At 39.2% G+C, this 72,089-nt stretch overlaps 3 protein-coding genes and 1 long non-coding RNA gene across 8 annotated transcripts in view; 2 read left to right on the forward strand and 2 right to left on the reverse strand.

Annotated features, from left to right (window-relative positions):
- The window catches only part of map6a (microtubule-associated protein 6a), a gene marked incomplete at both ends in the record, with an annotated part of 46,438 nt that extends 38,118 nt beyond the window's left edge, over window positions 1-8,320 (reverse strand). The window contains one exon of one of the 2 annotated variants that reach the window (XM_079804575.1): window positions 7,398-8,077. In XM_079804575.1, the coding sequence (XP_079660701.1) occupies window positions 7,398-8,077 (680 nt within the window). Of the gene's footprint in view, window positions 1-7,397 lie in introns of both variants that reach the window. The other variant, XM_079804576.1, reaches the window with a different exon arrangement.
- Window positions 8,321-14,770: 6,450 nt separating this feature from the next.
- mogat2 (monoacylglycerol O-acyltransferase 2) lies at window positions 14,771-39,668 on the forward strand (the record flags this gene model as incomplete). 2 transcript variants are annotated; one of them, XM_079804578.1, is made up of 6 exons in its annotated part: window positions 14,771-14,864; window positions 19,110-19,288; window positions 27,213-27,417; window positions 29,915-30,089; window positions 31,836-32,035; window positions 38,125-38,748. In XM_079804578.1, the coding sequence occupies 6 exons, from the start codon at window positions 14,771-14,773 to the stop codon at window positions 38,277-38,279; spliced, it is 1,008 nt and encodes a 335-aa protein (XP_079660704.1). In that variant the 3' UTR covers window positions 38,280-38,748. The 2 variants fall into 2 exon arrangements, with proteins under 2 accessions (XP_079660704.1, XP_079660705.1); XM_079804579.1 differs by lacking the exons at window positions 14,771-14,864; window positions 19,110-19,288 and adding an exon at window positions 19,658-20,210 and having other exon boundaries at window positions 38,125-39,668.
- Window positions 35,070-35,907, reverse strand: LOC307118790. The gene is made up of 4 exons (XR_013815575.1): window positions 35,718-35,907; window positions 35,519-35,613; window positions 35,332-35,429; window positions 35,070-35,248 (listed from the first exon to the last, which is right to left on the reverse strand). It is a non-coding gene; the product is annotated as an uncharacterized lncRNA (long non-coding RNA).
- A 12,458-nt stretch (window positions 39,669-52,126) lies between the features above and the next one.
- The window catches only part of dgat2 (diacylglycerol O-acyltransferase 2), a 37,412-nt gene continuing 17,449 nt past the window's right edge, over window positions 52,127-72,089 (forward strand). For 2 of the 3 annotated variants that reach the window (XR_013815574.1, XM_079804577.1), the window contains exons 1-4: window positions 52,128-52,493; window positions 59,494-59,622; window positions 59,711-59,818; window positions 59,911-59,981. Coding sequence is in view for 1 of the 3 variants with exons in the window: in XM_079804577.1 (XP_079660703.1) it covers window positions 52,454-52,493; window positions 59,494-59,622; window positions 59,711-59,818; window positions 59,911-59,981 (348 nt within the window). In the remaining 2 variants the exon portion in view is untranslated. Of the gene's footprint in view, window positions 52,494-59,493; window positions 59,623-59,710; window positions 59,819-59,910; window positions 59,982-72,089 lie in introns of all 3 variants that reach the window. The other variant, XR_013815573.1, reaches the window with a different exon arrangement.

The raw sequence follows: 72,089 nt of genomic DNA on the forward strand, positions 1-72,089 counted from the left end.
TGCATGCCCGTGCGAGTTTGTGAGTGTGTGCTAGACTGCATGCTCGTGCGAGTGTGTGAGTGTGTGCAAGGCTGCATGCTCGTGCAACTGTGTGTGTGCGAGGCTGCATGCTCGTGCGACTGTGTGTGTGCGAGGCTGCATGCTCGTGCGACTGTGTGTGTGCGAGGCTGCATGCTCGTGCGACTGTGTGTGTGCGAGGCTGCATTCTCGTGTGAGTGTGTGCTAGGCTGCATGCTCGTGCGAGTGTGTGAGTGTGTGCGAGGCTGCATGCTCGTAAGAGTGTGTGAGTGTGTGCGAGGCTGCATGCGAGTGCGAGTGTGTGTGTGCGAGGCTGCATGCTCGTGTGAGTGTGTGCTAGGCTGCATGCTCGTGCGAGTGTGTGTGTGCGAGGCTGCATTCTCGTGTGAGTGTGTGCTAGGCTGCATGCTCGTGCGACTGTGTGTGTGCGAGGCTGCATTCTCGTGTGAGTGTGTGCTAGGCTGCATGCTCGTGCGAGTGTGTGAGTGTGTGCGAGGCTGCATGCTCGTAAGAGTGTGTGAGTGTGTGCGAGGCTGCATGCTCGTGCGAGTGTGTGAGTGTGTGCGAGGCTGCATGCTCGTGCGAGTGTGTGCGAGGCTGCATGCTCGTGTGAGTGTGTGCTAGGCTGCATGCTCGTGCGAGTGTGTGCGAGGCTGCATGCTCGTAAGAGTGTGTGAGTGTGTGCGAGGCTGCATGCTCGTGCGAGTGTGTGAGTGTGTGCGAGGCTGCATGCTCGTGCGAGTGTGTGAGTGTGTGCTAGGCTGCATGCTCGTGTGAGTGTGTGCTAGGCTGCATGCTCGTGCGAGTGTGTGAGTGTGTGCGAGGCTGCATGCTCGTGCGAGTGTGTGCGAGGCTGCATGCTCGTGCGACTGTGTGTGTGCGAGGCTGCATGCTCGTGCGAGTGTGTGAGTGTGTGCTAGGCTGCATGCTCGTGTGAGTGTGTTCTAGGCTGCATGCTCGTGCGAGTGTGTGAGTGTGTGCTAGGCTGCATGCTCGTGCGAGTGTGTGAGTGTGTGCGAGGCTGCATGCTCGTAAGAGTGTGTGAGTGTGTGCGAGGCTGCATGCTCGTGCGAGTGTGTGAGTGTGTGCGAGGCTGCATGCTCGTGCGAGTGTGTGAGTGTGTGCGAGGCTGCATGCTCGTAAGAGTGTGTGAGTGTGTGCAAGGCTGCATGCTCGTGCGAGTGTGTGAGTGTGTGCGAGGCTGCATGCTCGTAAGAGTGTGTGAGTGTGTGCGAGGCTGCATGCTCGTAAGAGTGTGTGAGTGTGTGCGAGGCTGCATGCTCGTAAGAGTGTGTGAGTGTGTGCGAGGCTGCATGCTCGTGCGAGTGTGTGAGTGTGTGCGAGGCTGCATGCTCGTGCGAGTGTGTGAGTGTGTGCTAGGCTGCATGCTCGTGTGAGTGTGTGCGAGGCTGCATGCTCGTGCGACTGTGTGTGTGCGAGGCTGCATGCTCGTGCGACTGTGTGTGTGCGAGGCTGCATGCTCGTGCGAGTGTGTGAGTGTGTGCTAGGCTGCATGCTCGTGTGAGTGTGTGCTAGGCTGCATGCTCGTGCGAGTGTGTGAGTGTGTGCGAGGCTGCATGCTCGTAAGAGTGTGTGAGTGTGTGCGAGGCTGCATGCTCGTGCGAGTGTGTGAGTGTGTGCGAGGCTGCATGCTCGTAAGAGTGTGTGAGTGTGTGCGAGGCTGCATGCTCGTGCGAGTGTGTGAGTGTGTGCGAGGCTGCATGCGTGTGCGAGTGTATGTGTGCGAGGCTGCATGCGTGTGTGTGCGAGTGTGTGTGTGTGTACAAGTGTATGTATGAGGCTGCATTTGCACGTGTGTGAGTGTGTGTGTGTGTGTGCGAGGCTGCATGCGTGTGTGTGAGGCTGCATGCGTGTGTGTGCGAGTGTATGTGTGCAAGGCTGCGTGCGTGTGTGTGCGAGGCTGCATGTGTGTGTGTGTGTGCAAGTGTATGTGTGCGAGGCTGCATGCATGTGTGTGCAAGTGTGTGTGTGTACGAGTGTATGTATGAGGCTGCATTCGCATGTGTGTGAGTGTGTGTGCGAGGTTGCATGCGTGTGTGTGCGAGTGTGTGTGTGTACAAGTATATGTATGAGGCTGCATTCGCACGTGTGTGAGTGTGTGTGTGTGTGCGAGGCTGCATGCGTGTGTTTGCTACATTCAGGAAGTGACGGCCTTAGAGCAGATCAAATAACAGCGCTCATAAATCTGACTGCTCGCATTAATGACAAAAATATAGCCATGAGCAGTAATAGAGAAGATTGAGGACGCAACACATCGTGATATCGAATCGTTGACATGATAATCGTAATCGAACTGTATCAGAAGACCAGAGACGGTTCACACCCTTAACGTTGTTTTCACAAATGTGCATTTTTGTAGTTTACACGGAGATAACTTGCACTTTAAAAAAGTTGTGTTGTGAAAACGGTGTTGTGTAAGATAAATGCCCCTTTAGTTTTAGTGATCAGAGGTATGGGGTGTCATTTTAAAGTCATCGATACGGAAAAAACATCAACCCTAAACTGATCCGCTAAATGCTTAAACTGCAAAAAGTGACTGTGCACGAATAATATATTGTACAGAGATAAATTGCAGACCAAAGCGTATTGATCTGCAGAGAGAGAGAGAGAGAGAGAGAGAGAGAGAGAGAGAGAGAGAGAGAGAGAGAGAGAGAGAGAGAGAGAGAGAGAGAGAGGCTTCGTACAGTAAGAGGATTCATATCCAGTTCCATAAATCTAAAGCAGAGTCAGGCAACAAAGCAAAACTCAGGACTAAGCACAAGATTAAGTCAAAGTAATCCTGAGCGTTTCAGTTTAAAGAATCACACTATAACAATTCATGCACTGACACACACACACACACACACACACACTGAGCGGATGACTCAGGGTTTTTTCCTGATGCACCACACGCTGCTTTTTAAAGTTCTCACCCAACAAATAACCGGCATAATATATGCAGGTCTAAAGGATAAATTCAACACCATATTACACTGTTTCCAGTCAGTCATTAAGCAAATCCAAATTAGGAACATCACAAACAATTGATCAGAACTGTTCAGAAAGCTCGATCTTGTTCACGAATGAGGGATTTGCAAGTGGGCGAGACAAATTGCCACCTGTCAATTAAACACAACGACTCAACAATCACAACGACAGACTTTTGAATGGAGATCCAGAACCATTTATTGTTCACTGTTTGCAAGAGGGAAGTGAATACCACGCAGGGCCAGGAACAGCACAGCTCTGTACAAACCTCAGCTCTGAGACAAACACAGGAGAATAAAAGCCAATGAAAAAGCACTGTTTTATACGCTAGCTGGGAAATAAAGGGGATCTGCCAAGGGTGCTCTCAAATTCTGATGATTTTAAACCACTTTCATCTAAAAAAAATCTGTAAATCCCACAGTCACTTTGCCCTAAAGCTAACCCTGAAGAAAATAAATGTATTTTCCAGAAACAGCATCTGCTCCCCTGCATGTCCTGCCATCTGTAGGTGTATCAGGACAGCAGAATACGCATAACCCACCGCTGACCTCCATCGGATGACCTTTTTCACTCCACAACACACTATTTCTATTGCTTTTGCTGAGCTAATGATATTTTATATCCCATAACCCTAAAGCTAATTGTTCCAATTGTTCTCCTCCTATTCAATCAGATTCACAGACAAGGCTTGAGCTAGTTTCAGACTAAAATGCATGTTTAACCGTCTTAAAGGCACAGTATGTAAGATTTTTTTATTCAAATATCCACTAGAACAATGTTATATATTTTGTTGACTTATGTGCCATCATCTTTATTTCTCTAGCGCTCTCCACACACAGATGCTTCAGCTTTACACTGATGACAGGACATTCATTTAGTTTTAGATGAAAAGCTAAAGCAAGTTTTTGATTGATTCATTTCTGTTGTAAAAACTGATTTCAAAATGTAAAAACGCATGTAAAAAAAAATATACTGCACAAAATGAAAACCATAATGTAAATATGATTATTATAAGTGTGAATCAAAAAATTAAAAGCACATTTAAAAAAAATTTCAAGCATGATTTCATCTCTTAATTTGTTAAGTGTGTTATAATTTAGACTTTTTAAAATCTAATTTCAGCTTTTTATCTCATAATTAGGACTTTTAATCATAATTTAGATTTTTAAATCGTAATTTTGACTTTAAATCCAAAATTTTGGATTTTTATCTCAAGTCCTAATTTCAACTGTTCATCTCACAATGACTTAGCATGTCATATTTTTGACTTTTTATCTAATAATGAGGACTTTCAAATCATATTTTCAACGTTTTATCTTATAATTATGACTTAGCATGTCATATTTTTGACTTTTTATCTAATAATGAGGACTTTAAATCATATTTTTTCAACATTTTATCTTATAATTATGACTTTATGATAATTGAAATGAGCTGATCAGTAATATAGTGGAATATTTTGTGTCCCCTATCGATTACATTTTTTAATCGCGATTAATCGCACGCATTTATCTCATCAAACACATTAATTTTGTCATCATTTGCTATATCCAGCGAAGTAAACAATCAGAAAACTGTATTTTCCATACACACCCAAGCACCCATGAAAAAAAAAAACGTTACAGAATTCCCAGCGTGTGAACAGAGCAACAACAACCAGATTGTTTTCATTTTAGACGAGTCGAGCTGCGATACCGAACAGGAGACGTCAAAACAACTCCTAAATCATTCGCTTTGACTGCATAAACCTACGATTACTAAACACAACAACACACACATGGCAAATCAAACATTGTCCTTAATCGCCTAAAGTGGGCGTTTACACTGAAGTCTCACAGCAGCCAATCACAGCCAATCACAGCAGTGGGCGTTTACACTGAAGTCTCACAGCAGCCAATCACAGCAGTGGGCGTTTACACTGAAGTCTCACAGCAGCCAATCACAGCAGTGGGCGTTTACACTGAAGTCTCACAGCAGCCAATCACAGCAGTGGGCGTTTACACTGAAGTCTCACAGCAGACACGCCCCTTCAAACAGAGCAGAGGCTAAACCCAGGGTAGCAAAAATTTCTTTATTTCTAAATTATGACAATTTTTTATGAAAAAAACTCATAACATTATAATTGCACCACAGGAAACAGCATTAAACAATGCAGTTCATAACCCCATTAAAACTTTTAGCAATTTCTACCCGATCAAATATTTTAGAGCGTGGCATATTTAGAAAATGACATTCATTTTAGAAAATGTTCATGCCTTCTTAAGATGTTATTCATTTACAGGACCATTTCAGATGGTACACTAAAAAAATGCTGGGTTAAAAATAACCCAAGTTGGGTTGAAAATGGACTAACCCAGCGATTGGGTTGTTTTAAGCAAACATTTAAACCAACCGCTGGGTTAAAACAACCCAATTGCTGGATTAAAACAACCCAATTGCTGGATTAAAACAACCCAATTGCTGGGTTAAAACAACTCAATTGCTGGGTTAAAACAACCCAATTGCTGGATTAAAACAACCCAATTGCAGGGTTAAAACAACCCAATTGCTGGGTTAAAACAACCCAATTGCAGGGTTAAAACAACCCAATTGTTGGGTTAAAACAACCCAATTGCTGGGTTAGTCCATTTTCAACCCAACTTGGGTTGTTTTAAACCCAGCATTTTTTAGAGTGTACAGATTTCTAAACATTTAGTAATCACACTTAGTTGTTATTTTAATAATTGTTTAGTCTTATTTTAAGTCATTCTAAGGGCCTCCTTGGAAGTTTGCTGAGGGCCCCTAGTAGGTCCCAGACCCCTGTACAATAATTAGACTTGCTTATATGTGATTACACACTCTAAAAAATGCTGGATTAAAAATAACCCAAGTTGGGTTGAAAATGGACTAACCCAGCGATTGGGTTGTTTTAAGCAAACATTTAAGCCAACCGCTGGGTTAAAACAACCCAATTGCTGGGTTAAAACAACCCAATTGCTGGGTTAAAACAACCCAATTGCAGGGTTAAAACAACCCAATTGCAGGGTTAAAACAACCCAATTGCTGGGTTAAAACAACCCAATTGCTGGGTTAAAACAACCCAATTGCAGGGTTAAAACAACCCAATTGCAGGGTTAAAACAACCCAATTGCTGGGTTAAAACAACCCAATTGCAGGGTTAAAACAACCCAATTGCTGGGTTAAAACAACCCAATTGCTGGGTTAAAACAACCCAATTGCTGGGTTAGTCCATTTTCAACCCAACTTGGGTTGTTTTAAACCCAGCATTTTTTAGAGTGTACAGATTTCTAAACATTTAGAAATCACACTTAAGTTGTTATTTTAATAATTGTTTAGTCTTATTTTAAGTCATTCTAAGGGCCTCCTTGGAAGTTTGCTGAGGGCCCCTAGTAGGTCCCAGACCCCTGTACAATAATTAGACTTGCTTATATGTGATTACACACTCTAAAAAATGCTGGATTAAAAATAACCCAAGTTGGGTTGAAAATGGACTAACCCAGCGATTGGGTTGTTTTAAGCAAACATTTAAGCCAACCGCTGGGTTAAAACAACCCAATTGCTGGGTTAAAACAACCCAATTGCTGGGTTAAAACAACCCAATTGCAGGGTTAAAACAACCCAATTGCAGGGTTAAAACAACCCAATTGCTGGGTTAAAACAACCCAATTGCTGGTTTAAAACAACCCAATTGCAGGGTTAAAACAACCCAATTGCAGGGTTAAAACAACCCAATTGCTGGGTTAAAACAACCCAATTGCAGGGTTAAAACAACCCAATTGCTGGGTTAAAACAACCCAATTGCTGGGTTAAAACAACCCAATTGCTGGGTTAGTCCATTTTCAACCCAACTTGGGTTGTTTTAAACCCAGCATTTTTTAGAGTGTACAGATTTCTAAACATTTAGAAATCACACTTAAGTTGTTATTTTAATAATTGTTTAGTCTTATTTTAAGTCATTCTAAGGGCCTCCTTGGAAGTTTGCTGAGGGCCCCTAGTAGGTCCCAGACCCATGTACAATAATTAGACTTGCTTATATGTGATTACACACTCTAAAAAATGCTGGATTAAAAATAACCCAAGTTGGGTTGAAAATGGACTAACCCAGCGATTGGATTGTTTTAAGCAAACATTTAACCCAACCGCTGGGTTAAAACAACCCAACTGCTGGGTTAGTCCATTTTCAACCCAACTTGGGTTATTTTTAAACCAGCATTTTTTTAGAGTGCATAGTTTTTATTAGTATATTGTATTTTTGTGCATCTGGTTTATGTGTGTAGTATGTTTAGTATTATCTCTTTTACTTTTACACTGTGTCCTTTATGTAAAGCGCTTTGAGAAGTTGCATTTAAAGGCGCTATTATTATTATTATTATTATTATACTCAGCCATACCTGTATGAGCTGCCAGATGTGACTTTGATCTGGCGGTTGAGAGCATCCACAGCTGCCCTGCCTTTCCCCTCGGGGGTGGTGGCATCGCCCATGCCCGGCCCGTCCAACTTCACCTCAGCTTTGTCCTCAGAAACCAGGGTCACTTTCTTGCCTTGCCTCTTTTTCCTTCCACTGGACAGGATCTCCTTCTCTTGCACCTTGTCAGCAATCTGACTCTTCTCCACCCCGCTGTCGATCATCTCCGTGTGGGTGTGTTTGGGTCTGTAATTGCCCGCTGCGGGTTTGGGGATCCAGGGATGATCCCCCTTCTTTGGGATAGGCCAGGGTTTGTAGTCCTTCTGATACTGGGTCTCGTTGTTAAAAGTGACCTCCGGGCGGTGATACTCGTTCTTGGGCTTGCAGCTGGCCTCCGGGCGAACTTTCCAGTGTTTAAAGTCCTGGCGCATCACAGAGCCGGAGAGCTTCTCATCATGGGCCGGTGCTTTGGTCGCCGCGTCATGGTCGTCGTGAAGAGGCTGCGTTTCTATGGCGACCTTCTGCGCGGGCTGCAGGTGGAGATGCTGCATCTCCGACACGTCCGGGTACTTGGTGAACACCAACGGCACCGCGATGTCGGCCTTGTCCAGCTGGTTCCAGAACCGAGCCATACAGCAGGCTCTGGAGATGCAGGGCCATGCCATGATGGTTTGCCAACGTCTCACCTTCTATTACGCCAATGCCTTCCTTTCCTTTCCTAGTCAGTTTGTGGAACTAAAGCCTCGCAGGAGATGCACAGAATGTTTTTTTCCTCTTAAAACGATGTGTTCAAAACGCAAATCCACTTTAAATGACGCATCGTGAGGGGTGTAATCTGTGAAATATCCTGGTTTCGCTCCGTCCTGCTCCCCTCGCGCTCGTTACAATGGGAGAATTGGAGAAGACACAGCAGCCCCTCCCGCCTCCGCTCAGCATCCATCGAGCTGAATCACCTGCCACTGTCATCATCACGCAACGTCTGCAGTGGGAGGGGCCGCGCTCTAAGCCCCGCCCACTAACGCAGAGTCCTGGAGGGATGCCCAAAGACACTTTTTACTCATTTATAATGAGCGGCAGATACAGAATTAACCTGTTTACTTTTAATCATAGGATATTAAAGCAAGATTTTTAAATGTTTTTGAAAGAAGTCTGATGTTTACGCTCAGCAAGGCTGCATTTATGTGTGCAAATGTGACCCTGGACCACAAAAGGTTTGAAATTGAGATGTATAGCATCTAAAAAGCTGAATAAATGAGCTTTCCACTGATGTATGGGTTGTTAGGATTGGACAATATTTGATAATATGGTCTTGAGAAAATCTCCTTTAAAGTTGTCCAAATAAAGTCCCTATGCATATTACTAATAATAATACATTTATGGTAGAAAATTTACAAAATATCTTCATGGAACAAGATCTTAATATCCTAATGATTTTTGGCATAAAAGAAAATTTGATAATTTTGACCCATGCGATGTATTGTTGGCACAGATATACCTGTGAGACGCAGGACTGCTGTTGAGCTCCAGGCAGTCCTTCCAGAAAAATGCGGCTTTTTTTTGTGATTGTTGCGGGCAAAAATCCTTGATTATGCGGCCCGTTTTCTTAAAAAATGCGATGAAAAATGCGGGATATTTATGCAATTTTATGCGATAAAATTGCGGGAACTTGCAAAAACTGCGGTTTGATGAGAAAGAGAAAAAAAGCACTACATCACAGAAAGTGCTGGAATATTTAAGTTCTCATCTTGTTTTATTGAAGACCTTAATAATGGCTCAAATTTACAAAACATTTAGTCAATCAAGTTCTGTAGCTTTACAAAAGGAATATGCTACAACTTCTGAAAAAATTAATAAATAACTTCCTGTTTTACAGATGTCGCTATACAAAACAGACATTTGAGTGCTTCCAATGCACAAAGTGCAATCTCTTAAAGGGTTAGTTCACCTAAAAATGAAAATTCTGTCATTAATGACTTCCCTTTATGTTGTTGGACACAAATTAAGATATTTTAGTTGAATTCCGATGGCTCAGAAAGGCCTCCATTGGCACAATGTACACTCTCAAGACCCATAAAAGGTAGCCTACTAAAGACGTCGTTACAAAGTCCATCTCACTACAGTGGTTCTACAATAACTTTATGAAGCGACGATAATAGTTATTGTGTGCAAAAAAAACTAAATAACGACTTATATAGTGATGACGATTTCAAAACACAGCATCATGATGCTATGAATCATCGAGTCGATTCATGATTCGGATCGCGTGTCAAACTGCTGAAATACGTGACTTTGGCGATCCAACCCGCTGAATCGACTCATTGATTCATAACGCTTCAAACCGCTGAATCGACTCATTGATTCATAACGCTTCAAAGCTTCATGATGCTGTGTTTTGAAATCAGTCAGCACACAGGGAAACTGCTTTGCTCTTTTGCTGTTATTTTTGTTGGCCAATGGGAGTTTGTGCTTCATCATGGTTTCACCGGTATCTATGGTTTCTCCACGGGGTTTGAAGCTTTTCGATGACGTTCGCGTCGGGTAATCACGTCACTTCAAAACGTTCCCATGGCAATAGGCGGAAATGGCGGCTCTTGTGTGAAGTAAACGAAAATTTTTCAACTTTCTGCTAATATATATGACTTTTTTTGCAACGAAAATGCGGGGATTATGAAATCATGATGGCCCCGCATATTTTGCACGCGGAAATAGGCAATTTATGCGGCGAAAATGCGGCGTATTTGAAAAAATGCGGCCCCCGCATGAATATGCGGACTTTGGCTGATTATGCGTTAAATCACGCGATCGCATAATCGCGTTTTTCTGGAGGGACTGTCCAGGGCCACAAACATACAATAAAAAAAACAGTCACATCGTAAAATAATAGTTTTCTATTTTAATCTATTCCTGTGATCAAAGCTGAATTTTCAGCATCATTACTCAGGTCATGATTCACTACCCCAGACTGTCACTCCATCAAGGACTACATTTCCCACACTCAAAAAAAAAAGAACTTTCACTGTTGTTAGTTGCACTCAAATCACCCTTGTTCACATTACTTAAAAAACTCATGTAACTAAATTTACTTAGATTTACTGAGTTGTTTCTACTAAAAATGAGTATTGTCAGCTTTACTTAATAAGTGTTTGTTCGGTCAACTTAACATCGCTGAGTGAAACGAATAAACTGGGCAGTGGATCTGTAGTTCCCAGCATGCTTTGCAAGGGACTGCATTAGGAGAGTAAATTTAGGGATTAAAGTGTTATTTTTATCTTTTTCAGTAAAGGGAAAGATGTTGTCAGTTTATGTTAGTGTTATGTGGAGTTATGTTGGACATTTAGAGGAGTTTCTGTAATTTTGAGGTTACCATTATGCAGAAGAGTGCCTATTAGTCTGTGGCCACTCATACACTCATTTATTGGGTGGACTTCCTGTTCTCAATTAAAGGGTTAGTTCACCCAAAAATGAAAATTCTGTCATTAATGACTGACCCTCATGTCGTTGGACACCCGTCAGACCTCCGTTCATCTTCGGAACAGAAATGAAGATATTTTAGTGTAAATCTGATGGCTCTGAAAGTCCTCCATTGGCTCAATGCACTTTACACTCTCAAGACCCTTAAAAGACACTAAAGACGTCGTTACAAAGTCCATCTCACTACAGTGGTTCTACAATAACTTTATGAATCGGCACCAATAGTTTTTGTGCGCAAAAAAAACCCTAATTAACGACTTATATAGTGATGACGATTTCAAAACAAGGCATCATGAAGCTTCGAAGCGTTATGAATCACTGAGTCGATTCATGATTCGGATCGCGTGTCAAACCCCCAAACTGCTGAAATTTGGCGATTCAAACTGCTGAATCAACTCACTGATTCATAACGCTTCGAAGCTTCATGATGCCGTGTTTTGAAATCGTCATCACTAAGTCGTTATTTAGGGTTTTTTTGCGCACAAAACTATTGTCGCCGATTCATAAAGTTATTGTAGAGTCACTGTAGTGAGATGGACTTTGTAACGACGTCTTTAGTGTCTTTTAAGGGTCTTGAGAGTGTAAAGTGCATTGAGCCAATGGAGGCCTTTCAGAGCCATCAGATTTACACTAAAAATATCTTCATTTGTGTTCTGAAGATGAACGGAGGTCTGACGGGTGTCGAACGACATGAGGGTCAGTCATTAATGACAGAATTTACATTTTTGGGTGAACTAACCCTTTAAGTTATTTTTGAATTTTGTTTCTAAAAAATATGCTTTTTGTTACATTTAATAATTTTCCTCTTATACTTGTAGAGTAGGTAGTTAATTTAATAAGGTAAATTAAATCAATAAATGTGTTCACCTAACATAATAAACTTTTATAAATTTAACATAACATTATTAAGTAAACTGTACATATAAATATTATGTAACAGTGACAAATCAAATGGTTTGTGTTTACATAAAGAAATTGTCAGCTTTACTTGACTTTCTTTTGTTCATATAACTAAGTTGTTATTTGTAAAACTGACTCAATATATTTGTGTGGAACCACTTGACGCAGCTTTTTTAAGTAAATTCAACAAATTATTTTTTTGAGTGCATAATCCTTTGCCTGGACTCATCAGCTCTCATTGTTGGCGAAGTCTTCTGTTATGGACTGCTCCGAGAGACAAAGGTTGCGAATCCAGACGCAGCTTTAATGAAAGGGTAATCCACAATTGTAGTCAACAGTACAGGCAAGGTCAAAACACAGGTAGACAGTCCAAACAAACAAACAAACAAACAAACAAACAAACAAACAAACAAACAAACAAACAAACAAACAGACAGACAGACAAACAACCTAACCAAGAGACATGAAACCAGGGGACACCGCTCAGAAATGCAGTGTAACACTAAACAAGACTTTGCAGTGAATGACAGGGTGAACCTGGTTTATATAGGCTGAGGTAATGAGGTAAATGAGACACAGGTGTAAACAATTGCTGCGTCCCAATTGGCATACTATTCGTACTAAATAGTATTCGAAAAAATAATTAGTATGTCCCAAATCTTAGTATGTTGAAAAAAGTATTCCAAAGATTCCCGGATGGTCCACTATTTCCGGTCATAATTCGAAGTGCGGATCGATGCGCACTCTAACGGCTGATATTACCCACAACCCATTGCGAGATGGACGAGGATTCGATTAGAACTACAGACGCGGATAAAAAGTGTTAAAAAACTACAAACATGACGGTTACGCGAGTCTGATGGTTAAGTGGAGAGGATTAGAAAAAGTGGTTTGAGTGAGCAATTATCAGTATTTAACCTGACGAAAAGATATTTATTCAATATTATCCACATTATATTTCTCCTTCAGCAGCTTTGAGAACTTTTGTAATGAAACGTTTGGCCATTAACTTTGCAAACACATGAGAGGAGTCTCTGCATTAAAGACCCACAAAAGGCAGATCAACGAGCGACTACATTTCTCTCCGATACGGTAGGAAATTAAATTGAAAGTGGAGGATTTGAACTGTGACGATGATTGACAGTTTAAACGGTGACGGGACGCACGTAACTAAGCAACAGAGTCCGTTAAAGATGACGAAGTAGTATGTCCCAAAGCTTGCATACTCTTCTGCTACACACTCAAAAGTATGTACTTTTTCTTCACAAAAAGAGTACATACTTTTAGGACGTAGTATGAGTAGGCGAATTGGGACGCAGCCAATGAGTGCTGATGAGTCCGGGCAAAGGATTGTGGGAGATGTAGTCTTTGATGAAGTGACAGTCCGGGGTGGAGTGCCCTCAGGTGGTAATCAGGGCCACTCTCACTGGAGAATCATGACAACTCCTGTCTTCAGTGTCACATGATCCTTCACACTGTAAAAAAAATAACATATAAAAGATATTGTTGGTTTAACTTAAAAAAGTAAGTTACCTGCATGGTTGCCTTAAAATGTTGAGTTCATTGAAATGTAGGGTGAATACAGGTAAAGTGGGACAGTTCAGCTTTATCATTTCTATATTTACATGTATATGCTTCCATTAATAAAAATCAACACCGAGCTCATCATAAGCAAGTATGTGATAAATAATATATAGGTTATGTGGCTATGACATCACTTCCGGGGGTGTGTGGCACAACCTTGCAGTGAATCATGACAGCATTCTGAGGTGAATAATGTTAAGGTTATAAAAAAAACTCATGGATCGTTTGTAATTGTTATATATTTTGTTATGGGATGTAATGGTGAATCAAAAAAATCTCATTTAATATTAATCATCTAGTTTTTTTAATGCGATTTTGAGACTGTTTGCCAGTTTGCCAATAGCGTATTGTTAAACTGGGACAGGGTACTACTGGCAAACTGGGACAGCCATTTAAATCATTCTAATGGAGAAAATTAGTTCCCTTTTTTATATACCCCTCTTAAATTTAGTTAGCTAGCTAGATATTTCAACAAAGACTGATTCAACTTTCATATTCTTTCACATTCAACATTTCATATTTTTTTAGGTAATGCACTGAAGAAGATTGGTTTAATAAATAGAAACTCAACTATCTAAGTTGATTTGACAAAAGATAAAAATTTGTGAGAGCAAATCATCAAAATATTTATTTTCAGTGCAGAAATCACTCTAATTGCTTACTATTTCTTATTATTATCAATGTTGAAAATGTCTGTGCCTAATATTTTTTGTGGAAATGTAAAAATTTGAATAAAATTAAAAATATTGTTGGTTTAACATAAAAAAGTAAGTTGGTTGCCTTAAAATGTTGAGTTCATTGAAATGTACATTTTTAGGTAATGCACTGAAGAAGATTGGTTTAATAAATAGAAACTAAAAGTTGATTTGACAAAAGATAAAAATTTGTGATAGCAAATTATCAAAATATTTATTTTACAGTGCAGAAATCACTCGAATTGCTTATTATTTCGTTGAAAACAGCTGTGCCTATAATATTTTTTGTGGAAATCTAAAAATTGGAAATAGAAATCTCATCTTTTCTATTATTTTAATGCATCTTTGCTTGACTCGTGCAGTATTTCAGGTACATTCCAACAAGTGAGTAAAGATAAGTATTTGAATAAAGATTATTACTTAATATAAAGTGCCATCGCGAGCTCCTTTTTGCATGCATCCATTCTTCTCAAGGCCTAATTTTGCTCGGCTCTTTGCCTCTGAGGTCAAAAGTCTCCCTGGTGTAATATCAAGGTATGCTTGTGTGATAATCCTATCGCTTGCGGTGAATGATCAGATAAGGCGGGAGATGACAGGAGGAGGCGAGCGGACCAAGACACGGTGTCAGACTTTGACCCCAGAGTGGAAGTCCTAGCGCTGTGCTGATCTCTCGGCCTCTCGCCGGCTCTTGCCGTCTCTGGTTTAGACATGAAGATTAATTTTGCTCCGGCTGATGTGCCTTTGGTCCGGAGGATCCAGACGGCTGCTGTAGTGCAGTGGGTCTTCTCTTTCCTGGCCCTCGGTGAGTGCACGTCCTTTCGTTACTTTAGTTTTTAGTGTCTTTGCAAAGCCATCAAATGTTGAGACTGAATGAGATCTGTATTCTCACACATATTGCACAGGTAAAGTATATAGGGTGTACTTAAGTTATTATTTATTATAAGATTATAAAGATATTCTGCATTTACTTATAGTTCTATAAACTCATGCTGATTTGTGCTTTAAAGGGGTCATGAACTGCATTGTTTTATAAAGTGTAAAATGTAGCAAAACTGCGACTGATTTCCCAAAGAGTCCACAGTGAAATGTAGCGAACACAAATAAATAATGCTTAACTGAGACGTTCACATTGTTGAGAATAAATCAGCTCATTCCTAGCATTAGGATCCTTTGGAAGGTCATGTTATTTTTAGTCAGTTCGTCTCTCCTCGTCATCTCACTAACACTCCAGTGGGCGGGGCCAAAGCTGTGATGATGAAGTGGGCGTTGATCTTCTTCTGCAGAGGCGCTCTTTCACCATCTATTATAGTTTTTAAAGCCTTCGTTTGGGAATTACACTCAGGGTCTTTGGGGTTTCCACAGACCCCAGGCAACAAAATATAATTTTGTAACAAAACAATTTTTTTTTTTAGAACAAATGTATTTTTACTCCGTTTATTAATGTTTTTACTCAACATCTGTTCAGTTTTTGGAGTATTTATAATATTTTTTAAATGTATAAAAATAAAAAAAATCTTTTTTTCCCCATACAATAAGGGATTGTTCTTCATACACTACTTTTAAAACTCATTTAAAAATATGGCTTTTAGAAAACCAAAGTTGCACGCATTTTTAAACTGCCTCATGAACTTCTTATGTGTGACGATTACTTAATTAGTTGTTCGTATATTCTTTTGTTATTATTGTTGTCAGTGTATTTCTGTAAGTGTGTATTGTGTCCCTCAAACTGTTGAGGGTGTGTATGCATGTTTATCCTTGTTTTTGTTTTTTATCTGCCTAGGGACAATAGATGAAAATTAGCTGTGGTGCTAACTCTAGCATATTTACATTGTGTACTTGTACTGATGTTCATTAATATGCACTGTCCCTATTTAAATAAATAAATTCAAATTCAAAAAAATTCAAATTTTATGGATTTTCACACAAAATCAGTTTTTTATGTAAAATTCACTTTATAAAAGACCCACATTTCTAACTTTCATTCATGGGGATAACATGGATAATTTGACATGGTTTAGTGTAAGATTTTTGCCCATCTTTTGGAAAATACAGTAAAAAAAAAAAAAAAAAGAGAGTTTTACCAGTAAATGGCTGCAGAGCTCCACTGTTTGACTGACTGAAAGACATCTTTTCACAAGTATTTTTCTGTTGGATTCATATCTAAATGTTATGAAATCACAATTATAACAATTAAGTAAGGAATAATTGACTTACTCCGCTTACTCCGCTTCGCGTCGTGACCGCATCACCACCTCGGGTGTGCATTATCATTCTAATAATTGAACGGCCCGTCGTCAATTATTCCGCTTATACTACGGTTACCACACCTCAAGACATCGATCCGATTATATATTTAATGGGATTCGTCCGGTTTTTGTACTTAAATCGCTATTGTGAGTAGGACTATTTCTTCCGCGTCTCATCCAACAGCTCTTTTGCTAGTTCCGAAACGTCATTTTAAAGCTGTTAACGAAGGCTTGAGCCGTTGATAGCATTCTACTGCAGTTATTAATAAAGTTATTAGAAAGAGAATGAGAGCGACAGAGAGACAGAGAGAGAGAGAGAGAGAGAGAGAGAGAAAGAAAGAGCGCTTGTGTGAACTAGGCTACCTCTGTGCGTCTCTAAACAGCGCTGTTATTACCTCGCTAGTGAAAAAATGTCACGTGTAGCCTTTAAGTTGCTCCACTATATAGGCGAACTGATCAAATCGTCAGGGCAGCGCTGACAGCTTTTTGTGCAAACTGTAGTGCGTGTGCGAGCATGTGTGATTTCAGTAATGAGACAGAAAAGCTTGCCTTTGTTGTTTTTCATCTACATTTAAATTTATGCATTTGGCAGACGCTTTTATCCAAAGCGACTTACATTGAATTCAAGGCACACATTTTTCATTTTGTCAGTTCTTGCTTTCCCTGGGAATCGAACCCATGACCTTGGTGTTGCTAGCGCCATGCTCTACTGTTTGAGCTACAGGAAAGCCTGGACTGTCTAATACTGCTGCCGCCCAGTTGTTGAACGTTTTATATTCACTGTAAATATTAAGATTTACTTTAGGAAAATCGTCTGTCATATTGTTGTTTTTTAGTCCTGTAATTTCCGTTATTACAGTTAACTATGCGCAGTGATATGGAACTGTAATGCGGTCAAGAGCTGCCTGGAACTACGTTCGCTGTGCGTCTCCCAGAAAATTACTGCACACCTAAAGGCCCATTTATACTTCTGCGTCGAGTGTACGCCGTAGTGTACGCCGTAGGCTACGCGCGTAGCCGACGCCGTCGTGAGCATTTATACTTCTGCGCTGTTGTCTGCGTCAATGTGCAATTCCACATGCAGACGCTAGAAGGCAGTGTCCTCGGGCATGTTGGTGTGATCAAGACAACAGCCGAAGAAGAAGCAGCTTGATGTGTAGAATCTGTACATTCATGTCGGAATATCAGCAGCAGTGAGAGAGCGGCTTTTCTTGCAGCTTGAGTTGTTGTATCTAATACAAATTAAGCATCTCTAGTTGATTAGTACAGTTAAATAAGGCGATCTGGCGCTGGAATGCATTTGTGAAACCATGCGGAGCTCGTGGCCGCTGTTGAAGCGGTGGCTCAGCAAGCGATTGTTGTTGCGGAGACTTCATTCACGAAATATACCCTAATGTGTCCCTGTTCTTGATATACAATTACTGATTAACATCTTTGGTTTTAATGAGAAAATAAATAAACTATATTCAACGGATCTATGTATTTATTTACTACCATAAAGAATCGCTGGACTGCAAAATAGTGTGTTATAGCAGACGTAAGGAACTATCATCCAATTTCTGGACACACACACACACACACACACACTCCTATCGCAGATTTTTTATTTATTTATTGACCTGAGGGAAGGGTTCTGGCAGACCAATCACAGCGCTTGCGGTCCGCGTAGAATTGACGCGTTGTTACATTTTTGGAGAGGTGCGCGTCAGGCTACGGCGTAGGGTACGGCGTATCCAACGCGTCTATGCGTAGGGTACGCCGTACCCTCTGCGTGCACTCGATGCAGAAGTATAAATTGGCCTTCAGAACGTTCACCAACCAATCAGATTCAAGCATTCAACTTGAGCATTCATAGTATAAAATTAATTAATTTTGTCAAAGTTTAGCATTTTTTTTGTACTGAAAAAATATTTTTTTCAATGATGTTACATTATGATTACAATCAAACCTGAACAAGAGAAAGGATGGAGTCTTTAGAGTTTAACATTTATTTCAAACATCTGATTTTCTTATAATTCTACAAATTGAATCTACACTTCAGTTACTAACTGTAACCGAACAAAAATTCACAGAAATGAACAGTTATATTACATATCGAGTAAAAAATACACAACATGAACATCAAAATGCAATGAACTGAACAGCAATAACAAGCAATAACAAATGTATTCCTGTGTGTGTGCGTGTGTGTGTGTGTGCGTGTGCGTGTGCGTGTGTGTGAGCATGATCATTTTGCATTGTGGATGTTTTATGCATTGTTGGAAGTGTGCCACTTCATTTCTGTATGTGTGTGTTCTGTGTTGTTTCTGTATGTGAAGATGAATTTTGTCAATTTTCTAAGCGTTGTCCCCCAAGTGTAACTTTTTTTTGTCACACGAACATAAAAACAGATATCAACCCAATTTATTTATTTTATTTGTAGATCTAGAGAGTGTAGACTGTACAAAGTCTCATGCCATTTGGACAAAGGGAACTTGCTTTTTATTTGAGCAAACGTCCTTTGGGGTCAGAAAAGACCCCAAAGGGTTTTAAACAAGGAAGTTTTCGGTTCTTATTGTATGATGATCTGTCAAAAGCTAATGGAACATTTGATTTCTCACTTCATGACCCCTTTAAAAGGAATAAAAGCAAGAATGTAACCTCATACAAAAGCCTCTTTCTTGAAAAAAGTGTTTTAGCAAATGTGTTTTGTGTGTGTATCTGTGCAGGTCAAAGCACCAGCATAGGTCAAACCCTGCAGATTTGAACAGATCCCGATTGTGAATGTGTGTGTGTGTTTATTTGATGTGTGTTTTCTGCAGCTCCCTGCTGTATCGTGCTGTTCCTCGCCCTGCTCTTCACGCGTCTCTGGATCATCAGCGTCCTCTATGCCACCTGGTGGTACATCGACTGGGACACACCTTCACGAGGAGGTAGAAAAGTGCCCTTTCTGTGCCGAATGCGTGTGTGGGAGCACATGAGAGACTATTTCCCAGTGAAGGTGAGTGGGCGGACTTACTGAAGCATGCATGATGTCTCTTGGTTGCTTTGACCTTTTAAATAGGATCATAAACTGATCTGGTCACTTGTCATATGAGCTAACTAAACCTGACCAGTCGATTCTGAGATTTAGGGTTTAAACTGAGTTTACAGAATGGCATTATATGTTAAAAGTCTTCTTTCCTGCCAATCTTTTTGCTGTTTAACATATGCATCTATGGCAGCCCATAGAACCGTATGGTAAAAAGCTGAGTAGATAGAGGACTATCCACACTGATAGAGGACAGTCTGAAATGTCACCACAGCATATTTGGAGTCTCTAACTCAATCCCTCTAGCGCCACCATCAGTCCAAAGTTTGACTCATGTTTATGCTAATAACGTTTGAAACATAAGGGCTAGAAACAAAATTTTCCCGCCATTTTGAATTTTCCGAAAAACCTACTTTTGCGAACTCGTCCTAGACGGTTCGTCTGATTTGCACGAAAACCTAGTGGATAATTTTTTTTTTCAAACGCTTATAACTTTGGGTGTGATTGACTTATTTTCATGGGAGTAACTTTTTTCGTCTCCTGAATCCTTGCCGAGTCCAACGATACCAGACTTGCCAGGTTTCGGCTTATGGTTTGTGCAGCGTGGTAATTTAGCTCTTTAAAAACATTAGCTAACATCTTCGAAACCGCTAGTCTGATCGAGATGAAACCAGCGTCAGAAGTTCGAAAACATAGGTCGATAGCAATACGCTAATACATAAATGTCAAAATACTGATAGTAAGGGGGAGTAAAATCCAATCAAAGTCAGGTGTCAGTCATTTTTTACGTGTTTTTTCATATAAATGTCTAACTCCAAAACAAAATGAGATATTTTCACCAAAATTGACACACACATGTATGGGCTCACTCCGAGGACACATACGAAAAATGGTAGGATTGTGCCTCTTGTTGGCACTATAATAGAACAAAACATGACATTTCCATAGACTACAATGCATTTTTCTGCCTTTAATTGCTCATTGCTGCAGTTGATCTGACACTCCCTGCCATTTTGGCATGTCTTGTCTTCTTCTTCTTGCAGCTATATTTTACAGATTGTAATTGCTTCAGGGAAAAAAACAAGGCCCAACCGTTGAAATGTACAGATAAACAGTGATTTGCAGGTCCACAGAATGAGATCTCAATCTACTACTGCCATCTAGTGTCCATTCATTGTCTGAAAAAGTCAGCCTCCATACATTATTATTTAATATGGTGTCTTGGTTTGCTTAATATAAAAATCAGTGTGTTGTCTAAAATATGCCTCGTGAAGGAACACAGCTATCTTTAAATCATCTTTTGCATTGATTTAGATGTGGGATTGTTGACTAGAAAACCCTTTGACACTAGGCTATGTTGCATCAGCATGCATTCATTGTTTTGTTTTTATTGTGGTTATATATCTTCTTAAAATACAACCAGTGACATAATGATCAGATTGTTGTAAGTTAATGATTTTAAAAGGGCACATTCTTTGGGTATTACAACTTGCCATAAGCTTACAGTGCTTACAGTACATTTGTAATCTGTGTACACACACACACTTTGTGTATGTACAAAGTCCTATACTTTCTGACCCTAAAAAATATATGCATATACACCGATCAGGCATAACATTATGACCGATGAAGTGAATAACACTGATTATCTCTTCATCAGCTGTTAGTGGCTGGGATATATTAGGCAGCAAGTGAACATTTTGTCCTCAAAGTTGATGTGTTAGAAGCAGGAAAAATGGGCACGCGTATATATACACACCGATCAGGCATAACATTATGACCACCTTCCTTGTATTGTGTTGGTCACCCTTTTGATCACAGGAATAAATGACAGTTTAAAACATGCAAAACAGCTGTAATAATATTTCACAATATTACAGTTTTTGATCAAATAAACGCAGCCTTAGTGGGCATAAAAGTCTCAACCCCAAACTTTTGATAGATAATCAGTAGAGAAACCACAGATTTTCACAATTTTGGAATAAAGTTTAGTGCTACACTCTAAAAAAATGCTGGGTTAAAAACAACCCAAGTTGGGTTGAAAATGGACTAACCCAGCAATTGGGTTGTTTTAACCCAGCGGTTGGGTTAAATGTTTGCTTAAAACAACCCAATTGCTGGGTTAGTCAACCCAACTTTGCAAACAACATGTTAGCAAAATGTTAAATCATGCTTGCAACGTGCTAAAACATGCTAGAAACATGATAAAACATGCTAATTCACGCTAAACAATTTAGCAACATGTTAAATCATGCTTGCAATGTGCTAAAACATGCTAGAAACATGATGCTAATTTATGGCAAAAAAACATGCTAGCAAAATGTTAAATAATGCCAGCAACAAACTAAATCATGATAAAACATGCTAATTCATGCTAACAACATGCTAGCAGCAGGTTAAATCATGCTTGCAACATGCTAAAACATGCTAGAAACATGATAAAACATGCACATTTATGGCAACAACATGCTAGCAACCCGTTAAATAATGTCAGCAACATACTAAATCATGATAAAACATGCTAATTCATGCTAACAAAATGCTAGCAACATGTTAAATCATGCTTGCAATGTGCTAAAACATGCTAGAAACATGATGCTAATTTATGGCAAAAAACATGCTAGCAACATGTGAAATAGTCCATTTTCAACCCAACTTGGGTTGTTTTTAACCCAGCATTTTTTAAGAGTGTATGTTAATGGTTAAATCTCGCTATACTTTGTCCTCTGGTCATTATTGTTTAAAGACTTGTGTTTTCTCAACCAGACCAGCACTGATTTGATTAGCAGAAATGTTATCGCGCTGGTGATTAAACCCTTGATACACTAATGTCTCTTATCTGTGTGTATCTGTCCATAAAGACAGTCTTAGAGACGGCATTGGCCTCAGCGTTCAGAGTAAATGAGTAACTGTAAAAGCATGCGAGGGGCTTTAAACCCCACTCAATAAAAGGGTCATGGCCATGATCTTGACAAAATACTCATTTATACCCATCAAAACAACTTAACGGTCAATTAATTAACGTGATAGAAATGAATTTGCTTAAGCCTATCCAGTGCTTGTTTCAGTCGTTGTAGAGCTCAAACATTACAGTTCTGAAAATTCCCATTTTTGCCAATTCACCGCACAATCCGGGTTTGTCCCAGGACTCTAAAGGACGGAGACACAACATATGACTAAATGCGTCATTAGTATTAAAGAGCCCTTGCTGTAGCTAAACAGAGCATTTGTATTCGGAGTGAATCATTGATTAAGATGAAACCAGCGGTACAAATGTTCCCTTCTTCAACCCATTGATTTGAAAGCTGATGCATGGTGGGGGTTTTGAACCTACATCCACAAGTGCAGTGTTGATCTATTTAAACGTATTCTTCTGAGACTCAAATGTGAACAGTATCTCCTAGGGGTCTTCAAACCCGGTCCTGGAGGGCCACTGTCCTGCAGAGTTTAGCTACAACCCCAATTAAACACACCTGACCCAGCTAATCAGTGTCTTACAAGGCCCTAGTTAGCATAGATATACATAAAAAACGCTAGATGTCTCGTCCGCGCTGCTGGCCAATGGAGGTCGACGTCCACACCTGGCGGCCATTTTGTCACAGTCAGCTCACTCACTCAGAACATTGTGTTTTAATGGTGCGTGTACTTTTTAAATAACTATAACTTGCTCAATTTTCAACTGATTTTCAAACTGTTAGGTTTGTTGTAAACGTCAGAGATGTAGTTATGACACTGCATACTTATGAATAATTATTCATAATTTGTTCAAGCAGCATCCAGAATTATAGCCATGTTAATAACGTTTGTAAGAAACCAAACCATTTGTAAATCCGTCAAGATTTCAGCGAGATAAGAGTATTTGTGTTCAGATCACTCGCCTTACATCAGAGCCCGCCAGAAAGCTTGTCTGTGACAAGATGGCCGCCGGTGAGGACGTTAGAGACTCCGCTGTAAGACATCTAGCCTTTATTATGTATATCTATGCTAGTTAGACCCAGATTAGTTTGTTCAGGTGTGTTTAATTGGGGTTTGAGGAGGACAGTGGCCCTCCAGGACCGAGTTTGGAGACCCCTGTCCAAGAGCTTCAAAGCTACAACCACCAAGCTCAGCCCAGATTGCTCTGACTCGGGTTGCTGTTTCTTTTCAAACTGATCCGACTTATGGTTTTCTTACGACTTATAAGTCCCATACGCCCATTTATGGCAACAACATGCTAGCAACATGAGAAATAATGCCAGCAATATACTAAATCATAATAAAACATGCTAATTCATGCTAACAACATGTTAGCAGCAGGTTAAATCATGCTTGCAACGTGCTAAAACATGCTAGAAACATGATAAAACATGCACATTTATGGCAACAAAATGCTAGCAAAATGTTGAATAATGTCAGCAACATACTAAATCATGATAAAACATGCTAATTCATGCTAACAACATGTTAGCAAAATGTTAAATCATGCTTGCAACTTACTAAATCATGATAAAACATGATAAAACATGCTAATTCATGCTAACAAAATGTTAGCAACATATTTAAATCATGCTTGCAATGTGCTAAAACATGCTAGAAACATAATGCTAATTTATGGCAAAAACATGCTAGCAACATGTTAGCAAAATGTGAAATCATGCTTGCAACATACTAAATGATGATAAAACATGCTAATTCATGCTAACAACATGTTAACAAAATGTTAAATCATGCAACATACTAAATCATGAAAAAACATGCTAATTCATGCTAACAAAATGTTAGCAACATGTTAAATAATGCTTGCAATGTGCTAAAACATGCTAGAAACATGTTAAATAATGCCAGCAACATACTAAATCATGATAAAACATGCTAATTCGTGCTAACAACATGTTAGCAGCAGGTTAAATCATGCTTGCACCGTGTGCTAAAACATGATAGAAACATGATAAAACATGCACATTTATGGCAACAAAATTCTAGCAACATGTTAAATAATGCCAGCAACATACTAAATCATGATAAAAAATGCTAATTCACGCTAGCAACATGTTAGCAAAATGTTAAATCATGCTTGCAACTTACTAAATCATGATAAAACATGCTAATTCATGCTAACAACATGTTAGCAGCAGGTTAAATCATGCTTGCAATGTGCTAAAACATGCTAGAAACATGTGAAATAATGCCAGAAACATACTAAATCATGATAAAACATGCTAATTCATGCTAACAACATGTTAGCAGCAGGTTAAATCATGCTTGCAACGTGTTAAAACATGCTAGAAACATGATAAAACATGCACATTTATGGCAACAAAATGCTAGCAACATGTTAAATAATGCCTGCAACATACTAAATCATGATAAAACATGCTAATTCATGCTAGCAACATGTTAGCAAAATGTTAAATATGCTTGCAACTTACTAAATCATGATAAAACATGCTAATTCATGCTAACAAAATGTTAGCAACATATTTAAATCATGCTTGCAATGTGCTAAAACATGCTAGAAACATAATGCAAATTTATGGCAAAAAACATGCTAGCAACATGTTAGCAAAATGTGAAATCATGCTTGCAACATACTAAATGATGATAAAACATGCTAATTCATGCTAACAACATGTTAACAAAATGTTAAATCATGCAACATACTAAATCATGAAAAAACATGCTAATTCATGCTAACAAAATGTTAGCAACATGTTAAATCATGCTTGCAATGTGTTAAAACATGCTAGAGACATGTTAAATAATGCCAGCAACATACTAAATCATGATAAAACATGCTAATTAATGCTAACAACATGTTAGCAGCAGGTTAAATCATGCTTGCAACGTGCTAAAACATGATAGAAACATGATAAAACATGCACATTTATGGCAACAAAATTCTAGCAACATGTTAAATAATGCCAGCAATATACTAAATCATGATAAAAAATGCTAATTCATGCTAGCAACATGTTAGCAAAATGTTAAATCATGCTTGCAACTTACTAAATCATGATAAAACATGCTAATTAATGCTAACAAAATATTAGCAAAATGTTAAATCATGCTTGCAACGTGCTAAAACATACTAGCAACATGTTAAATCATGCTTGCAATGTGCTAAAACAGGCTAGAAACATGATGCTAATTTATGGAAAAAACATGCTAGCAAGATGTTAAATAATGCCAGCAACATACTAAATCATGATAAAACATGCTAATTAATGCTAACAACATGTTAGCAGCAGGTTAAATCATGCTTGCAACGTGCTAAAACATGATAGAAACATGATAAAACATGCACATTTATGGCAACAACATGCTAGCAACATGTTAAATAATGCCAGAAACATACTAAATCATGATAAAACATGCTAATTCATGCTATCAAAATGCTAGCAGCAAGTTAAATCATGCTTGAAACGTGCTAAAACATGCTAAAAACATGATAAAATATGCACATTTATGGCAATAACATGCTAGCAACATGTTAAATAATGTCAGCAACATACTGAATCATGATAAAACATGCTAATTCATGCTAAAAACATGTTAGCAAAATATGTGAAATCATGCTTACAACGTACTAAATCATGATAAAACATGCTAATTCATAGTGGTGTCAACAATTATCGATTCGGCAATGCATCGCAATGCGGGGCATGCACGATTCAGCATCGATGCGGCTAAGTGCCATAATCGATTATGTCATCGTTTGTTTTCTGGCCTTGAGTTGGACAATAAAGTTGTGAAGTTTCAATTACTTCCGGGGTCATAACAACAACAACAACAACAAAAATCAAGATGGCTGAGGCGGAGGGAGATTACTAATTAATTAAAACACTTATGTTCACTGCTGGAAAAAGTTGGCTGTTATTATTGCTCTATTTAATTTCAAATGGTTCTAAAGCAGAGAAGAGAAAAAAAATCTCATTCAAAGCACTGAAAGCAGTGATTTATGTTTTCTTTTTCAGGTTTGAAAATGCCATATCCAATACCCTGTACCATTCAATTTTATTTTATTTAATGACATTTATGTCAAAGATACAGGAGAGTGATAATACACACATAGCAGCCAATAAAATCTGTTGTTCAATATCTGACTGCTTGTATTGCCTCATGACTGATTAAAAATTTGCCTTGTTGTGTGCAGTAGAATTTTGATGCATCGCAATGCATCGTAGAATCGAATTGAATCGAATCGTTACCTGGTGAATCGTAATCGAATCGAATTGTGAGGGCAGTCCCAATGCACACCCCTACTAATTCATGCTAACAAAATGCTAGCAACATGTTAAATCATGTTTCAACGTGCTAAAACATTGCAACATGTTAAATTGTGCTAAATCGTGCATGTTAAATAAGGCCAGTAACATAATAAATCATGATAACAACATGCTAGCAAAATGTTAAATAAAGCTAAATCATGCTAATTCATGTTGACAATATGATAGCAACATGTTAAATCATGCTAACACCATGTTAGATCATAATGCTAACAATGCTTTTGCTTTCGATGGAAATGATGATCACTGAAAGTCTATGAAAAAGTGTTTCACACTGCACTCACTGTACACTTTATCTCAGAATGAGTTTTTCCTGGAAAATCTGTGTTGGTGAATCTGATTCTGGTTCTTAGAACGTCCTGTTTTTTGTTAATGTTCTGTGTTGGTAGTTTTCGTATTGTGTTGAAGCTTTCAGGTTGGTGATTGGTATTAATAGTTAGGTATTAGCAGATCCTAGATCAGTGTGAAAGGTCATAATAGAGCCAAACGCAGGACTGCACATGATCAGCACATGATCGCTGACCTTTAACAGCTGCCCTTTAAAAAAAAAAAAAGCATGAAACATTATCAAACTTATTCACATTGTTCCAAATCCTTACATTGTTTAAATGACCTTATGTCTTTATTAGCTGGTGAAGACGGCTGATCTGGACCCCAGGAAGAACTATGTGCTGGGTTTCCATCCTCATGGTATTCTTGTGGCTGGTGCATTTACAAATTTCTGCACAGAGGCAACAGGTTTCAGCAAACTCTTCCCGGGGCTGAAGAGCAACCTCCTCATGCTGCCTCTGTGGTTCAGAGCCCCCTTCTTCAGAGACTACGTCATGGCTGCAGGTCAGTAGTGTCCCTGATCACAGACTGGACAGAACACTGTAAATATGTTATGTAAGTGTATTTGTGTGACTTTAACCTAGAAACCACAGGTGGGGTTCTAGACTCAGCTTTAAAGAACCCTTTATTGCCAAAGAGGTTCTACATAAGGCGAAATTATATCCTTCCCGTGGGTCATTTTGACCCGAAACTATTTTTTTTAGTATTCATCTGAGTGGCCCAAGACCCTTGGACGTTTGTCGTACCACGAATACACAAAAAAATGGCTCGATTTGAGGAGTTTATGTGGTTGAAATTAAAAAAAGTAACAAATCCTTCCCTCGCGGGTCAATTTGGCCCCCTTTGGAGTGAATGGAGGAATGCTTTAGTATACATAGAAAACCTACAAATGCTTCAACTTTACCAAAAATGATTGTATAATGTCTACTTGTGTCTCTCATACTGAAGATAAACTGACTTTAGGACCCAGCGGAACAGCTCATCCGCTCCAAATAGAGCTATAATGCTGTGTTCACACCAAACGCGAATAGAGCGTCAAAATCGCGTCTACTGTGTCTCGTTGGACGCTTGAACATTTTGAATTCATTCGTGCGTCCACTGTGAATTGGACGCCCGTATAAATCGAGCGTTTGAAGCGAAATAGACGCGCGTTCAAGGCGCTCCTGGAGAATAATGTCATAAAACACCACTCTGCCTCTTTTCATTTTCGTTAAAAATATATATTAAACATTAATAGCCACACAAATGTGGTCCAGGCAACTCCTACAGTATCTTCACTGTATGTATATTCAAATATCCTTAAAAAATAAAGTTATGAAACTTCTCTTTGCCCTCAGTCAAAACGATATGGCAGACAACAAATGATGATTCATGAGAGCAAAGATCGGCCGTTAGATCCACACAAGATGAACCAGTACAGGCCATCAGAGCCAGCGGCAGACGGCAGAAGGACTGGCCGAGGAAAGGCTGCTCTCGCTGGGGTTAATGAGCGCTGAGCGCCGCTGATCCACTGGAGCTCACAACTACACAAACACAAGATAATTTTTTTAAATAGCCGCTCTCTTTATAAATAAACCACCGATTTGAGCTTTAAACTACATTATCACCTGAAAAAGTCTTAAAATTACAGTTTGTGACACAATAGTTGTATTTTTAAATTATGCAGGGTTTCTCATCACGTCACTTCACCACGTGACAGCAGCGAGCAGGCTCCTGATTGGTTAACGCGCCGCGAATTGATGCCAAAGTAAAAAAATTCAACTCTGGCGTCAGACGCAAACTGGATGCGCGAATGAGGCGGAAACGCGTCTATCGCGCTGCACGAGAAGCGTCTACCAGGACCTCCAGATGCACGTCAACGCTCCTTTCCATTGATTTAACATCGAAATCACTCACTCCTGACCTGACGCTCTATTCGCGTTTGGTGTGAACGCAGCATTAGACATGAAATATCATCTTATATTATTATTTTTCCACAAGAGGTCGGCAGAGACACCCAATGTGAGATATATTGAGCTGAATTAAAAGGGTTATGTATGAAATTGTGAGTTATCTTGAATTTAAGTTGAAAGAATGTGAAGAATGTGATTAAATTATGATTTATTTATTGATAAATGTAGTAATTTAAAGGAAAATATATTTTTTTAATTCATCAAAATGAAATTAAATAAGCTTTCTGTACAAAAAAATAAGTATAATTTTAGGGCTTCGGGTCATTTTTCCCCACGAAGGAATGATGAGGGTTAATGATTGCAGAAATATTTTATGTTTAACAGGTTATTTCTGTTTTTTTCCCCTAGTAGTACAGTTTTGTTACGAGCACGTCCCGCACGGGAAAGACTAGAGGGGATAGCTACGGCCACTGGGCATGCGCACACAATATGTCATTTATTTACTGTATTTGCATTATTGTGGGTTTAGGGTTGGGGTCGGTGTAGGCGTTAATAAAACACATCTGGTAAGTAGCACATTTATTTATTGTTATTTTATGGTGAGATTTTGCCTCACTTCCGACCGTTGCTGTACCCCTTCTAGCCAAAATTCTTCTTCTCTGTTTTTGGTGTATTGCTGTGGCAGAATTACAGCGCCACACACTGGTCTGGCATGTGTACTACTACATCGTTTTGAGTCGGTTTCAGTGGTTTAGTGTACGGAGATATTTCTTGAGACGAGAAAAAAAAGATTGGATAGGGAAAGCTCTAGCTTCGTGTGGATGTGGCCTCAATTAATAAAAATGTTATCAAAATCAAAACAATTAAATCTAAATAAAATAATTCAAACTAAATCCATTAAAATGATCTCATAATGGGAACCCCTAAAAGGTTCTGTATAGTGCCTGAAAGAACCATTTCATTTTATATTTTGAAGATTAAATGTTTTACTATATATAGCCTACTATTGTAACGTTGTGTGTGTGTGTGTGTGTGTGTGTGTGTGTGTGTGTGTGTGTGTGTGTGTGTGTGTGTGTGTGTGTGTGTGTGTGTGTGTGTGTGTGTTCTAGGCCTGGTTCCCTCGAGCAAGGCGAGTGCCAGTTATGTGCTCCGGCGGAAGGGCGGCGGGAACGCTGTGGTCATTGCAGTTGGCGGCGCTCCTGAGGCTTTGGATGCCCATCCTGGTGAACACATCGTTCATCTAGCCGATAAGAAGGGCTTCATTAAGCTTGCGATAGAGCATGGGTGAGCAGAAGCTTTTTCCTGATCTGTGAGTGGCATAAAAGGCCATCGCAGACTCTCATCGTATCTGTGCCAGTTAGTCCTCGCCAGACACTTCTCTTGAGCAACATTTCTGAAATACAAGCTTGTGCAAGCACTGAGTTTATGAAAGACTCTGTGACCCACGCTAAAGAGTTTGATTAAGGGATTGTACATGGTATAAAAGTTATAACTATTGCACTTATCTCTGTTTCTGATATAAGATCTTTTTAATATTTTAAATCTAAACTCAAATGAGTCTGTTTCATTATTCCATTTCTTGTTAGGGTTTATTTTGTAATAATGATTGCATGCATTATCTCTTATTTTCTCACTTTCTGTGCACACACTCAAAAAAATGCGATTAACCCAGCGATTGGGTTGTTTTAACCCAGCAATTGGTTGTTTCAACCCTGCGATTGAGTTGTTTTAACCCAGCAATTGAGTTGTTTTAAGCCAGCGATTGGGTTGTTTTAACCCAGCAATTGGTTGTTTCAACCCTGCGATTGAGTTGTTTTAACCCAGCAATTGAGTTGTTTTAATCCAGCGATTGGGTTGTTTTAACCCAGCGATTGGGTTGTTTTAAGCCAGCGATTGGGTTGTTTTAAACCAGCAATAGGGTTGTTTTAACCCAGCAATTGAGTTGTTTTAACCCAGCAATTGAGTTGTTTTAACCCAGCCATTGAGTTGTTTTAACCCAGCAATTGAGTTGTTTTAACCCAGCAATTGAGTTGTTTTAATCCAGCGATTGGGTTGTTTTAACCCAGCGATTGAGTTGTTTTAAGCCAGTGATTGGGTTGTTTTAACCCAGCAATTGAGTTGTTTTAATCCAGCGATTGGGTTGTTTTAACCCAGCAATTGAGTTGTTTTAACCCAGCAATTGAGTTGTTTTAATCCAGCGATTGGGTTGTTTTAACTCAGCGATTGGGTTGTTTTAAGCCAGCGATTGGGTTGTTTTAACCCAGCAATTGAGTTGTTTTAATCCAGCGATTGGGTTGTTTTAACTCAGCAATTGAGTTGTTTTAACCCAGCGATTGGGTTGTTTTAACCCAGCAATTGAGTTGTTTTAACCCAGCAATTGGGTTGTTTTAACCCAGCGCTTGAGTTGTTTTAACCCAGCGATTGGGTTGTTTTAACCCAGAAATTGAGTTGTTTTAACCCAGCAATTGGGTTGTTTTAACCCAGCAATTGGGTTGTTTTAACCCAGCAATTGAGTTGTTTTAACCCAGCAATTGGGTTGTTTTAACCCAGCAATTGAGTTGTTTTAACTCAGCGATTGGGTTGTTTTAACCCAGCAATTGAGTTGTTTTAACCTTGCGATTGGGTTGTTTTAACCCAGCGATTGGGTTGTTTTAACCCAGCGATTGGGTTGTTTTAACCCAGCGATTGGGTTGTTTTAACCCAGCGATTGGGTTGTTTTAACCCAGCGATTGGGTTGTTTTAACCCAGCGATTGAGTTTCTTTTAACCCAGCAATTGGGTTGTTTTAACCCAGCGATTGGGTTGTTTTAACCCAGTGACAGCCCAGCGATTGGGTTGTTTTAACCCAGTGATTGGGTTGTTTTAAGCAAACATTTAACCCAACCACTGGGTTTAAACAACCCAATTGCTGGGTTAGTCCATTTTCAACCCAACTTGGGTTATTTTTAACCCTGCATTTTTTTAGAGTGTATATTTATGAAAAAGAGCAAAGAATTTAGTTTAAAATCTATATATTTTATATCTCCTCCAGTGCAGATTTGGTCCCTATTTATTCGTTTGGAGAGAACGAGGTATTTGACCAGGTGCCGAACCCTCGGGGGACGTGGCTGCGATATATTCAAGAGCGTCTGCAGTGCATTATGGGCATTTCTCTGCCGCTCTTCCACGCGCGAGGGGTTTTCCAGTACAGCTTCGGCCTGATGCCCTACAGAAAGCCCATCAACACTGTTGGTAAGTGCCATCAAATGTGATCAATATCAGGTCAATGCTTAGGTGCAAATCACATGAATATTCTGAGCTAATATCTTTCTGTAGCCTAACCTAAACTGATGCAATGACCTCTCTCACTCTCTCACCCTTTATTTGCTGTACTGTACCAGTGCACAGTCTTATCTGTTACCACTTTTAGCCTACAGTAGCAGGTCCAATCCACTGCAACAACTGCTTCAAGCGTGATATTTGCTTTTTAGCAACTCTAGAGAAATGTCAAATCAGCAAACGTGAGGTGAATCGATTGTGGCTCACATATCTATCTACACTATATTGCCAGAAGTATTGGGACGCCTCTCCAAATCACTGAGTTCAGGTGTTCAATCCCTTCATGGCCACAGGTGTGTAAATCAAGTGTGTGTGTGTGTGTGTGTGTGTGTGTGTTCGCTTCTACACACATTAGTGAGAGAATGGGCCACTCTCAGGAGCGTGTGTGTGTGTGTGTGTGTGTGTGTGTTCGCTTCTACACACATTAGTGAGAGAATGGGCCACTCTCAGGAGCGTGTGTGTGTGTGTGTGTGTGTGTGTGTGTGTGTGTGTGTGTGTGTGTGTGTGTGTGTGTGTTCGCTTCTACACACATTAGTGAGAGAATGGGCCACTCTCAGGAGTGTGTGTGTGTGTGTGTGTGTTCGCTTCTACACACATTAGTGAGAGAATGGGCCGCTCTCAGGAGCGTGTGTGTGTGTGTGTGTGTGTTCGCTTCTACACACATTAGTGAGAGAATGAGCCACTATCAGGAGCGTGTGTGTGTGTGTGTGTGTGTGTGTGTGTGTGTGTGTGTTCGCTTCTACACACATTAGTGAGAGAATGAGCCACTCTCAGGAGCGTGTGTGTGTGTGTGTGTGTGTTCGCTTCTACACACATTAGTGAGAGAATGGGCCGCTCTCAGGAGCGTGAGTGTGTGTGTGTGTGTGTGTGTGTGTGTGTGTGTGTGTTCGCTTCTACACACATTAGTGAGAGAATGAGCCACTCTCAGGAGCGTGTGTGTGTGTGTGTGTGTGTTCGCTTCTACACACATTAGTGAGAGAATGGGCCGCTCTCAGGAGCGTGCGTGTGTGTGTGTGTGTGTGTGTGTGTTCGCTTCTACACACATTAGTGAGAGAATGGGCCGCTCTCAGGAGCGTGTGTGTGTGTGTGTGTGTGTGTGTGTTCGCTTCTACACACATTAGTGAGAGAATGGGCCGCTCTCAGGAGCGTGTGTGTGTGTGTGTGTGTGTGTGTGTGTGTGTTCGCTTCTACACACATTAGTGAGAGAATGGGCCGCTCTCAGGAGCATGTGTGTGTGTGTGTGTGTGTGTGTGTTCGCTTCTACACACATTAGTGAGAGAATGGGCCGCTCTCAGGAGCGTGTGTGTGTGTGTGTGTGTGTGTTCGCTTCTACACACATTAGTGAGAGAATGGGCCGCTCTCAGGAGCGTGTGTGTGTGTGTGTGTGTGTGTGTGTGTTCGCTTCTACACACATTAGTGAGAGAATGGGCCGCTCTCAGGAGCGTGTGTGTGTGTGTTCGCTTCTACACACATTAGTGAGAGAATGGGCCGCTCTCAGGAGCGTGTGTGTGTGTGTGTGTGTGTGTGTGTGTGTGTGTTCGCTTCTACACACATTAGTGAGAGAATGGGCCGCTCTCAGGAGCGTGTGTGTGTGTGTGTGTGTGTGTGTGTGTGTGTTCGCTTCTACACACATTAGTGAGAGAATGGGCCGCTCTCAGGAGTGTGTGTGTGTGTGTGTGTGTTCGCTTCTACACACATTAGTGAGAGAATGGGCCGCTCTCAGGAGCTCAGAGAACTCAAGCGTGGGGCCGTGATTGGTGGACACCTGTGCAATAAGTCCAAATATTATACTAAATATTCCACGCTCAACTGTTAGTGGGATTATAACAAAGTGGAAGCGATTGGGAACAACAGCAACTCAGCCACAAAGTGAAATCACAGAGCGGGGTCAGCGCATGCTGAGGGTCACAGAAGTCAAGAGCTCCAGACCTCCAAACTTCTGTGGCCTTCAGATGAGCTCAAGAACAGTGTGTAGAGCTTCATGGAATGGGTTTCCATGGCCGAGCAGCTCATCCAAGCCTAACATCACCAAGTGCAATGCAAAGTGTGGGATGCAGTGGGGTAAAGCGCGCCGCCACTGGACTCAAGAGCAGTGGAGACGTGTTCTCTGAGTGACCAATCACGCTTCTCTGTCTGACAATCCCATGGACGAGTCTGGGTTTGGCGTTTGCCAGGAGAACTGGACTTGCCTGACTGCATTGTGTCAAGTGTAAAGTTTGGTGGAGGGGGGATTATGGGGTTGTTTTTCTGGGCTTGGCCCCTTAGGTCCAGTGAAAGGAACTCTTAATGCTCCACCAAGACATTTTGGACAATTTCATGCTCCCAACTTTGTGGGAACAGTTTTGGGACGGCCTCTTCCTGTCCCATCATGACTGACCAGTGCACAAAGCGTCTCCATAAAGACATGGATGAGTGAGTTTGGTGTGGAGGAACTTGAGTCCTGACCTCAACCCGATAGAACAGCTTTGGGATGAATTAGAGCGGAGACTGAGAGCCAGGCCTTCTCGTCCAACATCAGTGCCTGACCTCACACATGCGCTTCTAGAAGAATCCCCATAAACACACTCCTAAACCTTGAGGAAAGAAGAGCTGAAGCTGTTAGAGCTGTGAAGGGTGGGCCGACTCCATATTAAACCCTACGGATTAGGAATGGGATGGCATTAAAGCTCATGTGTATGTAACACTGCATGAAAAGTGGGATTTTCGACCCCATAAACGCCTGTATACTCCTGGAAATCTCCCTAATTTTCGGCAGTTTTCGACAATTTAGAGGCAGCGAACGTCGCGTTCGTCTGTGCCACAAATTGTCGTAAACGAACCATGACGTAGGTGGAGATTCATTTATAAGCATACAGCTGTTCATTCAAAGAAAGGGCTTCATTTATAAAACACAGCGGTTTACTCAAAGAAAGAGCTTTATTGTTAAACACACAACTATGTACAGTGCAGCAGTAATGTCTCGTAATGTAATGTAAAGTTCGTCGAGCTCCAGGCTGCGAGAGGGCGGTGGCCGCACAATCCATCCAGACACCCCGTCAACAAAGCCGTCTTCCTCCTCAGACATGAGTTCAATGGTCGCGGACTTCCAAACGTCCACCTCATCCAGCACACTCTCGCTTCCAGCAACTGTAATACAATCCATAAAGACAATAAGCAACCTGAAAAATACTCACATTGACAAAAAACGGATCTAATATAATAAATCTTACCCTTTTTCTTCTTGATCGACTCCGAGCTAACTTCGCAGTTTCAGGTTGTTTGTATCTGAAGCTCCGGCGTGTCGATTCATAATACGTCTTACAGGCAGCTGGAAAACAATTACATGAGACTGGTATTAATAAAAACAGTCACGGTAAAATTAAACAAGGAATGAGAAACACATTAGAAGTTACTTACACACAATTTCGTCATGATCAGCGGTTAAATCTGGACTCGCGGAAATCGCTCCAAGCAGATAAGAGCTCACGGCTTCGTTATGAGGCGAGGATAGTCTGTGTAAACAAAATGTGCAGTTTTAAGCTCGGATCTATTAACGCATCCATTTCCTTATACAGCTGAATAAAAGCATATTCTTTAAATCGTAACGTTACATTACCTGCAGTTTGCCTCAGAGTTATGAAGACGAAGACAGCCTCCTGAAAATGAGTCCAAAAAGTTCGTCGCGTCCATGCAGAGATTGAGTTGAAGACGGCGTCCTGTCATAGTTGATCACGAAAAAGGAAAGCAGCAAAAAACATAAAAAAATAGTTTAAAGCTCGTCTTCTACGCGTCATGGCCATGACCTCGACCTCGCACCTCATTGGACTAGGGCTCTGATATGGAACGCGCCCGGGGCCAAATCTCTTTATACGAAACGCGTGACTTATGATCGTTTCAACCTTCAACACGCCCTGTTTTCCGCTTCACGCACAGTTTTAACATGTTAAGAAGACACATTTGAACGTGTTTCTTAACGCGCACATTCTGTACATGTCGAAGTGTAATATTTTTTTTTTAAAGCAGACTTACCTTTAGATGTAGCCTAGGCTACATACATATTAATATAAGATATTAATTAATTGCTTAACTGACTACTGTGCTAGAGTAAAGTAGCCTAATGTTACAATGTATATTAAGTAAATGCTTAATATTATACAATTATTATAATTTATCTATATGGGTTATTGTTTGTTTTTTAAAGTTAGGCTATATATAATTTCTAAATGTATAGGCTAATTTACACAGCACATATTTATAACTGAAAAAACACACCACTTTATTCACTTTCACATAATAATGTTTTTGTAATTTGGTGTTTAGTTTGTTGTATAGTTTGTTTATACTGTTCTGTCTCTGTTTTGTTTCCAGGAACATCTGATGAGTGCTATAATAAAATGACTTCATTATATTTAAAATATGTTTTGATATTCATTTTATTTATATTATTAATATTTTATTTACCCATAAACGTGTCTTTAGGAAGCCATAAGTTATAGAGACAAGAATAACTTTTGCCATTTAAATGCCACATTCATTTACTGAGGACCCATACAGCCAATGATCATGTGTGAAAACACATACATAAATTGATCACTTAGAAATCAAAACTAAGGTTTGAGAAAGAAAGAATATGCATACAACAAAATATATTGTTTCATAGCAGCTTCAGTAACAAGTTCAAAACAAATTCTGCTGTAAACCGGCTCTAACAAGCCAATATATTGTCAATATTCAGCTCAAGTGACTTCAGTGTTGATTCAGTTCAGTTGATTTCAGTTCAACTGTAAATTCCTCAGTTGTGCATTGTGTAGTTAGATATATGCAAAAACAACATTTTTGGAAATAGTTAAAATAGTTTTGCACAAAGTGTTGCTTTTGCAAGAGATGTCTGATGTTTTGTGTGTAGAGTTACAAGAAATGGAGCCATATTTTCAGAAATTGTGTGTAAGCAATTAGATAAAACTGTAAATGAATCCAGTTTATTTTAGTTCAGGACTCATAGTCCTGGTGTTAGTAATCTGTGCTTAAACTTTGTTCCAGGCAACAATTTTTAAACTCACGATTAAATAGATTAAGGCCTACTCTTAGCATAATTTAAACCCTGTCCAGGAAACCACCTCTTGAAAATCTGCATTGATAATTCATAAAATGTTGTGTGAGCTCAATTTAAAATGACAATTACAGAAAAACACAATCTGACTTAACTATAAACACACAAACTTGTACTTTTCACATTTATGATTAATAGCCATTTAAAAAAATCATTCACAGTGCAGGGTGGAAAAATTAATGTTGGTATGTAAACTGTATGCTTTACTTGATTTATTTGTGTGCTTTGGTTCATTGTCTTGTTGCATCACATAACCTCTCTAAAGGTTGAAGACATGAACTGCTGTCCTGTATTTTTTTATTTTTTTTACATAACATTGGTTATTGCTAATGACATACAGAGTAATTAATCTACACTGTGAGCCCGGACAAGTTGAATCTACTTAAAAAATTGGAGCAAACTGGTTGCCCTATAAATTTAGTAATGTGTACTAAAACGAACTTAAATTTAAGTTAACATTTTAACTTAAACTTTAAACTTGTTTTAGTCAAAAAAATTCAGAACCTAGATAAAACTCCCCCTGCTGCTACTCTGATTTGCATTTGTGTAGCTCACAGCATGTTCATTTACATGATAAAGCCTCCCCTAGAATTAAGGGGAGGGGGGGGTCATGGGGGGAAAACTGCCAAGCAAGGTCCACGTCAATTTCTGACAATTTACGGCAGTTTTCGGTGTTGCCTGCAAATTGCCGTGCACAGTCGTAAACCTGAAGTTTCACGGCAATCTACAGTGTCACATACTGACGAAAATCCCACTTTTCATGCAGTGTAAAGGCAGGCGTCCCAAAACTTTTGGCAATATAGTGTGTCTATCTCTCTATCTATCTGTCTGTCCATTTCAACACATGCTTTCAAAAATCACTTCACCTTTGTTTGTCAGTTATGAAGCTAACATGTGAATTGTCTTCTTCAAGTGGGTAGGCCGATCCCAGTAGAGAAAAACGAGAAGCCAACAGCAGAAGAGCTGGATGTGTTTCACCAGCGCTATATGGATGAACTCGCTCGGCTGTTCGAGGAACACAAAGGAAATTATGGAGTGCCTGAAGACACTCACCTGGAGTTCCAGTGAGAGTATCACTGAAGCCATTCAGAGTGTGTGTGTGTGTGTGTGTTTGAGAGAGAGAGAGAGAGAGAGAGAGAGAGAGAGATACAGAAAGACAGTGTGTATGTGTGGTTTAGTGGTGCATTTAAAACAGTTGTTTTGCTATATAATATCAGTTGTTGAAAATAATATCGGCATTCTGTTTTCCTGATAAATGACAACATTACAGTTACAATCATTTGGCTATACTTTAATTTGTAATTTACAGTAGTTCATGCTGTTAAACATAGCAAAATGTTTTTTTGATGTAAATTCAAATTTATATGCTTCATGTTTTACATTTTTTATCATTCGCTTTGGCACATTTTTCAAAACAGTCTTAACATTTTCTAAACTGTAAGTGCAATAATCACAGCTAAATGTAGTAACTCACCCGAAACATTTCATTCATGCTTCAAAATCTAGTTATAATGTCAGTAAATTGGCCAATGCCACCAAAATAATAAGTGTTTTTGTCTTTTTGTGAGTTTTTCATGTTTCACTGTTTCATGTTTTTTCACCATGGAGATATTTGTTGTATACAAATGTCATGTTTTTTTGGTTGACAGGACAAGCTACTGCTTTCTTTACAATACAAGAATGTCATTATTGTCTGTGTATCATAGTGTTGTAGTACTCGAGACCGGTCTTAAGACCATTTTTTGATGGTCTTGGTCTTGTCTCGGTCTCGACTGCATTTCTCCTCGGTCTTGTCTTGGTCTCAGACTTAGAGGATTCGGGATTTTATCTCAAGACCAGTCAAGAGCACAACTGCTGGGATATCACTAAATCACCGGTGCATTGTCTGATTTAACATCATTAATGTGATTTGATGTAAAACTTACAGCTTAAAATGCAATCAATAACTTCTTTGTAATGTTATTTTTTTTGTTGCTGTGCTGCCGGGTTCAAAATCAATGCAGCATTGTCTCAAAAATGGCCAAAATTGATATAAATGCCCACAAAATTCTGAGATTTCATCTTTTTTATAACATAGAATATAATTAAGCAATATCACAAGAGCAAGAGAGCTGTTTCATGAATATAATCGTGATTGCAAATGATATTGATTCATACAAACGTTCAATAAACAATAAGTTCATATTAAATGACATTTTAAACTGTGTCTTTGCTAATCGGCAACGTTTCGTTATTAAATGAATCAGCTGCTTTGAACAAATCGGTTGAATAAATGATTCCGTGACTGATCAATAATGTTAATTTTAATGTTAAATTAATCTGAACATTATTTGTGCTGGTGTTATTATGCCAATTCAGATGCAACTTCTGTGCCATGAATTTTATTGTCAGTGATTTGATTGGTAACAGCGCTATAGTGTCTAATTGTATTTATTCATTAAATATAAGTCATTTCTCAGACAGTATGGAGCTTTTAGATGAATTTTAGGAGTTTTGGTCTTGGTCTCAACCCCACAAAGTCGCTGGTCTTGGTCTCGGTTTAGGTGGTCTTGACTACAACACTGTAGGTAAACATTTACTGGGAAAAGTCAATAGAAAACACACTCTGTCTGTCTTCCCCTAACACCACACACTCTCGCATATCTCCCTATTGCAACTGTGCATATTCAGTTTACATGTATAGCTCATTTATACAAAATGTACTGTATGAATACAAACGTCAGGTATTTATGGAATATATGCATCAGAGTCTCTGAATGTGACACAGAGCCACGAACGTTTCTCCACTGAATCCCAAACGCAGTCTATGGCCATTACAACATGTAAGACAAAGTTAAGATGGAAGTCGTTCATCTGATGATGTAAAATATGAAAATATACAACCCCAAATCAGAAAAAGTTGGGACAGTTGGGAAAACTCAAAGAAAAAAAAAAAAGCGATTTCTAAATTTACTTTGACTTGTATTTCATTGCAGACAATATGAACACAAAATATTTCATGTTTTGTCTGGTCAACTTCATGTCATTTGTAAATATGCATCCTTTCCTGTCATTCAGACCTGCAACACATTTCAAAAAAAGTTGGAACAGGAGAAATTTTGGGCTAGTAATGAGGTAAAATGGTTAAATAATGATGTGATTTGAAACAGGTGATGTCAACAGGTGATTGTAATTATGATTTGGTACAAAAGCAGCATCCAAGAAAGGTCTAATCCTTTAGGAGCAAAGATGGGCCGAGGATCACCAGTTTGCCAACAAATACGTGAGAAAATTATTGAAATGTTTAAAAACAATGTTCCTCAAAGAAAGATAGGAAGAGATTTGGATATTTCACATTCAACAGTGCATAACATAATTAAAAGATTCAAGGAATCTGGAGGAATTTCAGTGCGTAAAGGACAAGGGCGCAAGCCTAAGCTGAACAACCGTGATCTCCGATCCCTCAGGCGGCACTGCATCAAGAATCGTCATTCATCTAGAAGCGATATCACCACATGGGCTCAGGACTACTTTGGCAAACCATTGTCAAGTACCACAATACGTAGTTACATCCACAAATGCCAGTTAAAACTGTACTGTGTCAAAAGGAAGCCCTATGTTAACAGTGTCCAGAAGCGCCGTCGACTTCTCTGGGCTCGGAGGCGTCTGGGATGGACCATCACACAGTGGAAACGTGTACTGTGGTCAGATGAATCAGTATTTCAGGTATTTTTGGGAGGAATGGATGCCGTGTAGCCTGGTTAAAACCAGACCATTCTCAGTAGTAACTGAGTTATGGTCTGGCAAAGCTTCATAGACAAATCATTTCCAAAGGGGCGTCACCAACGGGCGTCGCTCAAATGCCTCTCGGCGCAATTGGATAGACCTAAAACCAATCAGAGCGATGAGGGAGATGACGTATGCAGAGCGACGGAGAAACATCTGACTGGCCGTTTCTCAATATGCGTACTTGTCTGTACTTGTGTTCTCAAATAGGAAATGTCCCCGGTTTCCATTTCAGAAATCTGGTCACCTTACCTAAACCACATATTAATGTTTAATATATTATTTTTAAAATGTAAACGAAAAGAGGCAGGGTGTTTCATACTTCGTTTTATTATAAATATATAAGATAATCAATATAGGCCTAACTACGCGTTGCCTGAACCACATTCGTGTGGCTATTATTATGTTTAATTTTATTTTTTTTATGAAATGAGGAAGTGGTGTTTTATGACATATTTCGTACGCAAACTTCTGACTTGCATCCATGACTTGCAAAGTTTGACTCCGGAGAACGAACTCCCGAGGACGGGAGGACACTAGTCCGCCTACTATGCTCTTGACAGTATCACTCAGTATATATTTGTATATGTAGTGCAGGCAATGCATATTATCTTCAATGCATGTTTATAACAAAACGAAATATAAAAAACCCAGCCTCTTTTCGTTTACATTTAAAACACACACACACATATAATATAGGCATAATATAGGCTATGATTATCACTGTAATACATTAAATAAGACACAAAACACAACCCAGTCTCTTTTTGTTAAATGTCAGTTTATGTGTGATCATCAATAGCAATTATAAAAGTATAAGTAAAAGGTATAAGAAGCTATACAATAAATAAAGCAATTCAGTCAAAGTCAGCGCTAGGAGACTACAACGGTAAAGTTTAATAATCTTAAAAATATAAAGTTATGAAACTTCACTGTGCCCTCAGACAAAACGATCTGTCTAGGAACAAATTATAGATTAATGAGAGCAAAGATCAGCCGTTAGATCTACACAAGACGAGACGGTTTAACCACTACAGAGACATCAGAGCCAGCGGCAGACGGCAGAAGGACTGTCCGAGGAAAGGCGCCTCTCGTGGGGTTAATGATCGATTGAGCGCCGCTGAACCACTGGAGCTCACAACTCCGAAAACGGCAGATCAAATTTTAAAAAAGGCGCTCTATTTATAAATAAACCACAGATTTGAGCTTTAAACAACTTCATTCACGCCTGAAAAGGACTTAAAACTATATTTTGTAAAACATTAACACTACCAGAGGGCTCTCGCTAAGACCCATTCATTTAGCCACCAAAGGGCCAAGCTGGTATCAGACTTTTGCCGAATCCAGTCGGTAAGACAGCGATAACATCTTTTTTAGATATGAAGGCTTCGAGTGTTGTTCTTTGCTCGGGTTTTAACGAAAAGGAAAAGTTTAAATCGCTTAAAACAGACGCGATAGTGGATTCGAACGAGTGATGCTCCACAGCAGCGGCAAATCTGCTTCAACGTCGCTGCGCTGTCGTCATCATGTAAAGCCCGCCCCAACGTTTCTAATTGGTGCCGCGATTTCTAGAGATTAGAAATGGGCTTGAATGGGCTCTTTGCCAGACTACTTGCAGAGCAAATCTAAATTTGCCGGAAGTTGTCTGGGTTTTCCCAGGCTAGACGCTGTGTGCTCCGGACCAAAGAAGAAAAGGATCATCCAGACTGTTACCAGCAACAAGTCCAAAAGCCAGGGTATGTCATGGTATGGGGTTGTGTCAGTGCCCTTGGCAAAGGTAACTTGCACTTCTGTGAAGGCACCATTAATGCTGAAAAGTACATAGAGATTTTGGAGCATAATATGCTGCCTTCAAGAAGACATCTTTTCCAGGGACGTCCATGCATATTTCAACAAGACAATGCAAAATCACATTCTGCACACATTACAAAGTCCTGGCTGCGGAGGAAGAGGGTACGGGTACTTGACTGTCTCCAATAGAGAATGTGTGGCGCATTTTGAAGCGCAAAATGCGACAACGAAGACCCCGTACTGTTGCCCACCTTAAGACTTGTTTGCAGGAAGAATGGGACAAAATTACACCTGAAACACTTCATCACTTGGTGTCTTCAGTCCCTAAACGTCTTTTAAGTGTTGTGAAAAGGAATGGCAACACTACAAAGTGGAAAATGCTTTACTGTCCCAACTTTTTTTGAAATGTGTTGCAGGTCTGAATGACAGGAAAGGATGCATATTTACAAATGACATGAAGTCGACCAGACAAAACATGAAATATTTTGTGTTCATATTGTCTGCAATGAAATACAAGTCAAAGTAAATTTAGAAATCACTTCTCTTTTTTTTATTTGCGTTTTCCATACTGTCCCAACTTTTTCTGATTTGGGGTTGTAGACAGAAAAAGGCATCCCTGTCCCATGAGGCTATTCGTGTCCTCTGGGATGGCTTGGGTCAAAGCTTGCACCATCCAGTTTCACAACGCATGCTGGTTCAGACTTGCTCATGCCAAAAAGGACACATTTCTTCACAACCAGGTTGACTCCGCACGCAATGACCACAGGGTGACCATTGCAGACATGCACACGCACAAGAAACAGTGCCAGAGAAGACATCACATTTGAAGGTCGGCATTGGACAACGGCTGCTATGAAGATATGGAAGACATCGAGTCGTTAAACTGTCCGGTTGCTGTGTCATTGGTTCAAATATAGTGCAAATATGAAACGCATGAGGATATTGGGTCGGAGGTAAACCCTTGACAGAGTAAAATAGGTCTCATTGGTGAATGGTGGGTTTAGAGGGGAGGTAAGGGGGTGTTTCACCTGGAACCGTCGGCTAGATTGACAAACTGGACATGCACTGAATAACCTGAGGAGCTATTTAAAGATGCCTGAAGGTACACGCAGGATCATTGCTTAAATTCAAACGGCCTGGGGCAAAGGTTTTCAGAGTCGAATACAAGAATACAAGTTGTTTACGTACATGTATGTGTGCTTTTAACCTAGTTTCTATTTCCAAAAATCAATCATTTTTAATCCTGTTGATCACCAAAATGACATATTTAAATGCCTTAAACAGCTTGACTGTAACTCCACACCCTTGCCTCATTTAGTATACGTGGATTCATGAATATGCAAATGAGCCCCGCCTCCACTCGCTCAACTTTCCTCAAGTTACTGTAGTAAACGCTGCTCAATGGTGTCGCTCTTTACCACGTCAGACACATAACGCTCATTAATATGATTAGCCTTTGGCTTGACTACGCTATCAAACAGCTAATAATGTGTTGCTAATGTTACACAAACCATGTTCCCGTTCGCCATCTCAGTCTCAGCATCCTTAGAAACGTCAGTGGAGAAAGGCATATAGTTCATCATAAGATCGTAATATACATTAAATACATAATTCACACGCTATATTGATAAATGTACATGATTTTTCATATCAACAGACGAATATATCGTGATAACCTGCTTCTCTTGAGACTCCAGAGAATAGTTAATGATATGCTTAAGCCCCGCCCACATGTGACGTGATTGGTTATAAGGTAGTTTGTGCCGTCAGAAACACCAGCGATTTCAAACCGTGTTTTTTAGACTGTCTTTGGTTCATATTAAAAACACCACAGACATATAAAATTAAAATTGAATTCTGTCCTCCTATATGCCAAAATATGCTTCAAAACATACAAAAAATGGCCAAAAATGTCAAATAAATATATGAGTGAAATGTTCAATGTAGCTAGTATACTAGTGTGTGTGTGTGTGTATATTGCCAAATAATCCAAAACCATTATAAAATAATTTAACATAACATAATTTTTTCCTCATATTAAAATTTTTTGCACCATCCCCATGTCTCTTTCGAGGCCAGTGGTCTAATAGCAGAGATAGTTGCTCTTAATGAGAGTTTCTCAGGTATCTGCATTATAACCACTGTACATGTAATCTCATGTGTGCATAGGTCCTCCGTGTGTGTGGAGGCGTGTGTGTGTCTACAAACATGTGGAATTATTGAGACACTGTGGAATTTGTGTATTTTAAGCCTATTATGATCCTCAGTTTGGAGTTCAAGAACAACAGTTGTGTAACATACTGAGTAGTCTGAATAACATGAGTCTCCTATACGAATATATGAATGGTGAAAAGATTACATTGCACATCACATCTAGTGCAATATCACTTTTTAAAATTCTAATAATAAAGATTTTCTAGCTTAATCAAAATCTTGATATGAAAATCTGATATATTTTTGTGGAACAAAAGAGCAAAGTACAAGAAGACAAGAGGCGTCGTACACTTTTTATCATTTCAACAACACCTTATCTGCACTTGACACATAAAAACATACGTAAAACATTAGTAAACCCCAAAAGAAAGAAGAAAAACAATACACAAACATTATCCCTATATCTCGTTCACCTTCAGATAATAATACAAGATATTTGTGGCCCTGGAGCTCAACAGCAGTCCTGCGTCTCACGGGTATATCTGTGCCAACAATACATCACATGGGTCAAAATTATCCATTTTTCTTTTATGCCAAAATCATTAGGATATTAAGATCATGTTTCATGAAGATATTTTGTAAATTTCATACCGTAAATATATAAAAAATGTATTATTAGTAGTAATATGCATTGCTAAGGACTTCATTTGGACAACTTTAAAGGAGATTTTCTCAATATTAAGATGTTTTTGCACCCTCAGATTCCAGATTTTCAAATATTGTCCTATCCTAACAAACCATACATCAGTGGAAAGCTAATTTATTCAGCTGGTTTTGAGGTCCAGGGTCACATATGTTACTACACAATCATTTAGTGTAATCTGTAAATCAGAGCATCAATCAATGCCAACCGATGAGGGATTGTCAAATATAGATCAAGGTTCAAAGTCCAGCTGAATGATACAAGTGGACCTTTGGTATTGATACTGTACAAATTTACCGTCTAGACTAAATTTATTTCCTCATCCAAGTTGGCTGATGGCACACATTAAAAATTGCCATTATCTGTTTTACCTGCTGGGACATCTGGAATCAAACTCGTTCAAAATAGTAAAATATTCACAAACTTCAATACTTTAGAAACCCAAGCTGCTTGAAAGATTTGCAAATGATAATAATGGCTACTGTCTATTATATAAGCATACACATGTTTGAGCAGCTGAAGATCAGATAGTAATAACGGTGAGCGTTTGTCTCTGCCATCTGAGCGGTGGCCAAGAGAGGAACAGGGCAATGAAAGTCTCTGGCAGCAACACTGGCCTTGTGAAAAAGGAAAGAACATTATGAAACACCCGATGGGCCTGCCATACACTCGACGCAAGTGTGTTCTGCTGGTTTTTGACGCAGTTCTCATGTTCACGTCCAGCTCCACGGTGTTTAAGGGGGCTTTCACATCTCTAGTTCGGTTCATTTGGTCCGAACAAAGGGCATTTTTCAGCTTTTTTGGTTCCTTTTCACATAGATACACTCTAAAAAAAAAGTCTCGTAATCATAAGGGAACCTTTTTTAGTGCTATATAGCACCAATTTTGGTGCTTCAGTGGTTCTTCAGAGGTGCTATATAGCACCTTAGTCAAAGAACCGGTGAAGAACCTCTGAAGAACCGCTGAAGAACCGCTGAAGAACCACTGAAGCACCAAAATTGGTGCTATATAGTACTAAAAAAGGTTCCCCTATGATTACGAGCCAAGAACTATTTTTGGTGCCATATAGAACCTTTTTTTTTTTAGAGTGTATACATAATAAAGGCTAGATGTCTCGTCCGCGTGGCGTCCGCACCTGGCGGCCATCTTGTCACAGTCAGCTCGCTCACTCGTAACATTGTGTTTTAATGGTGTGTGTGCTTTTTAAATAACCATAACTTGCTCAATTTTCGACTGATTTTCAAACTGTTAGGTTTGTTATAAACGTCAGATATGTAGTTATGACACTGCATACTTATGAAAAATTATTCATAATTTGTTCAAGCATCCATAATTATAGCCACATTAATAATGTTTGTAAGAAACCAAACCATTTGTAAATCCGTCAAGATTTCAGTGAGATAAGAGTATTTGTGTTCAGATCACTCGCCTTGCATCAGAGCCCGCCAGAAAGCTTGCCTGTGACAAGATGGCCGCCGGTGATGACGTTAGAGACTCCGCCGTAAGACATCTAGCCTTTATTATGGATATCTATGCCTTTGCACACCACACTGATTGCTTTGGTCAGAACCAGTTGAAACTAACCAAAATGCAGTCACATGACAACATCCACATCACTCATAGGCCATGGCGTATTTCCTAAACTGCGACTGCGCGGGCTGGTTTTGTCCCTGGCCATAATCTATTACATTGTTTGTGTACACCACAATATTCAAACAATACTTTTCTATAATGAAGCGCGGATGCGGCTTGAAAACAACGTTCTAATGAACGGCAAATGTGTGATCAGGGGCATTGCTGGAGCTGCTATTGTGAGGAACTGAACATCACTGACCATTGACCAACACACACCTGCTCTAAAGACAATAGTGCAGTATGTGTGTGTTATTTAAAGAGTGTGTTAGTGATTTGAGCCTTTAGGAGGAGCACAACACACACACACTGATTATTACACACACAGGGACGCGCAGCAGCACACACACACACACACTGATTATTACACACGCAGGGACGTGCAGCAGCACACAAACACACACACACACACACACACACACACACACACACACACACTCTGATTATTACACACACAGGGACGCACAGCAGCACACACACACACACACACTCTGATTATTACACACGCAGGGACGTGCAGCAGCACACACACACACACACACACACACACACACACACTCTGATTATTACACACACAGGGACGCACAGGCAGCACACACATACACACACACTCTGATTATTACACACACAGGGACGCACAGCAGCACACACACACACACACACTCTGATTATTACACACACACAGGGACGCGCAGCAACACACACACACACACACATTTTTAAATATTAAAAATAAAAGGCTTCCTCTCTGGAGAAGTGTTCAGTCTCTCCTCATGTCAATAGTGAATCCTCTCATGGTGCAGCACAACTGGCTTTTAAAGGGAAAGGGAGACGAGACTCTGATTGGTTTATTGCACGTTACGCCCAAAACTCACCCATGACTCATTAAGAGACGAGGGACGACCCTTTTAGACCATGCAACCATTTTCCCCGTCGTCTGGCAGGCTTCTGTCTCTCACTAATTTCATATTTTTTCATCTTTCAGTTTCTTCTAGGGCTTATTGAAGTTTTCTATAATGACCTACAAAGCAGATTATTATTATTATTTACCCTCTGGTGCTCATCGGTCATTTTGGACTGAAATATTTTTGTTTTTAGAATTTTTTACCTCATCGGAACTGAGACTTGAGTTTTGGCACTTGCTATGTGAACACACACACACACACACACACACACACACACACACACACACACACACACACACACACACACACACACACACACACACACACACACACACACACACACACACACACACACACACACACACTCTGATTATTACACACACAGGGACGCACAGCAGCACACACACACACACACACTCTGATTATTACACACGCAGGGACGTGCAGCAGCACACACACACACACACACACACACACACACACACACACACACACACACTCTGATTATTACACACACAGGGACGCACAGGCAGCACACACATACACACACACTCTGATTATTACACACACAGGGACGCACAGCAGCACACACACACACACACACTCTGATTATTACACACACACAGGGACGCGCAGCAACACACACACACACACACATTTTTAAATATTAAAAATAAAAGGCTTCCTCTCTGGAGAAGTGTTCAGTCTCTCCTCATGTCAATAGTGAATCCTCTCATGGTGCAGCACAACTGGCTTTTAAAGGGAAAGGGAGACGAGACTCTGATTGGTTTATTGCACGTTACGCCCAAAACACACCCATGACTGATTAAGAGACGAGGGACGACCCTTTTAGACCATGCAACCATTTTCCCCGTCGTCTGGCAGGCTTCTGTCTCTCACTAATTTCATATTTTTTCATCTTTCAGTTTCTTCTAGGGCTTATTGAAGTTTTCTATAATGACCTACAAAGCAGATTATTATTATTATTTACCCTCTGGTGCTCATCGGTCATTTTGGACCGAAATATTTTTGTTTTTCGAATTTTTTACCTCATCGGAACTGAGACTTGAGTTTTGGCACTTGCTATGTGAACACACACACACACACACACACACACACACTCACACAGAAAATCATGGACATGATTTGAAAGGTTAAAAAATAGTCACACTTGTAAAAAATGAATGAGAGACGAATTTCATCCAGTGGAAGCGTTCGGTACTGCGCCCAAACAAAATCTCACTGAAAGCTAATTTTTTGAGATATCAAGCTCAAAACTTGTTTTGATTTTCTTGCAGTTTTAGAGGAACATAAATTTTATTTTTCATATAAAAATCTAAATTAGTATTTTTGTGCCTTTTTCATAACAACAAACATAAAATTCTGTAACTTTTTTAAATTTAGCTTTTTTTAAAAAACTTTTTTCACTTCAGCAAAATTATCCAAGTGTCATCTTTAAAAAGAGCTCAAACTTCAGTCTGTGCTGCAAAGATTCAAGATTTTTTACGTTGGAAATTTCATTTTCAGATCTACGCTCAAAAAGTGAATACATGGATTATAACTACAGCATTCATTTAATTTAGTACCATAAAATCCTCTAACAAATATAAAATATTTAAGGGACAATATGTAATTTTTCGCCACTAGAGGTCGCTTATTGAACACCTTGATTGGACGAAGCTTTTATTCTGCCAATCGAGCGCTTCTTCCGCTCGTGTGTGTGTGTGTGTGTGTGTGTGTGTGTGTGTGTGTGTGTGTGTGTGTGTGTGTGTGTGTAACGCAGCACTGTTCATATCACACACATGTGAGTGTGTTAAAGTGATGTTGTAACGCTACTCTGTGCGTTGGCTCGGCGCTACTATGAGACACTTGTTCACACTGTAGCATAGCTGTCAACCCTCCCGTTTTTTCCGGGTTTCTCACGTATTTTAGCTCTTTTCCCGCTGTCTTCCCGTTTTAGTATTTTCCCGTAAAATATCCCGTATTTTTACGTTCTGATTGTGTTAACTCAGAACACGCAACTATCTGGTTTAGTGCCAGAAGACGCGAATGAGAAGTCGCGCGCGCTGTGAGAAAATGTGTCTGTGCACTCATCCGAGAGCGCGCACACGTCTCTCAGCGCGCAAATATTGAGTTCTCTTTCAAGTCTTGCTCTTGAACGGACAAACTCACGCAAAAAGTATGTCAACATGTCCATATTGATGAGTATCCTAGCAGACATAGTCTGTATATGGCTTAAGTAAGCTTTATACAGTCCAGAAAAGACGACGCATTTCCGAGGTCTTAAAGGGCCAGTAGCCTTTACAGCTGTCTGTTTAATGTCAAACAACAAAAGACAAGGGCATCACTCACTGCTCTTGATTGAATAGCTTTTGTAAGTTTAATAGGATTAATCTTTAATTTATACAGTCAAATATGCAATGTTATTTTACATTTGATCAATTTCTGTACCTGAAAACTAATGTTAGACGTACCTGAAAAACCTGAAAAGCATAGTTTATTTTATTAGTATCTTTGCTCGATAGTATTTATTTGTGCTGCTGCTTGTATTTAAATGATTTGTTCTTATTATTTTCTGTTTTTTTATTTTACAGTAGTCCTTTTTTCCCTGAACATAGCAAATACTGAACCGTACCGAAACGGTGAACCTAAAACCGTGACACAAACCGAACCGTGAGCAATCTGTACCGTTACACCCCTAGCGTAACGTATGATAAAATGACTGAAAAAAGGTTGGGAAACACTGGCTTAGGCAACTATCGAAGAAGAAGAAGACAGTTGCAGCCGCGGGCGGGAGGAAGAGGGAAAAAGTAGCGGGAAGTAAACTTCAAGGAGAGTATAGTAGATGAGTGTGATGTACAATGATGGATCAGGACGCTGACGGCCAAAATCTAAATATTTTGTGTAGTTATAAACTCTTTAGACTCTTTTTTTTTAAGTTTGTGGGTAAGAATCGTGTAAAAAAAATCCCTTATTTTGTGGATGGATTCCGGGAAATCTCCCTTATTTTCAATGTTCAATGTTGACAGCTATGCACTGTAGTGAACGAGATTATATTAGGCGGTAAAACATGTAAAACATGTTACACGCGGTAAATCAAGAAAACCAGATTTACACAATAAGACCAACTGTGTTGAGCTGGAGAACAATCATTAGTTTCAGTCCATAAATGATCCAAACAGTGCCTAATAAAACACATCAGATATTAAAGCGGCGCTAGTGTTTCCATGGTTACTACAAAATATAACCGTAACGCGGGTGTGATGTCATTGATAGGCGAAAAATTGCTTATTTCTCTGGATTTAAACATTCTTGGAAACATTTGGTATATTGTATAATGTATACACAAGTCAACAAATAACACTGTTCTAGTGGTTTTGGGTATTTTAATCCAAAAATCGTACATATTGTGCCTTTAAATAAAAAACATCGAACTAAAATATAGTCCATTCATTTCATTGAAATACATTTTCCCCCCAGTCATTTCTGACAGCCAAAGACCACCAGAGGGTTAATATTAATATTAAAATATTCGGGTCTAGGGGTAGATTGAACCATGACAGGTATGAAATCGAGGCTGTGAGGGACTGGCAGTGTTTTCAATAGCAAAACCTGCATAAAACTCATAGATCACTGATAATTTCCACAGCTCAGGAGTTTTTGTCCACTGACATTTCTTGGAAAGATAGTTTTGTCAGTAGAACATCCCAAAACACATTAAATACAATTACAATATGTCTATCCCTCACAGCCTCGCTTTCATTCCCGTTAAAAAAAAAGATGTGAATAAGTTAAAATAGGCTATATGGAAAAAATAATATAAAGATAATAATGTTTGTTTTTATAAAGAGTGGACAATCAGTGTTGGTCAATAAGTATGGGGGAGGGGCTAAAGTATCCCCCCACCTGATTGGCTGTGCGCCCATACCCGGTCCAGTTTACCTTGACCAACCTTTAAAACCTCCAGATCAGATGAAGCGATAACCAGTCAGAGCCAAAGACAGAGCCGGAGAGTTGGCAGCCGCGGCCAGCTTGGCTATTATCAGGCAGAATCTGTTTTGCTGGAATTAAAAACTTCTTTGACAACGTCGTTGTTTGTGCCAGCGAAGGCGTTATAGTTTGATTGACAGCGCGTTGTTTACTCCTCCCTCAGAGGCGCTTAAATGACAGGCGCGCGCATGTGAGCTCGCGGTGACGCCAGTGCAGAGAGAGATGCTGTAGAGCAGCGAGAACTTCCACCAGCGAGATTTATTCGGTTTTATTCTGTTTTATTTCATATTCCTGACTTAACCATGAAGACCATACTCGCGGCATATTCCGGGGTCAAAAAGGGTAAGTAAAAAAAAAAAACATTGCTGTAAACTAGCCTAAAGAAATATTTTTTTCTTCTTCATATTTGTGTGTATAAATTTCCATATAGCCTATTTATATATTTCTAAATATGGAATAATTTATTCCATACCCTCCTGCGAACCAGAATTTTTTTTTCTTTTCATGTCATTACATCGTTTAGAGCATAAGATTTTCAAATAAAATTATATTTTTCATATATTACGCTGTCCTGTAGACACCAGGACTCATTTTTAATACACCAATCAATTTTAAGTTTTTAGGATTTTTTATTGCCTACCAAACTTTGTATAAAGATGATTCTCAACTATGTTATGAAATATATAACAGAATGATTTTTAATGCAATATTTTTGTAAAAGTGTTTTTTCCCTAATACACTGTATCTAATATGCATATTAATATGTTCTTGGGCCAACATGTAGCTAATGCAAAATGAAGTGTAATAATGGGAGTGGCAACATTTTCATAATAATATCTAATAATTCATAGGAATATTGAAATATAATTTCTTTCCCTATTCACTTGTTGTGTCTCCCTGTCTTACCTGATAAACATGTTTCGTAACAGAAAGTCATAATTTGATTTGAAACCCCATAAAATTTTTCCTGAGATGTTAATTTATGACAAACAACTCGTCAGATTTAAATGATAATTACAAAGTATGATCATATTTCAAGATTATACTCTGAAAAATGCCGGGTTAAAAATAACCCAAGTTGGGTCGAAAATGGATTAACCCAGCAATTGGGTTGTTTTAAGCAAACTTTTTACCCAACCGCTGGATTAAAACAACACAATTGCTGGGTTAGTCCATTTTCAACCCAACTTGGGTTATTTTTAACCCAGCATTTTTTAGAGTGAACAAGAGTGTTACATTTTATTGCTAAATTAATGCAGTTATTTTTAAAGACCAATGAGAAGTTGTCAAGTATTTGGTATCTCTGAAAAGCCCTGAATGTGCTCTTTACAGGACACCAAGACTTAAAAATGTGACTTGTGTGTTCTCAGAGAAATTCACTCAAATGTCACGTCCAGTACATGAGTCTGTTCCTGCGCCCCAGGAGGATATAATAGTTTTTGTGTAACAGAATCAGGTGATCATAGTTTAGACACTTGCGTGAGATTACACAGTCTCCCGTTCGGTGAATGAGCGGGATAAGAGTGTTACATGAGCATCGGTGTCTTATGTTTGTTGTTATTTTCAGTGTGTTAAGACGGGATTAAGTCGTCTCGTGATCTCAGTGATTCTAAGGGACGTGCTTTAGTTGCCTATTGATTGTGTAGTAACACTTTACTGAACACATTCACTATTAACTTTGCTTCAATAAACTCCTTATTTACAGTTAGTAAGGTAGTTTTGGTAATGTTTAAGTAGTTATTGGGTAGGTTTAAAGGGATAGTTCACCCAAAAATGATCTACTCGCCCTCAAGTTGTTCCAAACCCATGGGCGTCGGAGTCATGGTGTGTTTTTTTACGATCAATGATATTGGACCCACTCACTTTTATCGTCTGTTTACCTACCCCTAACCGATAAACACTTATTATTAAACACATTTAAACGCTTTATTTCTTCTTTTATTTTATTTTTTTAAATAAATGCCTTTCCGATCTGATATGTGATGGGAAGCGAGTTCGAACCTCGGGTCGATTTGCGTCAAAACTTATCCGTCTTACCCCTACACTATTCCCGCTCTCAATGATACGGTGATTTCCGTAATTTTGTCTTTCCCAACCAGATGTTTAGCAAACAAGGCGGTATATTTGTACTTAAAGCTGCACTATGTAACTTTTCCGTCCGCTAGAGGTCGCCTGTTCAAAACAAAGGCGTAGTTTGATGACGGCACATTTGAGCGCAGAATTTTGGGACATGTGGTCTTCAGCTCAGAATCGGAATAGGACTCGGGCAGAAATCATGTTGATGATGTGATTATTAACGTTACTGTAGCAGTGTTCATTTCGTTTTTTTCACTGACGAAAACGAGACGATAACCAAATAAAAACTAGTGTTGGATGACAAAAACTATTACGAAAATCTACTGTCATTTTCGTCAACAAATAAAAACGAGATGAAAATGTTAAGGAGGGTCGATTAGGGAAGAGATCCAGTCAGAACTGATGTCCTGTGTAATTTGAACATGCTGATCTAACCGCAGGAAAACACGGCTCACGCATCCCCAATCCAGCGCTCCAGAGCGGCTCACAATCAATGAACATTAGCGCACATTTATGCCAGGCAATTGTTTATGAACTAATGCGGATGAATAATGACAATGTTTACTTTATGATGATTATATAGTATGTGTTTTAGAGGCACAGCAGACATTTCAAAATAAGAGTCAATGTGTATTTCCAGCTTGTTTATCATTAAAAGTCACGCATTATATATTCGTTTTTGGTTACAAAATAAACTGTATTTAATTTAATTCCCATTTAATTTATAGTCAGGAGGAAAGACCAGTATTTGACACATATTCAATAAAGTATCAGTGTTATAATAGTTAAAGGGTTAGTTCACCCAAAAATGAAAATTCTGTCATTAATTACTCACCCTCATGTCGTTCGACACCCGTCAGACCTCCATTCATCTTCGAAACAGAAATGAAGATATTTTTAGTGTAAATCTGATGGCTCTGAAAGGCCTCCATTGGCTCAATGCACTTTACACTCTCAAGACCCTTAAAAGACACTAAAGACGTCGTTACAAAGTCCATCTCACTACAGTGGTTCTACAATAACTTTATGAAGCGACGAGAATAGTTTTTGTGCGCAAAAAAAACCTAAATAACGACTTATATAGTGATGACCAATTTCAAAATAATGCATCATGAAGCTTCAAAGCGTAATGAATCAGTGAGTCGAATCATGATTCGGATCGTGTGTCAAACCGCCAAACTGCTGAAATCACGTGACTTTGGCGATTCAAACCGCTGAATCGACTCACTGATTCATAACGCTTCGAAGCTTCATGATGCCTTGTTTTGAAATCGGTCATCATGATATAAGTCGTTATTTAGGGAGTTATTGAGTTTTGGCACTTGCTATGTGAACACACAAACACACACACACACACACACTCACACAGAAATGATATAAGTCGTTATTTTGAAAGTGTAAAGTGCATTGAGCCAATGGAGGCCTTTCTGAGCCATCGGATATCAACTAAAATATCTTCATTTGTGTTCCGAAGATGAACGAAGGTCTGACGGGTGTCAAACGACATGAGGGTGAGTAATTAATGACAGAATTTTCATTTTTGGGGGATCTAACCCTTTAACTAAAACCATTAAAAAAAACGTTGAAATTAAATAAATGTTAACTGAAATTAAAATAAATAAACAAACTGATGTCAAAATGTCAGTTCAAGTGACAGTCGGTTATGTAATGCTTAAATGCTTAATGTATTACAATTTAACTAAACTCATTAGATTCTAGGAGACTTAATCTACTGTAGATTTAGTCGACTAAAATCTTAAGATATTTAGTCGACTAAAACTAGACAAAAACTAAAAACAATTCAGGTGACTAAAATATGACTAAAACTAAATGGCATTTTAGTCAAAAGACTATGACTAAAAGTAAATAAAAATTTTCTGTCAAAATTAAAACTGTACTGTAGTCTGAAGCAGAGCAGAAGTGAGTGTTGTGGAGCTGAGGAACCGCTGGAGCGATTGTTAATAAGATAAACGCAACACACGCCTCGCGAGCAGCGGGACTTTTATTATGCCACAGTCGGCATTCCCACTTTTCCGGTCATGAGTGTGAGGTAACGCAGCTCTGCTGATCATATTACACACATCTGAGTGTGTTGATGATCGGATGGCGTTACTCTGTGTGTTCTCTCGCCGCTGCTATGACACTTGTTCACACTGCAGTGAGAGGAAAGCGTTTCTGCAGAATAAAAACGCAAACTAACGCAGATATGATGTCATCGACAGGCCACGCCTTCACACGTCCCGGTTCCTCGGGTCAAATAGCATCTCACGATTTACAAGTAGTTGGAAACATTTGGGATATTGTAAGTACTCAAATGAACTAAATATATAACACTGGCCTAGTGGTTTTGGAAATTTTACTGAAAAAGTTTTACATAGTGCACCTTTAATGTAAATGCCATCTAGACAGGACCCACCCATATTTGTTTTGCTTCCGACGGCCATGTCCAAACCTGTATGAGTTTCGCTCTCCTGCTAAATACCAATTGTGAGTTTACATCACGCATTTCTGACTTTATGGGCGTGTTTACACCTGGTCACTTCATGCGTTTACTCTGATAGTTATCCGATCGTGAAAAGAGGTGTAAATGGCCTCCGAAACGCATTCGAGACGGATTTAAGGAGGTGGTCTCATTCCAGACGAAACTGAACAAGTCTAAGTGCATCTGGTTGATGAAACCACATATGTAAATTGTACTCTTGTGGGTGTAGGAAGCAAAAAAAAAAAAAGTGGGTGTGTCCTCCCGAGATTTTTACTGAGTAGATGCAATTTACATTAAGTGCAAATAATCCACATGGTTTACTAAACATCTGGTTGGGACAAAATTACCAAAGTCACCAAATCATTACAGTGATGATAGTGTAGGGGTAAGACGCATGGCAGAAAGTTTTGACGCAAATCGACCAGAGGTTCAAACTCGCTCTACTCCCTTTTCCCATCACATATCTGATCGGAAAGGCATTTATTTTCAATAAAAATTAAGAAAACATTCGAAAGTGGAAATAATGCGTCTAACGTGTGTTTAATAATAAAGTGTTTATTGGTTTGGGGTAGGTGAACAGAATTGACCTATTAGTAAGCCCCTCCCCTCGAACGTAGATGAGCCAATGGCTGTTGAGTATCAGTTGCATGGCGACCGGAACTCGGACATCTTTAGGTTTCAGCACCATAGAGAAACATTGGAAAATACGAAGCTCTCATCAATTTAATAGTGTTTATGCTACAAAAAATGGTAAAATGATGTGCCAGGGGTACTGTAACACTGATTCCAGGTATCCTGAGAGGATTTTATGGTTGTTATACTCTCATTAAGTTACGATTAAAGTTAGTGAGTCCCTGCTAACATACAAACGGAAATAACTGTTCTCAGGTCGTGTTAACAGTGTTGGTCAAAAACACATTAACGAAGGTCAGAATTGACTGTCATTGTAAGGCAGTTAGCAACAGTAACTAAAGGGGGCGGGGCTTACCGTTAAAAGTGAGTGGGTCCAATTTCGTATAGCCTAACTTAAAGGGTTAGTTCACCCAAAAATGAAAATTCTGTCATTAATTACTCACCCTCACGTTGTTCGACACCCGTAAGACCTCCGTTCATATTCGGAACACAAATGAAGATATTTTTGTTGAAATCTGATGCTGAGAAAGGCTTCAGACAGGCCTCCATTGGCATTCAGTACACTTATACTCCCAAGACGGATAAAAGGCACTCAAAACATCGTTACAAAGTCCATCTCACCACAGTGACTCTACAATAATCTTACGATGCGACGACAATAGTTTTTGTGCGCAAAAAAAATCAAAATAACACCTTTATCCAACTTGTTCTTGTCTTCCGTGTGTGCCTCCACGACGCATGCGCGAGAATATGACGCAGATCCGGCGCTCGGACACATGACCCAGAAGAGATTTGTTTACGAGCAGAGGAAGACGCGCGTGTTTAAGCTGTTGAATTCTACATTGATCGTGCTTTAGGTCTCGGCGTAGTTCTCAAAATGGGGTTAAAGTGTGCATTTCATGGATTCCCGAACGCCGGCGCTACGTCATATTCTCGCGCATGCGTCGTGGAGGCACACACGGAAGACAATAACAAGTTGGATAAAGGCGTTATTTAGATTTTTTTTTGCGCACAAAAACTATTGTCGTCGCATCGTAAGATTATTGTAGAGTCACTGTGGTGAGATGGACTTTGTAACGACATTTTAAGTGCCTTTTATCGGTCTTGGGAGTATAAGTGTACTGAATGCCAATGGAGGCCTATCTGAAGCCTTTCTCAGCATCAGCTTTCAACAAAAATATCTTCATTTGTGTTCCGAACATGAACGGAGGTCTGACGGGTCTCGAACGACATAAGGGTGAGTAATTAATGACAGAATTTTCATTTTTGGGTGAACTAACCCTTTAAGTCAGAATTGTGAGATTTTTTTTATTTTTTTCTGTGGCAGAAACAAGTTTCCATACCAAACAGTTGATGGAAAAGTCAATGGGGTCCATCAACTGTTTAGTTCCCCATATCCTTCAAAAATATTTTCTTTTGTGTTCAGCAGAAGAAAGAAATTACTACAGGTTTGGAACAACATGAGGGCGAGTAAATGATGACAGAATCTCAATTTTTGGGAGAATAAAGGAGCCAACAAATGGGTTGTTTTAACCCGGCAATTGGGTTGTTTTAACCCAGTGAATGGGTCGTTTTAACCCAGCGGTTGGGTTAAATGTTTGCTTAAAACAACCCAGTCGCTGGGTTAAAACAACCCGATTGTTTTAGAGTGTAGAAAGCTTGAAATGTCCACTTTTAAACAAAACAATTTGAAACGAAAAGAAAGTGTTACCGATTGTCTTTTCTGGTGCGCTTTTTGGACTGTGTAAATAACTGAAATAATGAATTTAGAGGTATGTCAGTCATGTGCTCTTATTCTCAGGATATAATAGCAAAGATCTTTCTGTTAAAAATGCATGCTCAAGTTTCAACCACACAACTTATTATCGGCGTGTTACTTCACACATCTTCAGAGAGTTCTGGGAGTTAGCGTCCTCTATCGTCGGACGTCATACCGGACGTCATACCGGTTTGTCACAGTCGTGATATGCATGACATTTATTTAATTCAATTGTGCTTTATTGGCATGACATGCATGGGTGCATATTGCCAAAGCATTTCACAAAGCAAAACAAATACATACATTATTCCTAGGCTTCAGACAGTGTGGAGAACAGGCATTCCCACAACATTATGCTGGGTAATTCTGATTTTCCTTTCAATCCCGTGTAGGCTCGGGCTCCAGCATCCTCTCTGCCTTACATGACCTGCCGTCCGTCCCCTGGCTGACACGCTCCAAGATGGTGAAACATCTGCAGATGATCTCCGTCCTGCAGTTTGTCATGACATTTCTTGCCATGGGTGAGTGGAACAGACCAATACGAGACTTAAAGGAAAAAATTCTGTCATCATTTACTCACCCTGTATTCATTTCTCTTCTATCTTCTAGGCATTGGCTGCTCTTTGCTGCTAATGTACATGTTTTGCACAGACTTCTGGGTAATTGCCGCCGTTTACACAGCCTGGCTCATCTATGACTGGAACACCCCAAAACAAGGTACAGTCTTCAATGATTAAAGCACATCATGATTCAATCCGACTGTGTTTGCGTTTGTATTCTTTGTTAATGTTCCCACATCTTTATCTCAGGAGGCCGTAGATCGACCTGGGTGAGAAACTGGACCGTGTGGACATACTTTAGAGACTATTTTCCCATAAGAGTGAGTAACTTTACATCTTACACAACATTACAGCTTGAATTCATGGGGCTTAGACACAAACACAAAGATAAGCCTCAAAACTGGAGTTATAAAAGGTATGAACTTTGCAAATCTGTTCAAATCCTGCAGAGTTTAAGTATAGATTTAAAGGGACAGTCCACACGTGTTTACTCAGTTGACTCTCGTTAATCAGAAAATTGTATAATTTCCATTTAACGTCTTGATATTTTACTTTTTTGTGGTAATTTTTGTGGTAGCTGTTAACTTTAGCGTGCATATTACTAGGATGTTATCTGTTTATTAGTACTTATAAAGCACTTATTAATGCCTTATTTTGCATGACTTTATTCTACATCTCTTAATCCAATCCAATCCCTAAACGTAAAGCTACAAAAACGACCAATAAGCAGTAAATTAGGAGTTTAATGAGGTAAAAGTCATAGTTAAAAGTGAATATGTGTTACCGAAGTTTTTGAAAGAAGTCTCTAATGCTGGAGTTATTTTTTATTGGAGTATATTGTGAAATATTATTACAATTTAAAATATAGCTGCAAGCAGCAATACCGGGGCCAAGCGCAAAGAAGAAGACAAGACATGCCAAAATGGCTGGCAGTGTCAGATCAACTGCAGCAATGAGCAATTAATCACATTTTAATATGATTTTAGGCAAAAGGCTGAAAAATGCATTGTAGTCTGAGAGTGTCAGACCAACTGCAACAATTAACAATTATACAGTTTAAGAAGATTAGGCAAAATGGCTGAAATATCATATATTGAGTCACTGATAATATAAGTTAATGGTTTATCACTTTTGACCAATAGGTGGCACAGATACGAAATTGATGTGGTGTGGTCAGAATAAGCGAACAATGACACATGCAAAGTTTGATGCCAATATGTCAAAGCATTGCAGAGATACAGCCTCAAGAGTCATTTTGGCATAATGGCTCAACTTCGTCGCTGCGGTTTACAAAAACGGTTTCATCTATTGATGCAAAATTCCTAACTTTTTGTTGACACAGTCTGAAGATGATACGATTCGATTTTGGTGGAAATTGGACAAACGGTCTAGGATGAGTTTGAAAAAGTAGGTTTTGATCAAATAAGAACATTGAGGACAGGATGTTTGACCAAATATGGAAAAATTAGTATCTCTGTTCTCGGCATGAGCCAATGACTGTATTATGACCAGTTTCATTAAACTAGGCTAATTTAATCAAAAGTTATTAGCATGTTTGTAAATTTTGTTATAACCTCTGACCACAAGGTGGCACTGCCCCAAAACGTTTTGAGTACCTTCAAAGCATGGTGCGGAAGACATGATTTTTGGACAAACAGTTCAAACGTTATAAGCAAAAATAGCAATTTTTTGTATCTCCGGACCAGTAGGTGGCGCTGCGCCGAAACGCTGCATGTTGCCTCAGGTCATGCTTGTGATGACATATACCAAGATTGGTTTGAATATGATAAAGCGTTGTGGAGATATAGGCTTATGAGTGTTTTTGCAACCGCTACGCAAAATTTGTGTGCGCGTTTATCAAAAACGATTTGACAAATCAACTTGATTTGCAAGATTTTTTGTCAGCATGGTCTGAAGATGATATGGTTCAATTTTCGTGCAAATCGGACGAACCGTCTAGGACGAGTTCGCAAAAGTAGGTTTTTTGGAAAATTAAATATGGCGGGGAAATTGTCATGACCGAAAATGACGTCATAGGGTGCAATTGAATCGGCATGAGCCAATGAATGTATTATGACCAGTTTCATTATACTAAGCTAATTAAATCAAAAGTTATCAGCATTTTTGTCAAGTTTGTTATTACTTTTGACCACAAGGTGGCACTGCCCCAAAACTTTTTGAGTACCTTCAGGGCATGGAGTGGAAGTCACATACCGAGTTTAGTAACAATACACTAATGCATTTGTAAAATATAGCATTTTAGCACATAATTCAAAATGGCCGACAGCCAAAATGGCTGATATGGTAAAATTGAATATCAGACGACTCGGCATGCCGTCCTGAATGTAACGAGACCACTTTTATGATTTTTGGACAAACGGTTCAAAAGTTATAAGCAAAAACAGCCATTTTTTGTATCTCCGGACCAGTAGGTGGCGCTGCGCCGAAACACTGCATGTTGCCTCAAGTCATGCTTGTGATGACATGTACCAAGTTTGGTTTAAATACGATAAAGCGTTGCTGAGATATTGCCTTAAGAGTGCTTTTGCAACCGCTACGTAAAATTTGTTTGCGCGTTTATCGCAAATAATTTGATGAATCAACTTGATTTGCAAGATTTTTTGTCAGCATGGTCTGAAGATGATCTGGTTCAATTTTCGTGCAAATCGGATGAACCGTCTAGGACGAGTTCGCAAAAGTAGGTTTTTCGGTTAATTAAAAATGGCGGGAAAATTATTATGACGGAAAATGACGTCATAGGGTGCAATCGAATTGTCTTGAGCCAAGGAATCAGAGGAAAAAAGAATTTCGTTTCTAGCCCTTATGGTTCAAAAGTTATTAGCATAAACATGAGTCTAAATTTGGACTGATGGTGGCGCTAGAGGGATTGAGTTAGAGACTCAAAATTTGCTATGGTGACATTTCAGACTGTCCTCTATTAGTGTGCCAAATTTCACAACTTTTTACCATACGGTTCTATGGGCTGCCATAGACTTCGTGGCGGAAGAAGAAGAAGAAGATGAAATATAGCTGCAAGCAGCAATACCGGGGCCAAGCGCAAAGAAGAAGACAAGACATGCCAAAATGGCTGGCAGTGTCAGATCAACTGGAGCAATGAGCAATTAATCACGTTTTAAGATGATTTTAGGCAAAAGGCTGAAAAATGCATTGTAGTCTGACAGTGTCAGACCAACTGCAACAATGAACAATTATACAGTTTAAGAAGATTAGGCAAAATGGCTGAAATATCATATATAGAGTCACTGATAATATAAGTTGATGGTTTATCACTTTTGACCAATAGGTGGCGCATTACGAAATTGATATGGTGTGGTCAGAATAAGGGAACAATGACACATGCAAAGTTTGATACCAATATGTCAAAGCATTGCAGAGATACAGCCTCAAGAGTCATTTTGGCATCATGCCTCAAATTCGTCGCTGCGGTTTACAAAAACGGTTTCATCTATTGATGCAAAATCCCTAACTTTTTGTTGACACAGTCTGAAGATGATACGATTCGATTTTGGTGGAAATCGGACAAACGGTCTAGGATGAGTTTGAAAAAGTAGATTTTGATCAAATAAGAACATTGAGGACAGGATGTTTGACCAAATATGGCAAAATTAGTATCTATGTTCTCGGCATGAGCCAATACATGTATTATGACCAGTTTCATCAAACTAGGCTAATTTAATCAAAAGTTATTAGCATTTTTGTAAATTTTGTCATAACATTTGACCACAAGGTGGCACTACCCCAAAACGTTTTGAGTACCTTCAAAGCATGGTGCGGAAGACACATACCAAGTTTCGTAACGATAGACTAATGCGTTTGTTAAATATAGTATTTTAGCACATCATTCAAAATGGCCGACAGCCAAAATGGCCGATATGGTAAAATTGAATATCAGACAACTCGGCATGCCGTCCTGAATCTAACGAAACACCTTTTATGATTTTTTTTGACAAACGGTTCAAAAGTCAAAAGCAAAAATAGCCATTTTTTGTATCTCCGAACCAGTAGGTGGTGCTGTGCTGAAATACTGCATGTTGCCTCAGGTCATGCTTGTGATGACATGTACCAAGATTGGTTTGAATACGATAAAGCGTTGCGGATATATAGCCTTATGAGTGTTTTTGCAACCGCTACGTAAAATTTGTGTGCACGTTTATCAAAAACGATTTGACGAATCAACTTGATTTGCAAGATTTTTTGTCAGCATGGTCTGAAGATGATCTGGTTCAATTTTCGTGCAAATCGGACAAACCGTCTAGGACGAGTTCGCAAAAGTAGGTTTTTTGGAAAATTAAATATGGCGGGGAAATTATCATGACCGAAAATGACGTCATAGGATGCAATTGAATCGGCATGAGCCAATGAATGTATTATGACCAGTTTCATTATACTAAGCTAATTAAATCAAAAGTTATTAGCATTTTTGTCAAGTTTGTTATAACTTTTGACCACAAGGTGGCACTGCCCCAAAACTTTTTGAGTACCTTCAGGGCATGGAGTGGAAGTCACATACCGAGTTTAGTAACAATACACTAATGCATTTGTAAAATATAGCATTTTAGCACATAATTCAAAATGGCCGACAGCCAAAATGGCCGATATGGTAAAATTGAATATCAGACGACTCGGCATGCCGTCCTGAATCTAACGAGACCACTTTTATGATTTTTGGACAAACGGTTCAAAAGTTATAAGCAAAAACAGCCATTTTTTGTATCTCCGGACCAGTAGGTGGCGCTGCGCCGAGACACTGCATGTTGCCTCAAGTCATGCTTGTGATGACATGTACCAAGTTTGGTTTGAATACGATAAAGCGTTGCGGAGATATTGCCTTAAGAGTGCTTTTGCAACCGCTACGTAAAATTTGTTTGCGCGTTTATCGCAAATGATTTGACGAATCAACTTGATTTGCAAGATTTTTTGTTAGCATGGTCTGAAGATGATCTGGTTCAATTTTCGTGCAAATCGGATGAACCGTCTAGGACGAGTTCGCAAAAGTAGGTTTTTCGGTTAATTAAAAATGGCGGGAAAATTATTATGACGGAAAATGACGTCATAGGGTGCAATCGAATTGTCTTGAGCCAAGGAATCAGAGGAAAAAAGAATTTCGTTTCTAGCCCTTATGGTTCAAAAGTTATTAGCATAAACATGAGTCTAATTTTGGACTGATGGTGGCGCTAGAGGGATTGAGTTAGAGACTCAAAATTTGCTATGGTGACATTTCAGACTGTCCTCTATTAGTGTGCCAAATTTCATAACTTTTTACCATACGGTTCTATGGGCTGCCATAGACTTCGTGGCGGAAGAAGAAGAAGATGAAATATAGCTGCAAGCAGCAATACCGGGGCCAAGCGCAAAGAAGAAGACAAGACATGCCAAAATGGCTGGCAGTGTCAGATCAACTGGAGCAATGAGCAATTAATCACGTTTTAAGATGATTTTAAGCAAAAGGCTGAAAATGCATTGTAGTCTGAGAGTGTCAGACCAACTGCAACAATTAACAATTATACAGTTTAACAAGATTAGGCAAAATGGCTGAAATATCATATATTGAGTCACTGATAATGTAAGTTAATGGTTTATCACTTTTGACCAATACTTTGACCAGTTACGAAATGTATGTGGTGTGGTCAGAATAAGGGAACAATGACACATGCAAAGTTTGATGCCAATATGTCAAAGCATTGCAGAGATACAGCCTCAAGAGTCATTTTGGCATAATGGCTCAACTTCGTCACTGCGGTTTACAAAAATGGTTTCATCTATTGATGCAAAATCCATAACTTTTTGTTGACACAGTCTGAAGATGATACGATTCGATTTTGGTGGAAATTGGACAAACGGTCTAGGATGAGTTTGAAAAAGTAGGTTTTGATCAAATAAGAACATTGAGGACAGGATGTTTGACCAAATATGGAAAAATTAGTATCTCTGTTCTCGGCATGAGCCAATGACTGTATTATGACCAGTTTCATTAAACTAGGCTAATTTAATCAAAAGTTATTAGCATGTTTGTAAATTTTGTTATAACCTCTGACCACAAGGTGGCACTGCCCCAAAACGTTTTGAGTACCTTCAAAGCATGGTGCGGAAGACATGATTTTTGGACAAACAGTTCAAAAGTTATAAGCAAAAATAGCCATTTTTTGTATCTCCGGACCAGTAGGTGGCGCTGCGCCGAAACGCTGCATGTTGCTTCAGGTCATGCTTGTGATGACATATACCAAGATTGGTTTGAATACGATAAAGCGTTGTGGAGATATAGGCTTATGAGTGTTTTTGCAACCGCTACGCAAATTTTGTGTGCGCGTTTATCGAAAACGATTTGACAAATCAACTTGATTTGCAAGATTTTTTGTCAGCATGGTCTGAAGATGATCTGGTTCAATTTTCGTGCAAATCGGACAAACCGTCTAGGACGAGTTCGTAAAAGTAGGTTTTTTGGAAAATTAAAAATGGCGGGGAAATTATCATGACCAAAAATGACATCATAGGTTGCAATTAAATCGGCATGAGCCAATGACTCTATTATGACCAGTTTCAATATACTAGGCTAATTTAATCAAAAGTTATTAGCATTTTTGTCAAGTTTGTTATATCTTTTGACCACAAGGTGGCACTGCCCTAAAACTTTTTGAGTACCTTCAGGGCATAGCAAGGAAGTCACATACCGAGTTTAGTAACAATATACTAATGCATTTGTAAAATATAGCATTTTTTGACAAAATTCAAAATGGCCGACAGCCAAAATGGCGAATATCGTAAAATTGAATATCAGACGACTCGGCATGCCGTCCTGAATGTAACGAGACCACTTTTATGATTTTTGGACAAACAGTTCAGAAGTTATAAGCAAAAATAGCAATTTTTCGTATCTCCGGACCAGTAGGTGGCGCTGCGCCGAAACGCTGTATGTTGCCTCAAGTCATGCTTGTGATGACATGTACCAAGTTTGGTTTGAATACGATAAAGTGTTGTGGAGATATTGCCTTAAGTGTGTTTTTGCAACCGCTACGTAAAATTTGTTTGCACGTTTATCGCAAATGATTTGACGAATCAACTTGATTTGCAAGATTTTTTGTCAGCATGGTCTGAAGATGATCTGGTTCAATTTTCGTGCAAATCGGATGAACCGTCTAGGACGAGTTCGTAAAAGTAGGTTTTTCGGAAAATTAAAAATGGCGGGAAAATTTTTATGACGGAAAATGACGTCATAGGATGCAATTGAATCGTCTTGAGCCAAGGAATCAGAGGAAAAAATAATTTTGTTTCTAGCCCTTATGGTTCAAAAGTTATTAGCATAAACATGAGTCAAATTTTGGACTGATGGTGGCGCTAGAGGGATTGAGTTTGAGACTCCAAATTTGCTACTGTGATATTTCAGACTGTCCTCTATTAGTGTGCCAAATTTCACAACTTTTTACCATACGGTTCTATGGGCTGCCATAGACTTCGTGGCGGAAGAAGAAGAAGAAGAAGAAGAAGAAGAAGAAGATGAATAATAATAATAAGAACGGGAACGGTTTCAATAGGTGCCTTCGCACCTTCGGTGCTTGGCCCCTAAATATAGCTGCAAGCAGCAATACCGGGGCCAAGCGCAAAGAAGAAGACAAGACATGCCAAAATGGCTGGCAGTGTCAGATCAACTGGAGCAATGAGCAATTAATCACATTTTAAGATGATTTTAGGCAAAAGGCTGAAAAACGCATTGTAGTCTGAGAGTGTCAGACCAACTGCAACAATTAACAATTATACAGTTTAAGAAGATTAGGCAAAATGGCTGAAATATCATATATTGAGTCACTGATAATGTAAGTTAATGGTTTATCACTTTTGACCAATAGGTGGCACAGATACGAAATTGATGTGGTGTGGTCAGAATAAGGGAACAATGACACATGCAAAGTTTGATGCCAATATGTCAAAGCATTGCAGAGATACAGCCTCAAGAGTAATTTTGGCATAATGGCTCAACTTCGTCGCTGCGGTTTACAAAAACGGTTTCATCTATTGATGCAAAATCCCTAACTTTTTGTTGACACAGTCTGAAGATGATACGATTCGATTTTGGTGGAAATTGGACAAACGGTCTAGGATGAGTTTGAAAAAGTAGGTTTTGATCAAATAAGAACATTGAGGACAGGATGTTTGACCAAATATGGAAAAATTTGTATCTCTGTTCTCGGCATGAGCCAATGACTGTATTATGACCAGTTTCATTAAACTAGGCTAATTTAATCAAAAGTTATTAGCATGTTTGTAAATTTTGTTATAACCTCTGACCACAAGGTGGCACTGCCCCAAAACGTTTTGAGTACCTTCAAAGCATGGTGCGGAAGACATGATTTTTGGACAAACAGTTCAAAAGTTATAAGCAAAAATAGCCATTTTTTGTATCTCCGGACCAGTAGGTGGCGCTGCGCCGAAACGCTGCATGTTGCTTCAGGTCATGCTTGTGATGACATATACCAAGATTGGTTTGAATACGATAAAGCGTTGTGGAGATATAGGCTTATGAGTGTTTTTGCAACCGCTACGCAAAATTTGTGTGCGCGTTTATCGAAAACGATTTGACAAATCAACTTGATTTGCAAGATTTTTTGTCAGCATGGTCTGAAGATGATCTGGTTCAATTTTCGTGCAAATCGGACAAACCGTCTAGGACGAGTTCGTAAAAGTAGGTTTTTTGGAAAATTAAAAATGGCGGGGAAATTATCATGACCGAAAATGACATCATAGGTTGCAATTGAATCGGCATGAGCCAATGACTCTATTATGACCAGTTTCAATATACTAGGCTAATTTATTCAAAAGTTATTAGCATTTTTGTCAAGTTTGTTATATCTTTTGACCACAAGGTGGCACTGCCCTAAAACTTTTTGAGTACCTTCAGGGCATAGCAAGGAAGTCACATACCGAGTTTAGTAACAATATACTAATGCATTTGTAAAATATCGCATTTTTTGACAAAATTCAAAATGGCCGACAGCCAAAATGGCCGATATGGTAAAATTGAATATCAGACGACTCGGCATGCCGTCCTGAATGTAACGAGACCACTTTTATGATTTTTGGACAAACAGTTCAGAAGTTATAAGCAAAAATAGAAATTTTTCGTATCTCCGGACCAGTAGGTGGCGCTGCGCCGAAACGCTGTATGTTGCCTCAAGTCATGCTTGTGATGACATGTACCAAGTTTGGTTTAAATACGATAAAGCGTTGCGGAGATATTGCCTTAAGAGTGTTTTTGCAACCGCTACGTAAAATTTGTTTGCGCGTTTATCGCAAATGATTTGACGAATCAACTTGATTTGCAAGATTTTTTGTCAGCATGGTCTGAAGATGATCTGGATCAATTTTCGTGCAAATCGGATGAACCGTCTAGGACGAGTTCGTAAAAGTAGGTTTTTCGGAAAATTAAAAATGGCGGGAAAATTTTTATGACGGAAAATGACGTCATATGGTGCAATCGAATCGCCTTGAGCCAAGGAATCAGAGGAAAAAAGAATTTTGTTTCTAGCCCTTATGGTTCAAAAGTTATTAGCATAAACATGAGTCAAATTTTGGACTGATGGTGGCGCTAGAGGGATTGAGTTTGAGACTCCAAATTTGCTACGGTGACATTTCAGACTGTCCTCTAATAGTGTGCCAAATTTCACAACTTTTTACCATACGGTTCTATGGGCTGCCATAGACTTCGTGGCGGAAGAAGAAGAAGAAGATGAATAATAATAATAAGAACGGGAACGGTTTCAATAGGTGCCTTCGCACCTTCGGTGCTTGGCCCCTAATAATAATAATAAGAACGGGAACGGTTTCAATAGGTGCCTTCGCACCTTCGGTGCTTGGCCCCTAATAAACTGTTTATGTGATGTCAAAGCTGAATTTTCAGCATCATAACTGTAGTCTTCAGTGTCACATGATCCTTCAGAAATCATTCTAATATGATGATTTGAAACAATATTATCAGTGTTTATGTTTATATAGAATATTTTTGTGGAAACTGTGAGACATTTTCCAGGATTTTTTGATAAATAGAAAGAAAATAAATAGTTTTTACTGCATTAATGAATTATTTTAGTATTAATTTACTTTAAAAAATAAATAAATACTGACTCCATCTTTTGAACACTTGTGGAATTTGCATATTCTGACCAGCATAAAACAATGTAAATATGCATTATATTATATATACCCGAATATATACCCCCAAAAAATTCCATACTACGTCCCCCAAAACACCTCGACATAACAGAAACTCTTCTTAACTAGACTTTGAGAACTCATAAATACTCATAAAAGTGCATTTGTTTGAACTAATGTGTTTAATTTGAGTTGGCTCTGCTCAAACCAATAGACCCTTTTCACATTTCCGGGTTTCTCAGAGCGAAAGTCGTCATAGTTGGGTTAACTATTATAGTTGTGAATGAGAGAATACATTAAATATTTTTTTTGTGTGCCCATTTGCTCAAATAGCAAAAGAAAAACAATACACAATAGGGATTTCACAACTTTCAAAAAGAGGGAAAAAAGAGTGAGATTGATAGACTGCAAAAAATGCTTTTCTTGCTTTGTATTTTTGTCTTGTTTTCAGTCCAAATATCTAAAAAATCTTACATTAAGAAGCATTTACTAGACAAGCAAAAGTTTTTGTCTTGTTTTGGGGGAAAATAACTCAAAATTAAGGGGCTTAAAATAAGCAAAATAATCTGCCAATGGGGTAAACAAAATAATCTTAATTCAAACAGAAAATAAGATTATTTTGCTTATCCCATTGGCAGATTATTTTGCTTATTTTAAGCAAAAACTCCCTTAATTTTAAGTTATTTTCCCCCAAAACAAGACAAAAACTTTTGCTTGTCTGGTAAATGCTTCTTAATGTAAGATTTTTTAGATATTTGGACTGAAAACAAGACAAAAATACTAAGTAAGAAAAGCTTTTTTTGCAGTGTAACGGCAGTGAAAAGAGAGAAATATGTACATATGTGCCATCACTCCCCTGTAAACACTGTAAACCACTTTTGTAAACACCCTTACAGAAGAAGCGGTAATTAGTTTTTTTGTAATTTGATGCAAAAGTAATAAAATACAAAGTATTAGTGTTATTTAAAAAAAATGAAAATACAAAAAACGTTGCAGGATTTACGTTAAAACGCATCATCACAGTCTGTGAAAAGGGTCTATTAATTACTTTGACCGTTAGGGTTTTGTGTTTTTTGGTTAAGTCTCTGTGACCCAGTTTACCCCAGTTTGTCTAATTAGTTATATATCATTCACCTGTGCCTCGTTTATCACCTTGTTAGTCTCATTTGCTTTGTGTTCTCCCTCAGTGTTTGTCAGTTCTTGTCTATGTTCCTACCAATGTTCCCTCTAATTTATTGTCACGCTGAGCAAAACTTTTCTCTATTGGGCGGATATTTTGGTCACCTGAGCAAAAACATTCTTTACCTGTACAGTGTATGTAAACACAGACACAAAAAAGTGGTTTCATCATGCAGTTATAACTTGTAACTTTAATGTGCCATTTCTATTTTATTTAACCATTGATGTAACTTAGTGACATATTAAATAAAAAATAAAATAAACTGTTAATTCAGAAGTCACTAATTTAAGCACATTTTACAGTGCTGTTAACTGTAGTCTTCTTTACCAAGAAATACTATTAAAATCTCCCCCAGGACAGTTCAATTCTTTATAATATAATATAATATAATATATGAAAATAAATAAGCGGTTACACTGAGATGGTTCTTAATGTGTTTTTGTACAGTCATTTATTGGCGACAGGCAGCATTAAACCATCTACACTCACCTAAAGGATTATTAGGAACACCTGTTCAATTTCTCCTTAATGCAATTATCTAATCAACCAATCACATGGCAGTTGCTTCAATGCATTTAGGGGTGTGGTCCTGGTCAAGACAATCTCCTGAACTCCACACTGAATGTCAGAATGGGAAAGAAAGGAGATTTAAGCAATTTTGAGCGTGGCATGGTTGTTGGTGCCAGACGGGCCGGTCTGAGTATTTCAATCTGCTCAGTTACTGGGATTTTCACGCACAACCATTTCTAGGGTTTACAAAGAATGGTGTGAAAAGGGAAAAACATCCAGTATGCGGCAGTCCTGTGGGAGAAAATGCCTTGTTGATGCTAGAGGTCAGAGGCGAATGGGCCGACTGATTCAAGCTGATAGAAGAGCAACTTTGACTGAAATAACCACTCGTTACAACCGAGGTTTGCAGCAAAGCATTTGTGAAGCCACAACACACACAACCTTGAGGCGGATGGGCTACAACAGCAGAAGACCCCACCGGGTACCACTCATCTCCACTACAAATAGGAAAAAGAGGCGACAATTTGCACAAGCTCTCCGAGTCTCGATTTCTGTTGAGACATTCAGATGGTAGAGT

The sequence above is a fragment of the Gobio gobio genome (genome assembly GCF_949357685.1).
Source record: "Gobio gobio genome assembly, chromosome: 22".
Taxonomy (NCBI): domain Eukaryota; kingdom Metazoa; phylum Chordata; class Actinopteri; order Cypriniformes; family Gobionidae; genus Gobio; species Gobio gobio.